Source organism: Oncorhynchus keta, chromosome 8 (assembly GCF_023373465.1).
Source record: "Oncorhynchus keta strain PuntledgeMale-10-30-2019 chromosome 8, Oket_V2, whole genome shotgun sequence".
Taxonomy (NCBI): domain Eukaryota; kingdom Metazoa; phylum Chordata; class Actinopteri; order Salmoniformes; family Salmonidae; genus Oncorhynchus; species Oncorhynchus keta.
This window is the reverse complement of record NC_068428.1, coordinates 31,345,041-31,417,129: the sequence shown is the minus strand read 5'-3', so window position 1 is coordinate 31,417,129 and position 72,089 is coordinate 31,345,041. Positions and strand designations below refer to the sequence as shown.

At 44.3% G+C, this 72,089-nt stretch overlaps 1 protein-coding gene across 7 annotated transcripts; it reads right to left on the bottom strand.

Moving 5' to 3' along the window:
• Nucleotides 1-25,493: 25,493 nt before the first annotated feature.
• LOC118387082 (serine/threonine-protein phosphatase 2A 56 kDa regulatory subunit gamma isoform-like) lies at nt 25,494-66,070 on the bottom strand. Of its 7 annotated transcripts, none has more exons than XM_035775228.2 (17): nt 65,916-66,070; nt 65,417-65,464; nt 63,806-63,971; nt 45,784-45,983; nt 36,156-36,266; nt 35,853-35,945; nt 35,617-35,747; nt 35,215-35,274; nt 35,009-35,117; nt 34,760-34,813; nt 34,306-34,476; nt 34,036-34,163; nt 33,817-33,918; nt 33,408-33,480; nt 32,970-33,080; nt 30,803-30,844; nt 25,494-30,320 (listed from the first exon to the last, which is right to left on the bottom strand). In XM_035775228.2, the coding sequence occupies exons 1-16, from the start codon at nt 65,940-65,942 to the stop codon at nt 30,833-30,835; spliced, it is 1,596 nt and encodes a 531-aa protein (XP_035631121.1). In that variant the 5' UTR covers nt 65,943-66,070; the 3' UTR covers nt 25,494-30,320; nt 30,803-30,832. The 7 variants fall into 7 exon arrangements, 5 of the variants coding, with proteins under 5 accessions (XP_035631121.1, XP_035631118.1, XP_035631119.1 ...); XM_035775227.2 differs by having other exon boundaries at nt 30,177-30,320; nt 30,821-30,844; XR_008141013.1 differs by having other exon boundaries at nt 30,803-33,080.
• Nucleotides 66,071-72,089: the final 6,019 nt, after the last annotated feature.

Genomic DNA, 72,089 nt, shown 5'->3' with positions numbered 1-72,089 from the left:
ATGTTTTGATGAGTGTGTGATGTGATTTTAGATGGCATTTGCGTTAAATTCAGAGTGGTTAGAGGGACAGTAATAGCCCTGAGTAGCCATTAGTGACCTGACGGTCATTAGAGAGATGGGTACTGAACTTATGTCCAGAGTACATAAAAGGAGATTACTTGTCAGTATATGTGGAAAACAGCAAGACCGGGAAGAGGGGGAGATGTACAGTTCTGTGTGGGCTCTTTTGGCTTACAAATGGAATTCCTACCGCCTTGCTGTCCTTGATGTTTGAGCTTTTTCTGTAGGATTCCAAGTTGAATAAGTCCATTTTACCGTTTAATCCTCTTGAAACTATGAAGGAATCCTCCTGAGTAAAACATGCGAGTGTTCCCCATTTCTGTACTTTGTGGTCTTCTGTAGTCCTCCCGGAGATAGTAGGTGAAACGTTTCAATGCAGGTATTCAATGCAGGTATACTCAAAAGAAAACAAACATCTTTCTATACTTTGTTGATGGCAGGAGAGTACAATTTCTTACCCTATTTTAACATTGAGTCTCAAAATTACTAGATTAGAATTATCAGTACTTGATTACCTACTCAAAAACAAAATGTTTTAAAAAATGCACATTAAAACACAACACAGATTCCAAATAAATTGCTGAACAATCAGCCTAGGCTTCCATAAGTGTGCCATGGCAACCTACAAAATTATGACCACACATTTCTATAGAATGGAGTGGGTACTTGTAAGTATTATAAATATCACCAGCATTTTGTAGATTGTATATGATCTCTTACACATACAGTGCCTTGCGAAAGTATTCTGCCCCCTTGAACTTTGCGACCTTTTGCCACATTTCAGGCTTCAAACATAAAGATATAAAACTGTATTTTTTGTGAAGAATCAACAACAAGTGGGACACAATCATGAGGTGGAACGACATTAATTGGATATTTGAAACTTTTTTAACAAATCAAAAACTGAAAAATTGGGCGTGCAAAATTATTCAGCCCCCTTAAGTTAATACTTTGTAGCGCCACCTTTTGCTGCGATTACAGTGGTAAGTCGCTTGGGGTATGTCTCTATCAGTTTTGCACATCGAGAGACTGACATTTTTTCCCATTTCTCCTTGCAAAACAGCTCGAGCTCAGTGAGGTTGGATGGAGAGCATTTGTGAACAGCAGTTTTCAGTTCTTTCCACAGATTCTCGATTGGATTCAGGTCTGGACTTTGACTTGGCCATTCTAACACCTGGATATGTTTATTTTTGAACCATTCCATTGTAGATTTTGCTTTATGTTTTGGATCATTGTCTTGTTGGAAGACAAATCTCCGTCCCAGTCTCAGGTCTTTTGCAGACTCCATCAGGTTTTCTTCCAGAATGGTCCTGTATTTGGCTCCATCCATCTTCCCATCAATTTTAACCATCTTCCCTGTCCCTGCTGAAGAAAAGCAGGCCCAAACCATGATGCTGCCACCACCATGTTTGACAGTGGGGATGGTGTGTTCAGGGTGATGGGCTGTGTTGCTTTTACGCCAAACATATCATTTTGCATTGTTGTCAAAAAGTTCAATTTTGGTTTCATCTGACCAGAGCACCTTCGTCCACATGTTTGGTGTGTCTCCCAGGTAGCTTGTGGCAAACTTTAAACAACACTTTTTATGGATATCTTTAAGAAATGGCTTTCTTCTTGCCACTCTTCCATAAAGGCCAGATTTGTGCAATATACGACTGATTGTTGTCCTATGGACAGAGTCTCCCACCTCAGCTGTAGATCTCTGCAGTTCATCCAGAGTGATCATGGGCCTCTTGGCTGCATCTCTGATCAGTCTTCTCCTTGTATGAGCTGAAAGTTTAGAGGGACGGCCAGGTCTTGGTAGATTTGCAGTGGTCTGATACTCCTTCCATTTCAATATTATCGCTTGCACAGTGCTCCTTGGGATGTTTAAAGCTTGGGAAATCTTTTTGTATCCAAATCTGGCTTTAAACTTCTTCACAACAGTATCTTGGACCTGCCTGGTGTGTTCCTTGTTCTTCATGATGCTCTCTGCGCTTTTAACGGACATCTGAGACTATCACAGTGCAGGTGCATTTATACGCATTTAGACCTGGCAAAAGGTCGCAAAGTTCAAGGGGGCCGAATACTTTCGCAAGGCACTGTATGAACATACAAGTAACTGCCAAACTAATGGAGGAAACGTGGATACATGTGCTTCCACACAGGTGTAGTTCCTGAGTTAATTAAGCAATTGACATCCCGTCATGCTTAGGGTCATATCTAAAAGTGCAGGCCATTATTTTGGCTACCATGGCTATGCCCCCATAGGATGACAATGCCCCCATCAAATCAAATCAAAGTTTATTTGTCATGTGCGCCGAATACAACAGGTACAACCTTACAGTGAAATGCCTACTTACAGGCTCTAACCAATAGTGCGGAAAAAAAGGTATGTGTGTGTGTAGGTAAGTATAGCAATAAACCAACAGTAAAAAGACATTTGAAAATAACAGTAGCAAGGCTATATACAGACACCTGTTAGTCAAGCTTATTGAGGTAGTATGTACATGTAGGTATGGTTAAAGTGACTATGGATATATGATAAACAGAGAGTAGCAGTAGCGTAAAAAGAGGGGTTGGCAGGTGGTGGGACACAATGCAGATAGTCCGGTTGCGGGGGCACCGGTTAGTCGGGCTAACTGAGGTAGTATGTACATGAATGTATAATTAAAGTGTCTCGTCATTGTCGGTGATCTGGCCTACCACTGTTGTGTCGTCTGCAAACTTAATGATGATGTTGGAGTCGTGCCTGGCCATGCAGTTGTGGGTGAACTTGGAGTACAGGAGGGGACTGAGCACGCACCCCTGGGTAGCTCCAGTGTTGAGGATCAGCGTGGCAGATGTGTTGCTACCTACCGTCACCACCTGGGGGCGGCCCGTCAGGAAGTCCAAGATCCAGTTGCAGAGGGAGGTGTTTAGTCCCAGGGTCCTTAGCTTAGTGATGAGCTTTGTGGGCAGTATGGTGTTGAACGCTGAGCTATAGTCAATGAATAGCATTCTCACATAGGTGTTCCTTTTGTCAAGGTGGGAAAGGGTAGTGTAGAGTGCAATAGAGATTGCATCATCTGTGGATCTGTTTGGGCGGTATGCAAATTGGAGTGTGTCTAGGGTTTCTGGGATAATTATGTTGATGTGAGCCATTACCAGCCTTTCAAAGCACTTCATGGCTATGGATATGAGTGCTACGGGTCTGTAGTCATTTAAGCAGGTTGCCTTTGTGTTCTTGGGCACAGGGACTATGGTGGTCTGCTTGAAACTTGTTGGTATTACAGACTCAATCAGGGCGATGTTAAAAATGTGCTGACCACCTGCCAGTTGGTCAGCACATGCCCGGAGCACACGACCTGGAAATCCATCTGGCCCCGCAGCCTTGTGTAAGCTGACCTGTTTAAAGGTCTTACTCACGTCAGCTACGGAGAGCATGATCACACAGTCGTCCAGAACAGCTGATGCTCTCATGCATGCCTCAGTTTTGCTTTCCTCGAAGAGAGCATAGAAGTGATTTAAGCTCGTCTGGTAGGCTCGTGTCACTGGGCAGCTCGCGGCTGTGCTTCCCTTTGTAGTCTGTAATAGTTTGCAAGCCCTGCCACATCCGGCGAGCGTCGGAGCCGGTGTAGTATGATTCAATCTTGTGGAGACGACGTCCTTGATGCACTTATTGATAAAGCCAGTGACTGATGTGGTGTATTCCTCAATGTCATCGGAAGAATCACAGAACATGTTCCAGTCTGTGAAAGCAAAACAGTCCTGTAGTTTAGCATCTGTTTCATCTGACCACTTTTTTATAGACCGAGTCACTGCTTTCATTTTTTACCCTGCTTTCATTTTTGCTTGTAAGCAGGAATCAAGAGGACAGAGTTGTGGTCGGATTTACCAAATGGAGGGCGAGGGAGAGCTTTGTACGCGTCTCTGTGTGGTGAGTACAGGTGATCTAGAATTGTTTTTCCTCTGGTTGCACATTTAACATGTTGATAGAGATTTGGTAGAACTGATTTAAGTTTCCCTGCATTAAAGTCTCCGGCCACTAGGAGCGCCATCTCTGGGTGAGTGGTTTCCTGTTTGCTTATTTCCTTATACAGCTGACTGAGTGCTGTCTTAGTGCCAGCATCTGTTTGTGGTGGTAAATAAACAGCCACGAAAAGTATAGCTGAGAATTCTCTAGGCAAGTAGTGTGGCCTGCAATTCCACAGGGCATGAGTGGTCATTGAATGATTTGGTGAGAATGAAAACGATGTTAACCATATGCCTTGGCTGTCTCAGTCACCAGATCTCAACCCAATTGAGCCCTTTCTGGAGCGGCCCGAGACAGCGTTTTACACCACCATCAACAAAAAGACCAAATGTGGAATTTGTCATGAAAGATTGGTGTTGCATCCCTCCAACAGTAGACAGTTGTAGAATCTATGCCGAGGCGTATTGAAGCTGTTCTGGCTCGTGGTGCCCCAACATCCTGTTAAGACACTATGTTGATGTTTCCATTATTTGGGCAGTTACCTGTATGTATGTGTAAAATATGATCAGACTACATTTGTAAGATCATTGAAGATCTCTTGCACATATGAACATAATTGTATCCATTGATAATGCTGCCATCAGAAACTGTCACATGTACAATCTTTCACATTGTGGTCTGTGAAGCTTATGTTAGGAACTCAGCGCTGCCAGTGATCAATTGACAGGACTTAATCCTAAATGGCTCCCTGTTAACAAGCAAGTGAATAGACCACTTGTCCCAAAAGAGGTGGGGGAAAGTTGAAGAGGAATTGGAATAGGGGAGGTGAGTAATATTTTGAAACAGTCGTCTTTTCACTCACAGGATACAGTATTGTTGATTCGCTGTCACCTAAGACAACCCTTAACCCTAACCTTGACCTCAAACACCTAACCCCTAACCCTAACTCTTAGGCCTAAAATAGCCTTTTTCCTTGTGGGGATCAGCAAATTGTCCCCACTTGTTCCCAGTTTTGCTATCCTTGTAGGGACAAGAAGTCCTAAAAATCAAATACACACACACACACACACACACACACACACACACACACACAAAAACAAAGTGATTCTTCACCCCATATCACCTGTAAGCTAACTCTACTCCATTCACACACTGGCTCCCATTCACATGGGTTTGTTTTTATTGACCCAAAGTATTTTTTTTGTTGACACCATTTGACCTGACCCTTGACCCCTATGACCAGACATCTAACAATTATCCTGGGGATTATTAACCCTTTCTAAAGGCGAATCTGCTTGACCCATGCAGTTGTTAGACCAGAACAGCCTTTTGTAGGGCCTTTGTACCAACAGGGAATGTGTCCTGCATGCCCGGTCAGTCATTTGTTTTGATAGCTGGCTAGACTAAATTACCAATCAAAGAATGTTGAGCTGACATGGGCTGCTAATGCACAACCACATTTCGAAATGGCACCTTGTGTATTCTAATATTATAGCTCAACAGTAAGTAGAGACCCTGACTGTGTCCCTCCTCCTATGTCACCTGTGCCTAGGGCTGGCCCTGTGTACTAACAATAACTGTCCTTAAGCAATTCAGAAGAACAGAGAGAACACGTAGTCTGGGCTCTTTGGCACTGCCATTGCAGATATAGAACCAGGAATGACAACACCACAAACAGATCAAACTAAATGAAATAGTCTTCCATATCCACCTTTATTGTTCTTTATTGTTCCCAAAGGTCAATTTTATTGAAGTGAATTATAGACATACAATACCCTCTCTGACCCCGGTGAACTCCACTGTCTCTGGTTGATTCATTCATTTAGTGATTTATTGATTGATTTAATGAATTACTTAGATCATTTAAAACATTCAGTTAAAACACCAAAGCAATAGCAGTAAGAATGTTGTTTATTCCTTCATCAATCATTCAGTACGTTTGCAGGTTCTTCAAAAAGTTGAATAATATCAAAATAAAAAAGAAAGCTATGATTACATATCATGATATTAAAAAGTGATTCATTGATTTCAACATCTATTGAGGGGGACATTTAATTTAAATTATTAATTTGATAGAAACTATTACATTTGCTCCTTACTACACAGCAGACCAGAGTATTACAGCAGACCAGAGTATTACAGCAGACCAGAGTATTACAGCAGACCAGAGACTAGAAAGGACAGTTATCACAAGGAGGAATCCCAGTAGTCTGCATACCTTTAATGAGCTCTGAGCAGAGTATCAGGCTGTGATGGGTTCACTCTTCTTCTCTAGTGCCATGGAGAACATGGCTGACCTACTATACCCACCAGCCAGCCACCTTCAAACGTTTTCAATTATGTGTTCGAGTTGTAGTTGCAGTTTCATTTAGCTCGTGATGACCCCATAATAAGTGTGCTATTTCACCCTCACATAGCATCAAAAAGGTTACACCATTGTTTTTGGTAAACGTGTCAACTCGCTTGCTGAACATTACTTAGCTTAGATTAAGGGGTTTTCCACAGAATCATTGATAAACCACTGATATCACCACTGAATCCACTGATAAACTGAATGAACCGTGACTGACGTCTGTCGGTCTCCGTCTGCTGACCAGTCAAATGTTTCTGCTCATATTTACGCTTCTCGCTTTCTACTTTGACCCCTTTGTAGCTAGCTATTCCAGAAGAACCATCATCACAACACATCTAAATAAGATAATTGAAGTCATAAAATGTATTTAAACTCTTTGTCACAGCTCCTCCTGCTGAACAGTGGCTCCATTAGTATCGGTCTCTGAGTTTCTAGAAAACCACATTCCCATGGTCTCAGCTGAGAGGGTGAACTCAAATCAACTCCCTTCAACACTCCAAACCCCCCGCCCATGCCACTCACTCAGCTAATCAGTGGAGAGCATTCTGTTGAAAAAGAGCATTCTGTTGAAAAAGAGCATTCTGTTGAAAAAGAGCATTCTGTTGAAAAAGAGCATTCTGTTGAAAAAGAGCATTCTGTTGGGGGAAGATTTAATTCGATATAACATCGTTTGAGTTTGAGGGACAGTGCTCTGTATGCGCAAATCTTTGTCATTTGGAGAGGTAGGGGATGTAAAATATGTAGTTTAGTCTGATGAGCTTATAGACCTCTCCTCTCCCCCACCCTGACCCACCAGAGGCAGTGACAGCATCACTATCTGTGGGTAGAACAGAACCAGAGGCTGAACATCAGGTGACTGGAGTCATAGCAGAGTGATGCTCACAGATCTGGGACATCTCAGAGCACTCGGGACAGTGTGCACGGGACAGTGTGCACGGGACAGTGTGCACGGGACAGTGTGCACGGGCCATCTGTGCAGGAATGAACACCAATCAACTGAAGCCAAACCAACAAACTGATACAAAAAAAATGTTTTTACTACAGAATCAAGTGAAACATGTAAATGTAATGACAAGGGGCCTCTGAAGAGCTGGCCCTGTTTGAGGGGACGGACAAACAAGCAATTTTACCAGAACCACAGCAGCAACACATGTCCCAGAGTAGGATGGAATCAGAACACCATAACAACAGTCTAATCTGTCTGTGTGTGTGCCACTCTAAATGTTTCATTCAGCGGCCCTATGCGGACCACTGTGAGGTTACACTGATGTTACACGAGTGGTCAGAACATTAAGTGAGTGGTCTGAACACTGCTTGTCCTATCTGGCACAAATTGAATCTCGTGAAACGGCCACACTTTAAGTCATGCACAGTGAAGGTCTGCTGAAATGAGAGGGATGGGTTGTTGTTAGGTAGAGCAGGGGAAACTGGGGCTTCGGTTAGTGTTTACAAATTACATGCATCTTCCTTTAAATATACATGGCCACTGTTTTACATATGCCTCTGTATCTACCTGGTTGAAAACATGTTATGCATTCAAATGGTAAAACTTGTGTACATGTTACAGAACAGGAGTACACAAGACACATGCTCCTCCACCCCACTTGTGACACAAAGACATGTACTGTATGGGACTCAAATGTATCAGTCAAACAGTATGTACACACACACACACACACACACACACACACACACACACACACACACACACACACACACACACACACACACACACACACACACACACACACACACACACACACACACACACACACACACACACACACACACACACACACACACACACACACACACACACACACACACACACACACACACACACACACGTACACGTACACAATGGAGGAGAGAGAGAGAAGAGCAGTGTTCTGCTGGGATGACATTTTACTCAATCTGATGACCTTTTATGATGATATTTAATTTGATCAAACACTCCTTTCCTCCGGGGAGACTTAGAGATAGATGAAAGCCTGGGTGGCAGACACATGGACACGAGAGGAGGCTATAAGTGTTGTTCCTGCCAGTCCCTCAGTGCGTCAGACTCTGTAAAACACAAGACCAGTGTTCTGATTGGATACAGGAAGTTATGCTATTATGCTTCTACACCTGCATTGCTTGCTGTTTGGGGTTTTAGGCTGGGTTTCTGTACAGCACTTTGAGATACCAGCTGATGTACGAAGGGCTATATAAATACATTTGATTTGATTTGATATTCTGAAAGCTGTAATGCACCGTCAGGTGGATATCTAGTCTTTACCCATTCTGGGGAATTTAGAACATGTGTAATGATCATGGTCAACAGTTAATGCAAGACCCAAGTTAAATTAAAGTATATGTCATCACACACATGATAATTATAAACATGATAATTACACAACAATCCCAAAGTGGATGGAATTTAATAGCAGCCTATTGGAGAGCTGTATGGGGATGGTGTGAATGTTGCAATGGATAGAAGAAAATAAGAGTAGAAAGGTGGAAACAAGACAAGACGTTGTCGGGGGGTCAGTCTAGCATCCAATCATCACTCGTCAAGTTACCTCAGCGTGGTATCTGTATCCCAGGTTGCCATGGCGATGTGGTTGCTATGAGATCAATCCATCTGTAGATCACATAGTGGCTGGCGGAAATCGGACTCTGTTCTCTGCTCAAAAAGGACTCAGTTGCACTCAGTTAAAACTCCTAGCTTTTACACTGGCTTGTCACTGAAATCCTATCACAAAGATTTCGAAAATACATATCTTTCTAAAGGTAGAATCGATAGCCTTAATAGGAGATCACGCTCATGCTGAAATGAGAAAGAACTAATGACTGATTCTCCATAAGCATTTATCTTAGTGGAGAGTGTGTTGAATATAAGATGGACTGTTATAGATCCCCTAACCACAGCTGCTCCCCTCACCCTCTGAGTCATAATCAATGAGATCAGTGAATAACTCCAGTATAGAACTACTCTCAACATTTTCCGGGTTAAAAAAATCACTAGGACGTGTTTCGACAACAGCATTAGTCATACCAACATAAACAACGAGGTCAGACTGCATTGCATAGCTAGTTATAATTAGCTACCTTTCACTGCACAACTAAGGCCTGTCTGTCAGTCATGTCTAGATGGGATGCAGCTTTTGTCAAATTTGACGTGAAAATTAGATTTGTTTTGCATTTTCGCTAAACCGAAACCTTTTCCTAATCTTAGCTACGTCAAATCTCCTAACCTGCTGCATACATTATTTTAAACCTGCTGCAAAAAGTCCATTTTTACAAAAGCTGTATCCCTTCTAGACAATACCTTGTCTGTCTGGCCAACTCCAAGTGCCTCTTGAGAGTAGCATGCCACCCAACACAGACTGTCCCTCCCCCTTCCCCTCTCTCTCTACCCGCTTCCCTGCATATCCCAGGGACTCTCATGCACAACATGGTGTCACCGTATCATGCATGGCCCAGTACCTCTGATGTGGGGCAGTGGCAGAGCCCTGGCTGCCAATATACAGTACACTCAACTTCCTAATACCACCAATCAGCTTATTTCCCCTGTGACCTCAGATACCTGAACTTCTGGTTGATTTCTCTCCTCCATCTGCACTTCCTCTGTCAGTGTCCTGGATTATCATTATCCTTCTCATCTCCCATGGGAACTGGGCTTGAACCTTGAGTCTCATGTTACATGGATGTTAGAGCCTCAGGCCTTGTACAGGGAGATATCAATCACAGCAACAGCTGTTGGCAGAGTCTACAGTACGGTACAATACTACATTATAATAATTTGTCACAACAGAAACTGGTACCGACATACACCGGATATTGGAAACTACAGAAATTGAACACAACATAAATTGGATACACACACTAACAGACACACACAGGGTCAGGGGTCAAAGGTGATGGTGGGCCCCAGTGCAGAGCCCCTGGTCCTGGTTCCAAACTGGGAAATGGGAATCACACATACCTATTGACTTTTTCAGTTAAGTGAATGAAGTTTTCTAGCATAATGCAGCTAGTCACCATCCCACTTGACTCTGAAGGAGGTTGGTGTCAGAAGTGGGATTGTGAGTGCAATAAGGAGGCATAGGAGTCAGGTCTCCATTATGCAGGAACTGTGTGTGTCTGGTTGGCTTTCCTCTTCAGAGTTTCAGCCACAGAGGTGTGATAACGCTAAGGATCAATCAGAGGATATCACAAAATCAATATGAAAGTTACAGTCTGTTCCAATAGCTCATCATGGACCCTGTAACCTTCCCCTGTCTGGTGTTAATGATATAACTCTGACTCACGGTTGAGCATCTGAATCTCTCCCTGCCGCCAGAGGTTACACTTAGCCCCCCTGATGTTATGTGGCCACCTTTAGCCTGCATCCCCCCCAGGAGTGAGCTGGAGAGATCCCTTGTTGCAACATTAATTAGCAGGATATGTTCTGTACAACACGGAAGAAACAGCCTTGGACTGACAGATTACTGCAGTCAGCGATACTCAGGTATAATATATTTTTTATATTTTCAAAATAAAACAACATTTGTTTTAGGCTGTTCATAAATTATATACATTTAATTACAGAGATAAAACCAAAATGAATTGCATTGAATACTGTATTTCTAAGAGCAACAAGTGATTAAAATCAGTTTTATGTGAGTGTGGCGAAATAGTAATTAAGCCATTCTCTTTATTTAGCACATCAAAGACATTCATTATGACAGATCTGCCAAGTTCATGGTCTGCTCAAACAGCAGAACAATGAAGCAGTTTTTTCTGTTTAAATGTTCTGATGTTATTTCATTAAAAATGGAGTGCCGAATTTAACTTTAAAACGTTTATTATTATACTGTATTTTACACTAATTCTACCAATAGTGTGATTATGTTGGACTGTAAAAAATGTGATCAGATGTCTCTACTGTCATGACTGTCCTGTGAGGATCAGAATGGGTCAGATCAGCTTGGCAATGGATGACAGTAACCAGACCCTCTCTCACACACAGATGGGGGGGAGAAGGGAGCTGATTTGGGGTTGACAGCTCACACCCTGTTATAAATCAAGGTGAAAGATCTAGGGTCTCCCTCTCCAGTATTAACCAAAGGAATGTTCTTTGTTAACATACCTTTCCTGCTGAAACTAACATGTTTAAAAAGTGAATACTGGAACAATATTCCTAACATAAGAATGTGGGGAATGGTCAGAGGTGATCTAAAGAATAATAACTTCATATTGTTTTTTTTTGTGATGTCATTAAAAAGGTTATAAAGGAAATACTGTAACTTGAAAAGTATACCCACTACATGTACGAAGTCTCCATCCTCTATGTTGTATATTAAATATGAAAAATTATAAGTATTTTTGTTAAGATAGGAATGTGATTTTAAGAGCCATGAGATCATTTGTCTCCTATAAACTTTGTATAGTAAGTAGCCATGCCCCGAGTGAGTTCAGAGAGCTTGTCAGCCTGACGGAACCATTCCTTTCTACCAGAGTGCACCAAAGGATTTAACTTAACTTTGAACCTCAACACAAGGTGAAGAAAATAAACTCAGCTCCCAGACCAGGAATGATGGGGAGCTGCAGCCCATGTCTAAAGTGGTTTGAACTCTGAATATCAACACGAGGAAGAGGCAAGAAGCACCAAATTCCTAATGAGTTAATTGCTACATGATTAATTTAAATCTGGTAACAATTAAACATAGTTAGTTGATTCGATAAATAACAGTCATCAGATAAATGAAAGTAAAGTAAACTTTTTACTTACGAAGGCCCATCGTTCCCCAGGGACCATAGGGCATTGATGACTTCTCTCCATCCACTCTGTTCCCCAGGGACCATAGGGCATTGATGACTTCTCTCCATCCACTCTGTTCCCCAGGGACCATAGACATGGACGACTTCTCTCCATCCACTCTGTTCCCCAGGGACCATAGGGCATTGATGACTTCTCTCCATCCACTCTGCTCCCCAGGGACCATAGACATGGACGACTTCTCTCCATCCACTCTGTTCCCCAGGGACCATAGGGCATTGATGACTCTTCATCACACTCTGTTCTGGGTTGTCTGCTCAATCTCGTTCCACCCCATGCCAGATCTTTTGGTGTCTGCAATAAAATGCCATTGATATCAAATTGATAATTAGCTCATTATCATGTCAGAAATATATTTGTCAATGCACCTTTGATCTGGTGTACTTGGCTGTAATAAATACATATCAGTACACATAATTCTTCTTACTCAGATGTACAAATGCTCCATCCAAGCAGAAACATACCTGATTCTACAAATCAACTAATCATATTCTCTAATCAAGGCTTTGATTAGTAGAATCCCTGTTTTACAGCTTGGCTGAAGAAGAAAACAGCCTGGACGCACACACACGCACTGGCAGGGTAAGATTGCCTACTCCTGTTCCTGACTGTCAGAGTGTGGTCTTGGCTACCTGTGGTTTTCCAGTGTGGTCTGAATGTACCTTTGGCCCAAATACAGTACAGCTGCAGCCAGACACACAATAACCTATCCATTAGACTCTCACACAGAGAGGGTGTTGTTGTTCCCATTTGAATCTGGTAAACAATAGCATAGTCCCCTGTGTGTGTGTGTGTGTGTGTGTGTGTGTGTGTGTGTGTGTGTGTGTGTGTGTGTGTGTGTGTGTGTGTGTGTGTGTGTGTGTGTGTGTGTGTGTGTGTGTGTGTGTGTGACTGTTCCCCAGGGACCATAGGGCATTGATGACTTCTCTCCATCCACTCTGTTCCCAGGGACCATAGACATGCTTCAGACGGTGACAGCGGGGAGTGTGTCCTGGTGTAACTCTGTGGTATCCTGACAGTCATCCGTCCCAGCTTCCCTGTTGATTGGATTACTGCTGAGGAGACCGACCCAGCTTTATCCCCTTGACACACACACACACACAGCCCTGCCTGTCCCTTATCAACTGAACTGAGATCACGTCGGCGCTCATCCTCTCACCTCTCCTTACCTCAGACGAACTCTCAGCACCCCCCACCCGCCAAGCTCCCTCTCCAGCACAAAATACAGCTCTCCTCCCCTCCTCCCCTCCTCCTCCTCTCCTCTTCAGGCAAATGGATCTTGGTTTCTAACTCTCAGCTCGCCTGGACTGATTGCTCATCTAACACTGTCTGCCCCTTGTCTTCTAAATATATCATATTTATCCAACTTTTCTTCTCCTACACTTTTAGAAAAAATGATTCCAAAAGGGTTCTTCGTCTGTCCCCATAGGAGAACCCTATTTAGTTCCAGGTAGAACCCTTTTGGGTTCCATGTAAAACGCTCTGAAAAAAGGGTTCGGCGTGAAACCCAAAAGGGTTTTTACCTGCAACCAAAACGAATTCATCAAAGGGTTCTCCTATGGGGGACAATTGCAGAACCCTTTATGGTTCTAGTAGCACCTTTTTTTTCCTAAGAGTGTAGCAACCATGGCCAGGTTCCAATATCCACACTATCATACCGTTTAGAAAGCATGCCCAAGACATACCTTCATTCTAAGTGGTATGTTAGTGCAGATATCAGAACAGGGCCAATGCCTATAGTATACTAAGGGCATCTATTTCCTGGAAAATCAGGGTGTCCTCCTAACACTGAACACATTGTGAAATCTCATAATGGGGCAAAGGCGGAAAACGGAATCAATCTTTAAGATGGTTCCTGGGCAAGAGCCAGAAAATATCCACCAATCACAGAAGTGCTCTCTGCTCCTGGAAGACACACAAGAGCCAATCAAGATAGCAGAATTCCTGGAAGTTGCATCTTCTATTAAGAAGCAAGAGAGTTCCAATTAAAAACAACATACCCACTGGGCACAGACGTCAGTTCAACATCTGGTTATGATTTATATTTGGCTGAGTTGACAATATTTCACCATGTCTTTGGATTTAGGTTTGGCGGAAAAGCCGGAATGCCTTTACGTTGGTGACTTTTTGCAAATCTGATCAGTTTACCACATTGATTCAACGTCAACATATAGATTTTTTGGGTTGAAATTACGTGGACAACATTCTGATTCAACCATTTTTTCCCTAGTGGGTGGTCACTAAAACTGTACTTCGTCAAAGTTATGCCCTATTACTTTGTAATTACAATGTACAAAGTCACAGAGCAGTTATAGACAATAAGCCTGTTGTAATACTACAGAAATGTATGTCTTCATTTCTTGGATAGTTAGGGAGCTAACAAAATTAGGTAGCCAAGATGCCATGACATTCATTAATCCAGTCGGCTCAGATCAATAAACATTTCCCAGTGAACATTTCCAAGGAAATTAGGAGGAAATTATCCATTATATTTTCAAGAACTAGACTAGAACATTGCTGAGCCGTCGTTTTTCTTTTCAGGGCTAAGTGACACTCTTTCTGAAGGGAAAAGGCAAGGTGCAAAAAGTCCAGCCTATCGCGGACAGCTTTTTGTCTAGGGTGAACTTTGAGTTCAGAGAGTACATCCAAACACCTAACGGCAGATTGACAAACCAGCTAACTGTGCCAGCGACTCCAATCCCCATCTGTCTGCTTTCCATCCATTCTCCACTCCTTGTGTGGCCGATTAGTAGCTATGTAACCCTCTCTTCAGGACAGAACATCCCCAACACCAGTTCTATATATTTATCTGGTAAAAACCTGTTAGGAGTTACTACAATCTCTTTAAGATACTAAATCAGGGGTGGGAAAACATTTCGGCTCGAGGGCCACATGGGGATTTTGAAGTGCAAAAGGAGGGCTGCATTTTTGGGGGGACCAATTGTTTGTTAAAATCAATTTGCGGGGACCTCCCGAGTGGCGCAGCGGTCTAATGCACTGCATCGCGATCCCAGGCTCTGTCACAGATGGCCATGACTGGGAGACCCATGATGAGGCGGCGCACAATTGGCCCAGCATTGTCCAAGTTAGGAGAGTGTTTGGCAGGCCGAGATTTCCTTGTCCCATCATGCTCTAGCGACCCCTGTGGTGGTCCGGGTGCAGGTACGCTGACACGGTCGCCAGGTGTACTGTGTTTCCTCTGACACGTTCGTGCGGCTGGCTTCCGGGTTAAGCGGGCATTGTGTCAAGAAGCAGTGCGGCTTGTCTGGGTCATGTTTCAGAGGACGCACGGCTCTTGACTTTCGCCTACGGGAGTTGCATCGATGGAACAAGAATAACTACCGATTGGATATCACGAAATTGGGGAGAAAATAGGGAGAAAAAAATATCTCAATGGCTGGATTTGTATGTCTCACGGGCAGGATTTGAAGTGCCTTGTGGGCCGGATACGGCCCCGTGAGCCGTACTTTGCCCCCCCTTGTGCTAAATGCATACTGTAGCTGACAGAAATGTTTGTTTCTGTTTAATGCATTTATTTGTTAAAGGCAGAGTTAATTGAAATACAGTAGGCTACTGTTGTCTGAGTCTCAATAACCCTTTGAAGCATGTTTCTGAATGTTCAGCCTATTTTATTCAAGATGGAGACAAAGAAGCTTTGGTAAAGTGTGACGGACTCCAGTATCTTCAGCGGACATCTTGTATTATGGTTCTTGGCTGGACCAAAAGCACATAGGGTAAAAACAGTCAGCCAGTCTCAAGGTTTTTGTCTTGTTGTGCCCCTTGGACAGGGTGAGAAAGGACATTGGCTCGACTCCACCCGCTCTGTAGACGCCACTCATATTAAGTCAATGCCGGGCACTCTCCTGCTCTCTTTTGCTAGGTTTCACCATCTCTCTCTTCACCTCCCTTCTTGTTTGTTACCCTTACTTAATTTCTGCATCACTCTCCCCCTTCTCAGGGTCAATTTAACTTGAAGTGTGTTTTAATGAAGATGGAGCCGACATAACCTCTGAGCTGAGTGAAGCACAGGCCCTTTTCCCGGCTAACTTTTATGTTCTCTGACAAATGTGGTTCATTATTAAAGTAGAAGAGCAGCACAGGGTGATGTAGAGTATCCCAAACTTGGTATGTCGCTTAAAGCCACTCATTCACACACTCGCTCTTTCCCCTCTCTTCATATCTTTCTTTTGCTCTACATCTTTTTTTCCGCCATCCTTTTCCCTGTTTTTCTCTCCCTCTCCGGGTAGATTGATTCACGCTACCTTGATCAGTGTCATAACTCCACACCTCTCCCTTGCTCTTTTCCTCACTCTCCCACTTTCTCTCCTTCTCACTCTCTCTTTTTCCATCCCCCCCCCTCTCCTCCCGTCTGTCTGTCTGCCTCTCCCCCCCTCTCCTCCCTCTGTCTGTCTGTCTGCCTCTCCCCCCCTCTCCTCCCGTCTGTCTGTCTGCCTCTCCCCCCTCTCCTCCCGTCTGTCTGTCTGCCTCTCCCCCCCTCTCCTCCCTGTCTGTCTGTCTGCCTCTCCCCCCCTCTCCTCCCGTCTGTCTGTCTGCCTCTGCCCCCTCTCCTCCCCCTGTCGGTCTGCCCCCATCTCCTCCCGTCTGTCTGTCTGCCTCTCCCCCATCTCCTCCCGTCTGTCTGTCTGCCTCTCCCCCTCTCCTCCCGTCTGTCTGTCTGCCTCCCCCCTCTCCTCCCGTCTGTCTGTCTGCCCCCCTCTCCTCCCGTCTGTCTGTCTGCCTCTCCCCCCCTCTCCTCCCGTCTGTCTGTCTGCCCCCCCCCTCCTCTCCTCCCGTCTGTCTGTCTGCCTCTACCCCCTCTCCTCCCGTCTGTCTGTCTGTCTGCCTTCCCCCTCTGTCTGTCTCCCCCTCTCCTCCCGTCTGTCTGTCTGCCTCTCCCCCTCTCCTCCCTCTGCCTGTCTGTCTCCCCCTCTCCCCCTCTGTCCTCCCCCCTCTCCTCCCGTCTGTCTGTCTGCCTCTCCCCCTCTCCCCCCCCGTCTGTCTGTCTGCCTCTCCCCCTCTCCTCCCGTCTGTCTGTCTGCCTCTCCCCCTCTCCTCCCTCTGTCTGTCTGTCTGCCTTTCCCCCTCTCCTCCCGTCTGTCTGTCTGCCCCCCCCTCTCCTCCCGTCTGTCTGTCTGCCTCTCCCCCTCTCCTCCCTCTGTCTGTCTGTCTGCCTCCCCCCTCTCCTCCCTCTGTCTGTCTGCCTCTCCCCCCCCCTCCCGCCCTCTGTCTGTCTGCCTCTCCCCCTCTCCTCCCGTCTCTCTGTCTGCCTCTCCCCCCCTCCTCCCGTCTGTCTGTCTGCCTCTCCCCCTCTCCTCCCTCTGTCTGTCTGTCTGCCTCTCCCCCCCTCTCCTCCCTCTGTCTGTCTGCCTCTCCCCCCTCTCCTCCCGTCTGTCTGTCTGCCTCTCCCCCCCTCTCCTCCCGTCTGCCTGTCTGTCTGCCTCCCCCTCTCCTCCCTCTGTCTCTCTGTCTGCCTCCCCCTCTCCTCCCTCTGTCTGTCTGTCTGCCTCCCCCCCTCTCCTCCCTCTGTCTGTCTGCCTCTCACCCTCCCTGGCCCTGCCTGCTGCACCACCACTCCATTCAGTCTGCTGACCACAGAGAGAGCTGTTTTGGTGGTGAGTGAGTCGCATGGTCCCATGACTAAGGGAACAGAAAGAAAATAGGTCAGGGAAAACAAACGTATCCCTCTCTATGAAGCAGCACAGCGGAAGGCCTGATCTCTTTATGATGGAATCACACGCTGCTTCTATACTGAGTTCTGGCTCTACAGGAGAGAGATGCGTGAAGGAAACAGGTAGAGAGAGAGTGTTTGTGCAAGAGAGAAATACAGTGAGAGAGAGATACATAAAGACAGGTACATGAAGAGAGAGAGACAAAGACAGAGAAATTAAAATCCAAGCTGCTCCAGACCCCCAGGGAAGTGTGAGTCAGTTTCCTGGTCCTCAGTAGCTCTTTCCTGGGTAGCTGACCCCTCCATCTTCTCTCCGTCTCCAGTTCATCCACAAGCTGCTGGAGAGGGGTGCTGAGTCATGTAGAGGTGGGAAGGAACACACACACAGGCATTGTTGAATGTTTTTTCTAAAATATGATTGGACGCAATCTCAATGGGGTCCCTTAAAAGTTCCGAGCCGTGTTTCCATGGCAATAGTAGCTGACACCATCCTGTCGTGACAAGATGTTTTTGGATACAGAGACCTCGGGTAGCGGCACAGCAGAGAGATTTAACACTGGAGATAGAGGGGCTTTGCAGGACAACAGGCACACAACTAGTATATCCTCTCTGAAACTCTCTGGTAGCCTACACAAAGCAAGGTGCTTTGGCTGTTCGCAAAAACATTAAACGAACTCAATGACCTCATCTGAGAGACAGAAAGAAAGAACGAGAGAGGAAAGAGGGAGTGTAACCACGAGAGAGAGAGAGGGAAAGAGGGAGGGTAACCACGAGAGAGAGAGAGAGAGAGAGAGGAAAGAGGGAGGGTAACCACGAGAGAGAGAGAGAGAGAGAGAGAGAGGGTAACCGAGAGAGAGAGAGAGAGAGAGAGAGAGAGAGAGAGAGAGAGAGAGAGAGAGAGAGAGAGAGAGAGAGAGAGAGAGAGGAGAGGAAAGAGGGAGGGTAACCAGAGAGAGAGAAAGAGAGAGAGAGAGAACCATGAGAGAGAGAGAGAGAGAGAGAGAGAGAGAGAGAGAGAGAGAGAGAGAGAGAGAGAGAGAGAAGAGAAAAGAGGGAGGGTAACCACGAGAGAGAGAGAGAGAGGGTAACCATGAGAGAGAGAGAGAGAGGGAGGGTAACCACGAGAGAGAGAGAGAGAGGAGGGTAACCACGAGAGAGAGAGAGAGAGAGAGAGAGAGAGAGAGAGAGAGAGAGAGAGAGAGGAGAGAGGAAAGAGGGAGGGTAAGAGAGAGAGAGAGAGAGAGAGAGAGAGAGAGAGAGAGAGAGAGAGAGAGAGAGGAAAGAGGGAGGGTAACCACGAGAGAGAGAGAGAGAGAGAGGGTAACCACGAGAGAGAGAGAGAGAGAGAGAGAGAGAGGGAGGGTAACCACGAGAGAGAGAGAGAGAGAGAGAGAGAGGAAAGAGGGAGGGTAGAGAGAGAGAGAGAGAGAGAGAGAGAGAGAGAGAGAGAGAGAGAGAGAGAGAGAAAGAGGGAGGGTAACCACGAGAGAGAGAGAGAGAGAGAGAGAGAGAGAGAGAGAGAGAGAGAGAGAGAGAGAGAGAGAGAGAGAGAGAGAGAGAGAGAGAGAGAGAGAGAGAAAAAAAAAAACTCACTTTGACAACCAACCGTTGACGTACTTTCTACGTCTCAGATTCCTTAAAGAGAACATTTGTTTTGGGATAAATGGCAAGCAGTGTCGATAAAGCTAATTATTTGTTTTTAAGAAACACCTCCAAAGGGTCAAATGCGGACACTCTTTTCACTTACATAAAGGAATGATTATGACACAGACTAAGGTTAGCCTGTGGCTAATGTTGTTCTAACTGGGAGTGATCCACACTGTCTATTACAACACAATATGTAAGTATATTCTAACTAGGTTATCAACTAAATTAAGAATTACTGCATGTATCATCATCATCAGCCATTACCATCACAATAGTCATTATTATCATCCTGATAAGGATCATGGCGTTGAAAAAGCATATTCATTATAGACATGATTCCCTGAGCGGCTGAGCGTGTCGGTCCGTTGGATGGATGGATGGTGTGCGACCAGAGCAGGGCTCAGCAGGGGTACTAGACACAGAAGGGTGTGCCTAGGTGGGGCGGTCGCCAAGCGACAGTCAGCTCCGTCTGTTCTCTAAGGCGCTGGAGAACTGCATGACCCTGGAACAACCTATTAACAGTCAGGGGCTGGCACTGTTTGGCCAATTGCCCCACTACACCACCATCTAGACAGCACAGCCCAGAATTACACTTACCTCATCTACGGGTACGTCCCAAATGGCACCAAATTCCCTATATAGCACACTCCTTTTAACCAGAGCCCTATGAACCCTGGTCAAAGACAGTGCACTAAATAGGGAATGTGCCAATTGGGATATAGCCCAGGAAGCCTATATTGGTAGATAACAACTAATCTAATCAAATCAAATTTTATTTGTCACATACACATGGTTAGCAGATGTTAATGCGAGTGTAGCGAAATGCTTGTGCTTCTAGTTCCGACAATGCAGTAATAACCAACAAGTAATCTAACTAATAAAGTTAAAGGTCTGGCCTCAAAGGTTATGACTTGTTTCTGTGAGGCTCTGGTCCGATATCCACACTAGAATCATTGTCAGGTGGCATCACTCATGCGTGAGGTTCATCCTTCAGTGCAGGCAGAATCTGACGTAAGACAACGCACTAGAACACCATTTAAGAGGTCATGTATTTGGCATACATTAAGACTTGGTATGCTATGGATATTGGGACGTAGCCCGTGAGGTTAGTTTCAAAAGAGAAACTCTGGGCCTGCACAAGGCCTTCCTGCAAGATTAAGTTTCATATTTGATTAGAATTTCCTCTTAGTGTCTTCTGTTGGATCACATATCTAACATACTGTATATAACATAACCCAACATGAAATGGGCCAGAAATCAATCTGATCAAGCTTGTAGACAACACGAAGTTCAAACACAAGGTAATCTGTCGCTAAACCATCAATACATGCTAAAATCACCCATATAGCTTATTGCTCAATTGCAGCCACCAATTTACTGCTGCCTAAAGCGAATGTCGGGGAACATTTTTTGTCCTGATTGCTGTCCATATTGGTGTCTCAGGGGGAGTTGGGATATGCAAAACATTTACAATTCACATCACTGACATTTTCAACCTCTCCCTGACCGAGTCTGTAACACCAACATGTTTCAAGCAGACCATCATAGTCCCTGTGCCCAAGAAAGCGAAAGTAACCTGCCTAAATGACTGTAGCACTCACGTCGGTAGCCATGAAATGCTTTGAAAGGCTGGGCATGGCTCACATCAACACCATCATCCCAGAAACCCTACACCCAGTACAATTCGCATAAGACCCCAACAGATCCACAGACACATACTGCCCTTTCCCACCTAGACAAAACAAACAACTATGTGAGAATGCTGTTCACTGACTACAGCTCAACACCATAGTGCCCACAAAGATCATCACTAAGCTAAGGACACTGGGACTAAACACCTACCTTTGCAACGGAATCCTGTACTTCCTGACGGGCTGCCCCCAGGTGGTGAGGGTAGGTAGCAACACATCTGCCACGTTGATCCTCAACACAGGGGCCCCTCAGGTGTGCGTGCTTAGTCACCTCCTGTACTCCCCGTTCATCCACGACTTCGTGGCCAAGCTCGATTAACACCATCATTAAGTTTGCTGACGACAACAGTGGCCTGATCACCAACTACAATGAGGGAGCCTATAGGGAGGTCAGAGACCTGGACAACAACCTCTCCCTCAACGTGAGCAAGACAAAAGGAGATGATCGTGGACTACAGGGAAAAAGAGGGCCAAATACGGCCCCAATCACATCAACAGGGCTGTAGTGGAGCAGGTTAAGAGCTTCAAGTTCCTTGGTGTCCACATCACCAACAAACTATCATGGTCCTTGGTGTCCACATCACCAACAAACTATCATGGTCCTTGGTGTCCACATCACCAACAAACTATCATGGTCCTTGGTGTCCACATCACCAACAAACTATCATGGTCCTTGGTGTCCACATCACCAACAAACTATCATGGTCCTTGGTGTCCACATCACCAACAAACTATCATGGTCCTTGGTGTCCACATCACCAACAAACTATCATGGTCCTTGGTGTCCACATCACCAACAAACTATCATGGTCCTTGGTGTCCACATCACCAACAAACTATCATGGTCCTTGGTGTCCACATCACCAACAAACTATCATGGTCCAAACACCAAGAAAGTAGTGAAGAGGGCACGACAACAACTATTCCCCCTCAGGAGACTGAAAAGATTTGTCATGGGTCCCCAGATCCTCAAAAGGTTCGAGAGCATCCTGACCGGTTGCATCACCGCCTGGCATGGCAACTGCTCGGCATCCGACCACAAGGCATTACAGTGGTTGGTGAGTACGGCCCAGTACATCACTGGGGCCAAGCTTCCTGCCATCCAATACCTATACACTAGGCGGTGTCAGAGGAAGGACAAAAAATGATCAAGGTCTCTAGTCACCCAAGTCATAGACTGTTCTTTCTGCTACCCCACGACAAGCGGTACCGGAACGCCAAGTCTAGGTCCAAAAGGCTCCTTAACAGCTTCTACCCCCAAGCCATAAGACTCCTGAACAATGAACAATTAATCAAATGGCCACCCGGACTATTTACATATACTTACATTGACTCGGTATCGGTGCCCCCTGTATATTTTTGTTATTTATTTATTATTAAATAATGTATTTTACTTTAGATTATTTTGTATTTTAATATTTACAACTCTATTTTCTTAAAACTGCATTGTTGGTTAAGGGTTTGTAGGTAAGCATTTCACAGTAAGTTCTACACCTGTTGTATTCGGCGCATGTGACAAATAAAACATGTATTTGAAGAGAAGTATTCCCCATTGTGTCAGTGAACAGACTCTGGACTAATCTCAACATTGGAGTATTTGACATATGAATTTGACCCTGGTCTGGTTCAAATGTGTAAACTAAGCACCCAGTCAGTTGGCTGTCCCATTTACACAACAGGCAAACTAAAATGAGTATAGTGTTTCTAAGCAATGACAAGCCCCCATCTGCTCCATTGAATTAGTTTCATGCAACTGGCCCGTCTAGCAAATCTCTTCAGAATGTCTGGTTCACTATGATCGAAAGATTCCTTGTTACTTGTATTTGATTTCTGGTGCTGTGTGAATAAAGTGACCATTTTAAACCACAAGATGGTAGCAGACGGTTACAATAGGATGCTCTAGTTGATACTGGGCCCCGGTTTCAATGCTTGGAAAATGCTTGTTGCTTCCTTCCTTTCGGATATCATAGTTGGTGTAACTCATTTTTTTTAAAGACAGGAAACCAAAGTTCCAATATACTCATTAGCACACCAGTATGCATGACAATGAGACAAAACATAAAGGGGTCATACATGCTCAAAAAGTCCTACAATGCATTATGACTGAATCATCAGGTTTATTGGGTGTTCTACCTAACTTTGTTTTTTCCCCCCGGGAAGCCCATTTCAAAACTATTAAATTGCTTTCTTTTTTCCTTTTTATAAAATTATTTTCAGGATGAGAACATTTTATCAATGTAAACTTAATAAAACAAAAATCAGATATGTAGAAAATATTTTAAATTGTAAGGTCATCTTTGAAAACTAACCATTATCCAAATAATATATGCCATTTTATGGCATATAAATAAATAAATAAATAAATAAAAGCTAGACAGACAGGGAGAATCTAAAATGTACAAAAATAGGCATTAAAACAGGTTTCCATCCAACCTTAAGAGAGTAAAGTACTTTTTGTATTCTACAGCAACAACCTGGGGAAATGAATGAGCCAATTGGAAGCTGGGGATGATTAGGTGGCCATGGTGGTATTAGGGACATATTGGGAATTTATCCAGGACACCAGGGTTAACACCCATACTCTTAGTGACCACAGAGTTAGGACAACTGTTTTAATGTCCCCAACACAGGTCAATGATCCCAATCACTACCCTGCAGCATTGGGATATTTTCATTTAGACCAGAGGAAAGGGTGCCTCCTACTGGTCATCCAAAACCACTACCAGCAGCATTTGGTCTTCCATCCAGGGACGGACCACGACCAACCCTGCTTAGCTTCAGAGGTAAACCAGCAGAGGGATATGCTGCTGTCAAAAATGCATGTGGGATAAAAAATAAATCATGACAGGCCTGGTGGAAAAATTACATTTTTCGTTAAACTTTTCAAATGTCGACAAAACTAAATACGCTGTGTCGGTAAAATTAGGTGAGAAATGTCAGTGGAAACGCTTATGTGCAAATATTGATATAATAACCATCATATCGAAGTAAACCTCCCACTACGACTCATCAGGAAAGCATGCAGTTTATTAGGTAAATGAGAATTTACCGAAAAGGGTATTTTTATGTGAACTATGTAATCTCACACAGCCTTTTATCTGGTGAGAAAATGCAATTAAAAAAAAAGATATTTTAGAATATTAAATGTTAAAAATCAGTCACCAATTGGATGGAAACCTAGCTATTCAGGAGTATTTGTCATGGCATGTGGCCCCCATTGATTGTGTTTGTTTGTGTCAAAGATGGCATAATTAATGCCAGCAGCATACCACTGCTGGCTTGCTTCTGAAGCTAAGCAGGGTTGGTACTGGTCAGTTCCTGGATGGGAGACCAGATGCTGCTGGAAGTGGTGTTGGAGGGCCAGTAGGAGGCACTCTTTCCTCTGGTCGAAAAAAATAACCCAATGCCCGGGGCAGTGACAATGCCCTGTGTAGGCTGCCGTCCTTCAGATGGGACGTTAAATGGGTGTCCTGACTCTCTGAAGTAATTAAAGATACCATGGCACTTATAAGTGTAGGGGTGTTCAACCCTGGTGTCCTGGCTAAATTCCCAATCTTGTCCTCAAACCATCACGGGCACCTAATAATCCCCAGTTTACAATTGGCCCATTCTCCCCAGTAACTATTGCCCAGGTCATTGCTGCAAATGAGAATGTCAACTTACCTGGTAAAATAACCAGTAAAATAAGCCGTGTAGAAATGAAAGAGAAAAAAAAAGCTTTAAAACGATAATTTTATTTCCGGAAAATGTGTAGAATTCCACCTAGTTAAATTTGGTAACCAACCGCCTGAAACCCTTTGTTATGCATTATACCTGCAGACTTACAAAATAATATTAACAATAGGTTCATTGTATGCTAGATATTGGAACAGTCAATAAAACAGCTCAGGCGTTAATGTAAATCGGTATTGTTTGCATAAAGCATAAGTAATTTAAATGTTTGGGAGCATAATTAGTGCACAATTGTATTTTTATAGTTTACTCTCCGATAGACAGCACTGCTATAAAATGTTTTCTGATATGAGTCAGTGTATGCCTTCTGTATTAAAGATAAAAAAACAGGCTTCTAAATGTACATATTCTCTCTGGGTGATGTGTTGTGTGTAGATATAATATTCTAGTCAAAGGCAATTTCCAGATTCTGCGTGATGGAGATGAGGTGGAAACATCAAGTGATCATCCGTATATATGGATACAGAACTAAATAAGGATAGGGGATGAAGTTCGTCAAGGAGTAATCTCACATGGCCATCCTTCCAAATCGTGTCACATGCTTCCAAGGGTAGTGAATGAGGAATTACGTGGCAAATCATGAAAGCACTATGCCTGTTCTAGGATGAAAATATAAAAACTCACATGTTCTCTTTATTTACCATATACAGCTAGATAGATGTACACCACTGGAGAATTTGGATAAAAGCACACAATGCAGATGTATGTAGGAACATCATCACATACTTTACAATGCTGAAACAAAGAAAATCTTGGATTACAAATCGATAAAAAAATAGTAGAATCCAAATTCAAAACTGTTCTAAATGCATATAGGTCACGTGTTGAAGTCTGTGCCACATCAACTGTGGTAGCTAATAACCGTTGTTTTCTGTACACAGGGGACATTCTGTACAAAATATTACATCTACAATGTAGTAGCTATAACAAAATAAAAGTACCTTATATGTACAATATTAGATGAGGCCAATTATCATACAGGGTGTATACCAAAAGACACAGAATCATTATTTTCAAAATAAACAAAACCGTACAGTGCCTTCGCACTGTAAGTATTCAGAACCCTTGACTTTTCCAACATTGTTACTTTAGCTGTATTCTAAAATGGACAGAAAAAAAAAAACTAGTGAGCGATCTACACAGAACCCCACAATGACAAAAGGGAAACCCGTTTAAAAAATAAAAAAAGTTTGCCAATTTAAAAAAACAAAAAAACAGAAATACCTTATTTACATAAGTATTCAGACCCTTTTCTATGAGACTTAACATTGAGCTCAGGTGAATGCTGTTTCCATGGACCATCCTTGAGATGGACTCCAACCAAGTTGAAGAAACATCTCTGGTAAATTCAATTGATTGGACATGATTTGGAAAGGCACACACCTGTCTATATAAGGTCCCACAGTTGGCAGTGCATGTCAGAGCAAGAACCAAGCCATGTGGTCAAAGGAATTGTCCGTAGAGGTTCCGAGACAGGAGTGTCGAGGCACAGATCTGGGGAAGGGCACCAAAACATTTCTGCAGCATTGAAGGTCCCCAAGAACACAGTGGGCTCCATTCTTAGAGGAAGTTTGGAACCACCAAGATCCTTCCTAGAGCTGGCCGCTCAGCGGTCTGGGGAGAAGGGCCTTGGTCAGGGATGTGACCAAGAGCCCAATGGTCACTGACAGAGCTCCAGAGATCCTCTGTGGAGATGGGAGAACCTTCCAGAAGGACAACAATCTCTGCAGAACTCCACCAATCAGACCTTTATGGTAGAGTTGCCAGAAGAAAGCCACTCCTCAGTAAAAAGGCACGACAGCCTGCTTGGAGTTTGCCATAAAGCAACTAAAGACTCAGACCATGACAAAGACGATTCTCTGCTCGGATAAAACAAAGATCAACCTCTGTGGACAGAATACCAAGCATCTGGAAGAAACCTGGCCCCATCCCTACATGGAAGCATGGTGGTGGTGGCATCATTGCTGTGGGGATGTTTTTCAGCAGCAGGGACTGGGAGACTAGTCAGTATTGAGGCAAAGATGAACAGAGAAAAGTTCAGCGAGACCATTCCTGGAACAGGTTTTCATCACACTCAGGACCTCAGACTGGGGCAAAGATTCTCATTTCAGCAGGACAACGACCCTAAGCACACAGACAAAACAATGCAGGAGTGGCTTCGGGACAAGTCTCAATGGCCTTAAGTGGCCCAACTAGAGCCTGGACTTGAACCCAATAGAACATCTCTGGGGAGACCTGAATATAGCTGTGCAGCAATGCTCCCCATCCAACCTGACAGAGCTTGAGAGGATCTGCAGAGAGGAATGGGAGAAACTCACCAAATACAGGTGTTCCAGGCTGGTAGCATCATACCCAAGAAGACTGAAGGCTGTAATCACTGCTAAAGGTGCTTCAACAAAGTACTGAGTAAAGGGTCTAAATACTTATGTAAATGTGCTAGATAAAAAAAACAAAAAAAACAATAATTTAAATACAAAATTTGCCCAAATTTTTTTTTTTAATTAAAAAAACTTTCTGCTTTGTCATTATGGGGTATTGTGATTAGATTGATACGGGGGAAAACAACTTAATACATTTTAGAATTAGGCTGTAACGTAACAAAATGTGGCTAAAGTCAAGGGGTCTGAATACTTTCCAAATGCACTGTATGTAAAATATAGAGCGCGCCACAGAGGCTACAATATTAAAGCAATTTGATGAAGAACAACAGTCACCAGAGTCCTCTCTGCTCTCAGGACACTGGGAACAGCCAGGGATCCAGTCACATTCAGTCAACTGAAATTCCAATTCTCCTCTGTGAAGCAATGAGGAACATTTGTATTTCAGATTACTTCCTTAAATTGACCCAAAACCCTGGTGCCATCCAGTTTTGTTTGTTCCATCTATAAAAGCACTCTATACCTCCTTTTAGTAATTTTACAGCAAAATAGTTGGGGGGTGGCATACATTTATGGTGAATGATATTCTTTAAGACAAAGAAAATAATCTAGAAAGAGACAGTGAAATATCGTGATAGTAATATATTTACAATTTGCACATTCAATCTGAACATCAGAGTTTTTGCAGGCAATGGAAAAGACCCTGCACACATCCAGAAGTAGTGTCTCACACAGAGCTTCTCTACAGGGATACAGCCAGAGTGCATGTCTGTCTGGGGACTCAAACAATGGTGCATCTTAAAATGGCACACTATTTCCTATATAGTGCACTTCTTTCGATCACGGTCCATAGGGGAATAAGGTGCCATTTGGGGGACATCCTAAATAGAACAGGGCAAGGGGTAATAAGATCAGGTTGAATGAGAAGCATCCTTCTCTACACGTTTTTTCATCAGGCACACAGAGGAACTGACATAACTAAACAGACCAGAAAGCACAAATTATTAATTCATTTTGGATCTTGGGTTTTTATTCTTCAAGTTTTATCAGGAAGTGCTTCTATCTTAAGTCTTTGGGGCTTACCCACTCCTCTCTAGCTTGACCACAATCATTGATCTGCTTTGTATATTTAACAAAAACAACTTGTATGCGTTTTACACTAAACATGGCCCTACATACTCTGTGGGTAGGTGTGAGTGTCATTGTGTTTCAACGTGCGTCTCTCTGGTCTGTTGGGAAGCTAATGCTAAATTGAACATGGTTCTGCATTCACATAACACTGCTATTCTACTCTCAGTTTAGCCGCTTGTACAATAAAGGCACTATGAAAGGAAAGGCTTGTGATGAATTTTGACTGACTACAGACAGAATGATCTTATGTGACTGAACTAGGCTACTTAGTTACCAAGGTATAGAAGCAACATCAGAAAGAGAGGGGTCTTGGTTATGAAGAGTAGAGAGCAGTGAGGAGCAGGTATTCCTCTGTGTGTAGCCCAGTACAGCTCCTCCCACACTACAGCTCAATGGGAGTCTAAACACTGAACTAGAACACAGACCTCAGCTTTCACAACACTAACATGACTTGGATGTCTTGATCAATACTGATTACGAATGAAGACACGAACAGACCGACAGGGAATGGGATTGACGTGTTCACATGGACAGTAAACTCCAATGGATCCAGAAAACAATTGATGTGCTGTGCCCTCAGTCTTAGAAAAACATTAACCATTGTTCGAACCAACCAAACACACTGCAACTTATTGCCTACAATATCATACAGCTAAGAAAGGGTGGATAAGTTTTTTAAAAAAGCAAGAAAAAGCAAGCGTGAGGTTGGAACCAAACTAGGTCTGTACAGACCAGCTGATGTCCAGTGGACAGAAGAACCCCCCTTTCACTAAGCCAAGCACATTTAGAGCCACAACTTTATTACGTCTCTTGGCGGTCCCCAATAATTCCCCTCCCATCAAATCAATCCTAGCAAAACACAAGAAAAATATTAGGCTTATGGCAATAGCAGCAGTAACTAGGCAACAAAGAATAAACATGAGAGAGAAGGACTGTGCTTTCCTCTCTATGCTGAGAGAGCGAGAGAGGAGACTAAACTGCTTCTTCCTTCACCCATTACGTACAGTATGCATCTATAATACATGTCTGTCTGCCAATCCTATTGCCAGTGCACATGACATCTAGAATGAGGATGAGAGAAAAACAGAAAGAACCCAACAAATTAAAACAATAACAGAAGACCTGAGAAAAATGACCACAAGGGGACAGCACTGCTTTTACAAGACAGAGAGAGGGAGGGAGGGTGGGCAACAATGTCATGTTTCGTGGTCAAGCCATACAGCCCTGTGCCATTGACATCTCTGGGCAGGGCTGTAGCGAACTGGGGAACACTTCAGAGTTGGACTGGTGGAGTTGTTTGAGCTGCAGCTTCTTTCAGCCAGGCCATTCTGTTTTGTTCTATTCTGGACCTTGTCTGTGCTGGACTGTTCTGGGCCCCCCGGGGCTGGTCTGTCTGTCAGTATGTGGTGTCTGACAGTATGTGCGACTGTCTGTACGTCTGTATGTGCGACTGCCTGTACGTGTGTGTGTGCGACTGTCTGTACGTGTGTGTGTGTGACTGTCTGTACGTGTGTGTGTGTGTGTGTACGTGTGTGTGTGTGTGTGTGTGTGTGTACGTGTGTGTGTGTACGTGTGTGTGTGTACGTGTGTGTGTGTACGTGTGTGTGTGTACGTGTGTGTGTGTACGTGTGTGTGTGAGAGAGACTGCCTGTACGTCTGTGTGTGAGAGAGACTGCCTGTACGTCTGTGTGTGAGACTGTCTGTACGTGTGCGTGCGTGTGTGTGTGTGTGTGTGTCAGAGAGAGAGAGACTGTCTGTACGTGTTTGTTCGTGTACGTGCGTGTGTCTTTAGTGTCCGTCGTGTGGTGTGACCACATCATTGGCCCTCCGGTGCGTCTCCAGGGCCTTGACGGTGGAGATGTCCTGAGGCAGCTCAGACTTCCTCCTGACCAGCGGACGCTCCTTACGCTCGTTCCTCTGGAGCTTTCGGGGGAGAGGGAGAACAGTTATAGAACAGTCAAACCAAAATCTACAAAGTAGTAAGGAATCACGGAGATCATCCTATGTGGATGTATTCTCCAAATAGCCTGTACGAGGTTGCGCTGGCTGTTAGCCTATTCAGCGTGGTGTCTAAGCAAGCTAGATCCTCCCGTCCCTGATTGTTATTAAGCTGCTGTTAATTTGCATAAACGGACTCTTTAGTCACCGACAGTTGAAGTCAGAGTTCGGGGAAGCATCACGACTGTGTTGCTTTGTGGATGTGAGGTGCAATTTAGGGAAAATAAGATGCATCACTTATTCTGCTGTTATATTGCACATGCAGTGAGAGGAAAAAACTGGTTCTTTGTTAGTTGTAATTTCCCAGACGGCCGTAAATGTTTCACCATTAAAGATCCCAGCTCAGTAGCTAAACCACATTTAATTTATCGCATGCTCCGAATACAACAGGTGTAGGTTGACCTTACCGTGAAATGCTTACTTACAAGCCCTTAACTTTATTTCTTGAACTGCATTGTTGGTTTAAGAAAAAAATAAAAAATACATTAAATATATTTAAACTATATTTAAATTAAAGTTACAATAAAATAATAACAAACCTACAGTGCCTTACGAAAGTATTCGCCCCCCTTGAACTTTACTACCTTTTGCCACATTTCAGGCTTCAAACAAAGATATAAAACTATTTTTTTTGTGAAGAATCAACAACAAGTGGGACACAATCATGAAGTGGAACGACATTTATTGGATATTTCAAACTTTTTTAACAAATCAAAAACTGAAAAATTCCTGACGGGGGGGGGGGTCAATGTAAGTAGTCCGGGTGGCCATTTGATTATGTGTTAAGCGGTCTAATGGAGCATTTTGGACCTAGACTTGGCGCTCTGGTACCACTTGCTATGCAGTAGAAGAGAGAACATGGTCTTGCTGTGTTTAGACCATGATAGTTTGTTGGTGATGTGTACACCAAGGAACTTCAAACTCCTGACCCACTACACGACAGCCCCGTCAATGTTTAATGGGGGCCTGTTCAGCCCTCCTTTTCCTGTAGCTAACGATCAGCTCTTTCGTCTTGCTAACATTGAGGTAGAGGTTGTTGTCTTGGCACCACACTGTCAAGGTCTCTGACCTCCCTGTCTCATTGTTGACAGTGATCAGTCCTACCACCGCTGTGCCTTTCTAGGGAGTTTTTCCTAGCCACCGTGCTTCTACATCTGCATTTCTTGCTGTTTGAGGTTATAGGCTGGGTTTCTTTACAGCACATCTGCTGATGTAAAAAGGGCTTCATAAATACATCTGATTGATTGATTAATGATGGTGTTGGAGTCATGCTTGACCACGCAGTTGTGGGTGAACAGGGAACAGGGAGTACAGGAAGGGACTAAGCACACACCACTGAGGGGCCCCCCTGTGTTGAGGACCAGCGCCGCAGATGTGGGGATGTTGTGTTGTTGTCTACCCTCACCACCTGGGGGCGGCCCGTCAGGAAGTACAGGATCCAGTTGCAGAGGGAGGTGTTTAGTCCCAGGGTCCTAAGCTTAGTGGTGAGCTTTGAGGGCACTATGGTGCATCCTTGTTTCTCGCTCCCACCTTTGATAATGAATGACCTCCAATTGTTTGATTGCTAGAAGTAGTGCCTGGTCTTATGGAGGCATTAGACTGATCACACATCCTCTTCAAGAGACAGTTACACATCCAGAGTCCATCAACCTAAAAAAACCTTCTCTAGTCCTTGATAGTCCTCAGTGCTGCTAGAATTCAAATAGAACGTTTAACTAGGTCTATCACGTCTTGACTAGATCTCAACTTGTATACCCAACTCAGCTCAATCCATCATGTCCTAGATATGTCGTAGTCCTGTATGAAGTGTATACATTACCGTCAGCTCTCCCCTGCCTTAGAAATGTGAGCCTGCCTATAGATATGATTCTGCCAATAAGTACATCACTCACAGCCCTCTTCCCCGACCCTGTCCCTCTCCAACCTACATTACATCCCAAATGGCACCCTATTCCCTATGTAGTGCACTACTTTTTACTGGGGCCCATAGGGCTCTGTTGAAAGTAGCGCACTATATAGAGGATATGGTGCCATTTATGACAGCCTGGGCAGTAGGCAAGGAGAGGGCTGTGAATGGCGTACTTCTACTCCTACCCATGCTGCACTACTCCTGTTCCTACACGTCTGTCTCCACCCCTCTTAACCCTTAGCCTACAATTTCTGCACCCCAGCGGGAATCTAATGAACATAATAATACAAAATCCCATCAACATCTGACTGTTGAAGCTAGAGATGTTTTTGCATGAGCAGCGTCTCAAAACACCACATCCGCCGATATCACCCTCTACCTTCAGGGGCCTTTAAATTACACATCTAATAGCTACATGATACTTGGTATGGCCATCTTAAACAATTCCATAATGTTAGCTTAGAACACCCCCCACCCAGGCTTAGACTCCAGGGTTAAAACTGCAGCCAGATTCTGGAAGCACCAGATTCTGATGCTACATTTCAAACAGCTCGGGAGACTGTGCTCTGAACCTTCACACGAACAGTCTAATTCAATGCACTGACTGCATGGAGGACGTCAGAGGAATAGCACGCTAGCCCGCACGCCCCCCCAACACACAGTACCTGCGTGGCTTCTTCCTCTATGGTCTTCTTCAAGATGTTAACATCCTCCATCATTGGTCCGTCTGTCTCCATAGGACTACCCAGGTCTGACGGGTCCACGTACACCAGGAACTAAACACACAAATGCAAATTAATTACTTAAAAATCATACAATGTGATTTTCTTGATTTTGGTTTTAGGTACACCTAAACTGTGAGAGACTGACTCTATGATAAATTACAGACCTCTACATGCTTTGTAAGTTGGAAAACCTGCAAAATTGGTAGTGTATCAAATACTTGTTCTCCCCACTATATGTATGCATGCATATACGCATACACTACTGTTAGTCGCTCTGGATAAAAGCATCTACTAAATGACTAAAATGTCAAATGCTTAAGAGAGCAAGAGACAACGGGGCTGGATTAAAACACACGAGGAAAGATGTTTAGAGCTCACCTGAGGGTTGGACTTGGCCAGATTCTCAATCTTCACCCACGCCTCTTCTCTCTCTTTCCACTTGGCCTTCTCTCTTCACACACACACAACAGGTTTAGGGAGACAGTGGAACAGAGATCAGACGACAACGGGGGAACAGATCAGACAATGACGGGTTTAGGGAGACAGATCACAACGACAGGGGAACAGACATCACAATGACGGGTTTAGAGAGACGGGAACAAAGATCAGACGACAGCGGAACCGGCAACGACAGCGGAACAGTCATTTCAGAGTCATTTCAAGATGAAATCTGCTATATGGAGACAGACGTAGAATGAAGCTATGTGGGTGGACGTTGCGAATGAATGAACAGTTATGACAAATGTCTTATTCAGTGTGTGTGTGTTTAGAGGTAAAGTAGTCTTACTTGTTTTTCTCTGTTCTGAACTGCTGTGTGCAGTCATCAAACAGCTTCTGGTTCATCTCCATGAAGAGCTTCAGGGCGTTGTATATCAGACCGTGGATCGTCCTGCACACACACATTAACCACACATATGGACCCATGTTTACTTCTCGTTCACAGGGAAGCAACAGAGAGACGGAGAAAGAGTCTGCTTGATAGTGGTAGGTTAGCAGAGTGGCTCACTTGTTCCAGTGGGTCTTGGAGTTGAGGTAGAGCGAGGGGAACATGATAGGGAGGATCCTGGCAGCATTGTCACTGATCAAACTCATGATGTACTCATTGTTCCAGTAGTACAGCGCTCTCTCTGCCACCTGATACACACACAGAGAGAGGGATGCCTGGTAAGGCCACACCATAGCACAGATAACCACACACACACACAAGCCTGAACATGCGCAACACACGCATATGCACAACACACACTGCATGAGTTCCACCAGATCAACAACACACCTGGAAGTGAGGGCTGGACACACACTTGGCCAGCTGTCTGAAGAGAGGCTCCATGACCTTGACGAACTCAGAGGGTTCGATGACGTCCAGGATTTCCTCCAGCTCATTGAGGAACATCACCTCCTTTGGACTGTGCGTCTTCGGCCAGTACTTCAACAGAGCCATCACCGTCTACAAGATTAGTCATACATTAATACTTAACTAACCAGTCCCTCCCACAGAGCTGTGGGTCTAACTAACCAGTCCCTCCCACAGAGCTGTGGGTCTAACTAACCAGTCCCTCCCACAGAGCTGTGGGTCTAACTAACCAGTCACACAGAGCTGTGTGTTTTGGCCACTGTCTATGGACAAGATTCACACATTCACACTAGGCCAGCATTAGAGCAAAGTACTAATCTCACGCATTCCATGGGGGAATGGTGATTTTTGCCCAGCAAACAGCAAGATGTCTTACCGGTTCTGTGAGAGTGCTGTCCTTCTCTAGAAACTGCACCACACAATAAGCCAGCTAGAAAAGACACAGAAAAAAAAAAGCAGATTAACTACAACCATCATGTCGATACCACTTAATACAACTAATAAACGCTTATTACAACCTATAACACATATAGGCCTAATCAAAAGGTTTATTGTATTGCGGGCCTAAGGCTTTAACTGTCTAACAGTAACATGTTTGAAACCAAAGGTAGTTAGGGATAGCTACCTGTGGGTGATAGACACTAAGGGACTTGACTTTGTGTAAAGGCAGCAACACTTTCAACAGGAAAATCTTGTGCTCCTCTTTCAACGGTAAGGCAAAGCCATTGATTATGCTGCAAACAGAAGGATTTGAAGGTTGTGATCAGCAATGTAATACTTCTGATCAACACAAAACAATATAGGCACAAACACTATTAAAGAACCACAAACCTTCCTAATATTTCCAATAACTCTGCTATTCCGTTATGACGTTCTGTTTCATAAATGAACCTGGAAAGAAATGACAATGTCAAAGCAGAACAGAGCAGTTCAATAAATGGTCATTTAAACATTGGCATTCGCCATGTTGTGTCTCCCTGTTCAAAGGCCCTTAAATCTTTGGTCTTGCCCATTGAATGTCTCAACTGTCTCAAGGCTTAAACATCCTTCTCCCCTTCATCTACACTGATTGAGGTGGATTTAACAGGTGACATCAATAAGGGATCGTACTTTAGCTTTCACCTGGATTCACCTGATCGGTCTTTCATGGAAAGAGCAGGTGTTCTTAATGTTTTGTACACTCAGTGTATGACAATACAATTTCATAGTACAGTATTATGACCATTTACTCACTTATAGAATATGTTATTGATCTGTTTCCTGATGTACGCTCTCAGGCCCAGGAACTTTCCGTAGATGCGATGCAGAGTGGTCTTTAGAAAGTCCCTTTCCCTAGGGTCTTCACTGTCAAACAGGTCTAATAGCTGTGGAGACAATGCAGCGGGTGACCTTAGATCACATGTACTTTCTCACACAATCTCACATCCTGTTTATTTACTTCCAGTGAGAAAGGTCCAGTGCTTAGCTACCTGCATTACAAATTTCTGGTCGATATACTTCTTGGCCACATTTGGTTGAAAGTCGGGAGACTCCAGAAACCGGAGGAAGAACTCGTAGACGAGCTGGAGAAAGAGCAGAGGTGTACACGTCAGTGGTATGAAACGGTGCGCGTGTTCATTTGCTTGTTTGAGTGACTGTGCGCGGTGCGCACGACGGTGGCGTGTGTGCGTGCGCGCAACTGCAAGTGTGTTGCAGTGCCGTGCGGTACGTGGTGTGCTTGGCTGTGCATGACTGTGCGGTATGTGTGACTGTGCATGACTGTGCGTGTTTACCTGGAGGTGTGGCCACGCGGCCTCTAGAGTGGGCTCATCCTCCTCTGGGTCAAACTCAGCCCCTGTGGGGTTGGATGATGGAGGCAATGTCCTGAACATGTTCACTGCAAACTGAAGGACAGACAGGCAGGCAGGTCACGACACAGCACTTCATATTATTACCATAAGGGCTATTGGAAGAACTATCCTAAGCATGTGTCAATGGTTGGCCAACTCCAGCACTTTGGAAACTGACATTTTGGGTGTCTCAAAATTAATACTACCATGCTCTGCTCACACGGAGAAAACATTTCGAAGTATGCATCGCTGCAAGCTTCAACGGAACGTATTCACAGAAATATGACGCAACCACATAAAAAATAAAAAAAATGATTGAAATCAATGGAAGCCGTTATTTTGGGCTGAAGAGAAGAAATAACAGTTCATTCTCAAGTCAGTTTGCCAATTCACATCTCTTCTGTTGCCGGACAAGAATATTTTATCTTTATACGTTAATAAATACATAGTGTTCATGTTTACCTGCCTACAAGACCCATTGTGCAACCCCATAGTAAGTCAGTAGGTCTAACTGGCCACAAACAATTGGTAACTAGCTAGCCACGAAGAATTGACAGCTCGTCATCTAGATTGCATAACATCGGTTATCAGTCATTTTTGCCTTTTAAACTAGCTGGCTAGCTAGCTAGACGATTACGATTCACATATAGCTAGCTGATCATTCCGAAGTTAAGTTTAAGTTTGTGTCATCTGTATTGCCATTAGACTGGCTGGCTCGCAGCAGATCAAGTCTTACAGGCAGTAATGCGTTACAGGGCAAAGTTGTGCTGAGGTGACTGAGGCACGAACAGCTCGTCTCCCGACTCGTGTAAGTATTTGTAGCGTAGCTAGTAACAGATTATATGAATGTTTTCACAGTTTTCACAGAGTACTTGCAGGCTGTGTCATAGCCCATGCAGGCTGTGTCGTAGCCCATGCAGGCTGTGTCGTAGCCCATGCAGCCATGGGCCATGACGAGTGCTAACTTAGCTAGCCCGCTAACTTGGTCAGCTTTCTAACCATGGTTCATGAGAGTTAACAACCTATAGTTACAGCACTAGCAAGTTGCCTTTTACTAGTAAACAAGTATGGCCATTGTCTAGGCTAATTTTTTATCTTAATGATAGTAAGTTGCAAGCTAATGCATAAAGTTAAAACAAGTGGTCTCTTGCTGAAGTTAGCTAGCTTGTTACTTTCGTTAAATGTCTGTTAGTGTTTTCACGACACCAACATTTTAATAACGATACCAGGCCAAGCATCACAATCACAATTGAGGATGTGCTACACCAAAAACCTGGCAGTGATACTCAATATATTATATGAATATATTCATATTCAAATAGCTATGCTATTTCTACTTGCACATCATCATCTGCACATCTATCACTCCGGTGTTAATTTGCTAAATTATAATTACTTGCTACTATGGACTATTTATTGCCTTACCTCACGCCATTTGCACACACTGTATATAGACTTTTTTCTATTGTGTTATTGATATGTTTTGTTTATTCCATGTGTAACTGTTGTTTGTGTCGCACTGCTTTGCTTTATCTTGGCCAGGTCGCAGTTTTAAACGAGAACTTGTTCTCAACTAGCCTACCTGGTTAAATAAAAATATTTAAAAACTTCTACTCAATACAACCCGTATTGATTTCTCTAGACACTTCTACTCAATACAACCCGGATTTCTCTAGACACTTCTACTCAATACAACACGGATTTCTCTAGACACTTCTACTCAATACAACACAAATTGAATTTAACTTCACACTGTATAATAGAATACTGCAAAGAATGGCTGATTTGCCCCAACTTGCAAAGGCCTACCTGTGATTTGTCTGGACGAATGGGAGGAAGGAATACACATGCATACTGATCTGCATATCATTGTAGCAGTACAGGGAGAACACAGCATGAAACCCTCCCTCTTCAGTAAACAGACCCACACGCTCTCCCTCAGTCTCAAAAACACTCCCAAACATACTGCTGTCAACTTTAAAAACCTTATGGCAACCTATCGGCTGCCTTCGATACTGTGAACCATCAGATCCTCCTCTCCACCCTCTCCGAGTTGGGCATCTCCGGCGCGGCCCACGCTTGGATTGCGTCCTACCTGACAGGTCGCTCCTACCAGGTGGCGTGGCGAGAATCTGTCTCCTCACCACGCGCTCTCACCACTGGTGTCCCCCAGGGCTCTGTTCTAGGCCCTCTCCTATTCTCGCTATACACCAAGTCACTTGGCTCTGTCATAACCTCACATGGTCTCTCCTATCATTGCTATGCAGACGACACAATTAATCTTCTCCTTTCCCCCTTCTGATGACCAGGTGGCGAATCGCATCTCTGCATGTCTGGCAGACATCAGTGTGGATGACGGATCACCACCTCAAGCTGAACCTCGGCAAGACGGAGCTGCTCTTCCTCCCGGGAAGGACTGCCCGTTCCATGATCTCGCCATCACGGTTGACAACTCCATTGTGTCCTCCTCCCAGAGCGCTAAGAACCTTGGCGTGATCCTGGACAACACCCTGTCGTTCTCAACTAACATCAAGGCGGTGGCCCGTTCCTGTAGGTTCATGCTCTACAACATCCACAGAGTACGACCCTGCCTCACACAGGAAGCGGCACAGGTCCTAATCCAGGCACTTGTCATCTCCCGTCTGGATTACTGCAACTCGCTGTTGGCTGGGCTCCTGCCTGTGCCATTAAACCCCTACAACTCATCCAGAATGCCGCAGCCCGTCTGGTGTTCAACCTTCCCAAGTTCTCTCACGTCACCCCGCTCCTCCGCTCTCTCCACTGGCTTCCAGTTGAAGCTCGCATCCGCTACAAGACCATGGTGCTTGCCTACGGAGCTGTGAGGGGAAGGGCACCTCAGTACCTCCAGGCTCTGATCAGGCCCTACACCCAAACAAGGGCACTGCGTTCATCCACCTCTGGCCTGCTCGCCTCCCTACCACTGAGGAAGTACAGTTCCCGCTCAGCCCAGTCAAAACTGTTCGCTGCTCTGGCTCCCCAATGGTGGAACACACTCCCTCACGACGCCAGGACAGCGGAGTCAATCACCACCTTCCGGAGACACCTGAAACCCCACCTCTTTAAGGAATACCTAGGATAGGATAAAGTAATCCTTCTCACCCCCCCCCCCCTTAAAAGATTTAGATGCACTATTGTAAAGTGGCTGTTCCACTGGATGCCATAAGGTGAATGCACCGATTTGTAAGTCGCTCTGGATAAGAGCGTCTGCTAAATGACTTAAATGTTAAATGTTAAAATGTTATGCACCAAACAGAATTTCAGGAGCACCAGAAAGACGTTTTAGGCTTCCAATAGGCCAACATGATTCAAAAAGGGTAGGATTCATTTCTCATGAGTAGCAAAGCAGACCCTTTCTTCCTGTGCCAATCAAATTTGCCTAGACCTACTGTCAAGGTAGGTTGTTAGCTAGGACACATGACTGAACATTGTTATCAAACCGATAGAGACCCGGGATTTGTTTCAAACGGCCAGCGACATGGTTTGTGAAATGATGTTTTTAGAAAGGGGAGCTCCGGTAAAATGTCCTTATTTTTTTTTACCGTTTCAGCAAGAGACAAGCCATTTCCTTTGCTGTAAGCTGCAAGCATGCCTTTTGCGAAGCTGTGCCCCATTTGTCCTCTCTAGCACTCACAGGCTGTGTGACAGCAAACTTGCAAAGTCTACTCGGACTGGCTTCTGCTCTTGGTTATACAAGGGGTGAAATTATACAATGTATCAACTTCGCTTGCTCTGCAAGCTGCTCCAATGTATCAGAAGACAGCGTCCCCACACGCCATCACATCCCCACACGCCATCACATCCCCACACGCCATCACATCCCCACACGCCATCACATCCCCACACGCCATCACATCCCCACACGCCATCACATCCCCACACGCCATCACATCCCCACACGCCATCACATCCCCACACGCCATCACATCCCCACACGCCATCACGGCTATATATATTCTTTTTAATTGATGGAGGGCTAAATGCCGCAGGAAGACCAGACAGAGATGCAGGTGAGTGATGGCTGGAAGGTGATCCAGCTGCCGGCTGGCTGTGTACAGCTGCCACATGTGAAAGGCGCATGAAAGTGAAGCAGACATTATTGGACTGGCGCATACAAGAGTCTAGTTAATGTTGCTTAAATTCAACTGAATTTCTAAACAAAACTGTTTTGGTAGGGACAACAAAAAACGTGGTAGTATCTTATGAAACAGTACTACGGTATTCTAAAATGTTGGTATCATAAGTACCATGAGGTTTTGGTACCATGATATTATCCTGGTACAGGTATACCATGCAACACTAGTCTATGTAGATAATTTGCTTTCCTGACAATATTGCAATGTTAAACCGAATCAGACGTTTAAATCTACAAATGTTTGACATATAACGGCTGAGAGTAGTCGTGATCCAGGAAAGTCAAGCATAGATGAGCAGCCGACATGACTCAATTTACTCTAAAAGGGTCCAAAGTAATGAAATAGCACGGGAGTGCCTAGTGCCTCATAATGTATGCACTGAGGATGGGTGTGTGGAGCAGGGTAGAAGGCATATTAAGAAACACCCTTTGTTTCGTGTGTATTGTGAATACAACTGTATAGAACAGTACAGATGTCCAGCCGACCTCTTCACCCATCAGGTTGCATCTTCTTGGTCATATTCATAAATTAAAAACCTTTTCAATCAACACAGCCACCGACCAGTAGAACCAGAGAGAGGAGGATGTCAGGACTTTTAAGATTACATTTATCAGACCCCCCCCAATGAGAAGCAGACATTTTTTGTTTTAACCAGCCGAAACTTAAGCTACTCTTTTTGTTCACCTCTCCAAGCCAGCAGCATACCACCCTACATTCCAATGTTGGCTTGCCCTCTGAAGCTAAGCAGGGTCAGTCCTGGTTGGTCCCTGGATGGGAGACCAGGTGCTGCTGGAAGTGGTGTTGGCAGACCAGTAGGGGGCACTCTTCTCTGGTTTAAGGAGATCCCAATGCCCCAGGGCATTGAAGGGTACATTGCACTGCATAGGATAGTCTTTCGGGTTGGGATGTTAAATGGATTTACTGTCTCTCTGTGGTCATAAGAAAATCCCATGGCACTTATCATGAGTGGGTGTGTTAACCCCGGTGATGAGGCAAAATTCCCAAGCTGGCCCCATTTCATCATCCACCTGATAGTTCACGTGTGGTGAGCGTTCTGGCACAAAATGGTTGCCGTGAGTGCCACACGGTGGTGGATGAGGCGAGTTTCTCTCCTTAAACCGCTTTTGAGTACCTCAGTTTGTAGAAAAGCGCTATATAATTCCCATTCATTCTCACCTTTCAGATGACGACCCCCCCCACCCCCAGCAGGTTGAGTTAAAATGCACTCACTTGACTGAATTATCAATGTAACATTCATTTCTGATGCTGTAACAATAATGCACTTATCAATTGGGCGCCCCCTCAGAGCCACCCATCGTGGTCTATCTAACCATAAAGAACACACCCTTGAGTCCGCCTCGTCCACACTTTGATGTTAAAAGCAGTGAACACATCAAAGTGAAAGACTCAGGAAGGGGAGAACTAAAGTAAACCAAGAGTATATTCTTATGCTGATTTGGCAGGGGCCTTGCATTTTCTGCTGCACTGATCAAATAGAGGCAGGATCAGGAGAATGAAGGGACATTTGCACCTTGATCATCCTTGGTTTCCTGCTTTGATAAACATCAAAGCCTGTTTTAATTCAGACCTGGCTGGCTGGCCGGCAGGCAGGCAGCACCACAACACATCCCCAGCCATGTATATCTGTTACAGAGGTAGGTGAGCCCATGATGACGAAACCACAAAGGATGAGTTCAGATTTTCACACCAATCTGATTTCAGTCATATGTGGCGTAACACAGATTGAGCCCACAGTGCTAGCCCTTGGCCGATGTCTAGCTAGGTAGACAATAGGCCTAGTGCTAGCTGTACTATAGAATAACAAAGTCGGCCCCGCCTCTGACTCTGGGTAACAGATTCAAGTTCGGTGAGTGTAAAGCAGTTTCCACTCTCTGCAATGTCCTGGTTTCACAGAGTTCACCTGGAAGGGAATGGGATGCACCTATGCCTCAGGAACTAGAAAAGAAAACATCTAGCCTAACTAGAACTGAAATAACTTGAAGAATTTCTGCCGAAGGCACTCTCGACAAAAAACGTGAGACTGAGAAATGCGGAAACTTTGTGGCATGTGGAATATGCCATTTGAAAGCTTCTGTGACAACTTGATTGAAATGGCTTATAGCTTTCATGACCACTTGATAGCAGGGTTATGAATTCACTCAAGCCAGAAAGACAGAGGCCTACACAAAATGGTTGTGTCTATGGACACTAAATGTGTTTGCAACACAAACGTCAGAGGGTCATCTTTGGTGACCATTAAAAGCAAGTTTGAGGACAATTTGGAATGTGACAAATGTAAAATGTTCCTTAATGTTTAAAAACATTAGTTAAAACAATAAGAAACATTGTTAAATCAATTACAAAATTTCACATCAATTTACAATACAGAATGTTTCGATTACGTATGTATGAACAACTAGGTCCGGTCGATGAAGTTATATCTACCACATCCCTTTACAGACATATTACTGTAGATGCGTTATGTTGATAGCGACAATTGATAAGTTAAGACAGTTTTAAAAAGTGCCGCATCAGGTCTGTACCTTTTCAGACAGTGCAGTCGTGGTCAAAAGTTGAGAATGAGACAAATATTAATTTCCACAAAGTTTGCTGCTTCAGTGTCTTTAGATATTTGTGTCAGATGTTACTATGGAATGAATACTGAAGTATAATTACAAGCATTTCATAAGTGTTAAAGGCTTTTATTGACAATTACATTGATGCAAAGACAATATTTGCAGTGTTGACCCTTTTTCAAGACCTCTGCAATCCACCCTGGCATGCTGTCAATTAACTTCTGGGCCACATCTTGACTGATGGCAGCCCATTCTTGCATAATCAAGGCTTGGAGTTTGTCAGGATTTGTGGGTTAAAAAAATAGATGTTTTGTTCCCTGAGCCACTTATCACTTTTGCCTTATGGCGAGGTGCTCCATCATGCTGGGAAAGGCATTGTTCGTCACCAAACTGTTCCTGGATGGTTGGGAGAAGTTGCTCTCAGAGGATGTGTTGGTACCATTCTTTATTCATGGCTGTTCTTAGGCAAAATTGTGAGTGAGCCCACTCCCCTGATTGAGAAGCAACCCCACACATGAATGGTCTCAGGATGCTTTACTGTTGGCATGACACAGGACTGATGGTAGCTTTTTTTTCCGGATTCCCCAAACAATCGGAAAGGGGTTTCAGAGAAAATGATTTTACCCCAATCCTTAGCAGTCCAATCCCTGTACCTTTTGTAGAATATCAGTCTGTCCCTGAGGTTTTTCCTGGAGAGAAGTGGCTTCTTCGCTGCCCTTCTTGACATCAGGCCATCCTCCAAAAGTCTTCGCCTCACTGTGCGTGCAAATGCACTCACACCTGCCTGCTGCCATTCCTGAGCAAGCTCTGTACTGGTGGTGACCCGATCCCGCAGCTGAATCAACTTTAGGAGACGGCCATGGCGCTTGCTGGACTTTCTTGGGCGCCCTGAAGCCTTTTTCACAACAATTGAACCGCTCTCCTTGAAGTTCTTGTTGATCCGATAAAAGGTCGATTTAGGTACAATCTTACTGGCAGCAATATCCTTGCCTGTGAAGCTCTTTTTGTACAAAGCAATGATGACGGCACATGTTTCCTTGCAGGTAACCATGGTTGACAGAGGAAGAACGATTCCAAGCACCACCCTCCTTTTGAAGCTTCCAGTCTGTTATTCGAACTCAGTCAGCCTGACAGAGTGATCTCCAGCCTTGTCCTCATCAACACTCACACCTGTGTTAATGAGAGAATCACTGACGATGTCAGCTGGTCCTTTTGCGGCAGGGCTGAAATGCAGTGGAAATGTTTTTTTGGGGATTCAGTTCATTTGCATGGCAAAGAGGGATTTTGCAATGAATTGCAATTCATCTGATCACTCTCCATAACATTCTGGAGTATATGCAAATTGCCATAATACAAACTGAAGCAACAGACTTTGGGAAAATTAATATTTGTGTCATTCAAAACCTTTGGCCACGAATGTAGAATTCTGCTTCGGCGTAAAAATGTTCTGTATTTTTTCCCTGACAACAATAGACGCTGCTGTTATTTATGCAGTTTAATGGTATGGTAGCTAGATGTCTTATACTAAAATGTATTGGTAAGTCACGGTATTTAACAAACTTTAAAGTAATTTTTTAGGAGTGAGTAGTCTGCGAGCATGCAGCAGGCGATCCGGCTTCGCGCAGTAGCTCAAGATTATGATTGACCGTTCTGGTTGCCTAGTGATGGAAGCAGTAATTCCTTTAAAGACAAGTAAATGTCAGTTCATCTCACCAGAGAAGGTTTCGTGTGGGCATTTAAAAAAAAAAATACATAGTGTAGACTACCCTAACAGACAAACATGCTGCAGCGCTTTCAAGGGGCCACATTCCATTGTCTGAAAAGCGTAATCAAAACAGGCTACTGGTATTGTGATTTCATATGAGTAAATAAAAAAACACTAGTCTGCTACGCTTGGAGGGTATACCAGTTATAATGTTAACATGGGCATTTTGAAATACTGACTGTAAAATGTATAAAAAATATATTACAATAACCACCTAAGATATGCCAAATAAAATATCTCCAGCTCGGGGCTCCAACTATGCATTTAGTTTGCGAACTTGTTAGCTAAGTAGCTAGCTTGCAAGATCAAGCTGTTTGTTTTTTACAGCAGAGAATCAAATCACCTCCTGGATCAAGATCCCTGCTGCTTATTGTTTTGTGCGAAGATAATATAGACCATAAAAATACATATTACGGTCTTCTTGTGTATGAAGGTCAGGATATGAAGATCCGGATACCGCCCAACCCTAGAGTAGACTACCCCATGCTCGCGAGACTGGCCCAAAGCCGTAGGTGCCAGAATAGGCTAGGATATTCTATTCACAACAGACCTTAGTCTGCACACCGCTAGCCAAGAGACAGAGCAGGCAGGCCAGCATGTGAGAGAGGCAGGAGAAGGCAGGCCAGCACGAGAGAGAGAGAGAGGCGGGCATGAGAAGGCAGGCTGGCGGTCATATGTTAAGATAATCTATAAACACAGAAAACAATATGTTTTTATAACTGAACTGTGATTTAAAATGTTTTTCAGTTAAGGGTATATTTTTTTAACATTATGGGTCCCAACTTGGTTTAAACGTTTTAACTTTTAAACGATCACACCCCTAAGGACAATACATCAATGTCACCAGAGGGCCTTCTCCGCTGTCTAGGGCTATGTGCACCACACAATAAACGGAAGAAAAACATCATGAAGGTGTAGAAGGGTTGAAAAACCAGGAACCAAAAATAAGCAAAACAGGTCCAAAATAGGGAGGGAGTACTAACTAACACTTTTCTTTCCCTTTTATGTTTAAACATGTTTTGGGACAGTGTGCACTAATAATTACGACCAAGGCATTATTTACTGTGTCTACTGACCACATGCACCACCTCTGGGTAGATGGGCTCTGTGATGACGTTCCTGTTGTGGGTGATGTACTCCACCATCTCGCTGAGCGCTGCCCGCTTCACCTCCTTCCATTTCAGGTCGCTCAGAGGGTCCGACAGAAAGTCAAACAGGACGCAGCACTGACGCAGCTTCTGGACAAACAACTTTTCCTGCTCCGCCGGCGGGACATCTGGGAGGGGGGAGAGAGATGAGTCAGATTCATTATCCACACAAGGAAATTCATTTTCACTGCTTGACAAAATACACAGAATAAAGACAAATTCACAGCACGTGCTGTAGGAAAAATAACCAAAAACCCAGCCACTTAACTAGAGAATGAGTGAGTGATTGAAAAAACACAAAACAAAAAAAAGTCTGACGCTGACACTCCTGATTGCAGAACCTACTGAACGAATACAAATGTAAACACTTTCAATTCAGGCTCCGGGGCACAGAGCGTGGTAGCCATAAAATAAACATTAACATCCAAATATCTGCTCAGTCTCCTTTCTGTGCATGAAGGCTCACTCAGGTAGATACACTACATGATCAATGTGGAAAATCTCATTACAAAATCTAGGGCATTAATGTGGAGTTATTGCAGCAAGGGGGGCATTCCACTAGGGTTAACATTGGAAGCAAGTCCCAGCAGCATTCAGCCACAACAGCATTAGTGAGGTTGGCCACTAATGTTGGGCGAATAGGCCTGGCTCGCAATCGGCGTTCCAATTCATCCCAGAAGTGTTCGATGGGGTTAAGATCAGGGCTATGTGCAGGCCAGTCAAGTTCTTCCACAACTCAACAAACCCATTTCTGTATGGACCTCACTTTGTGGAAGGGGGCATTGTCATGATGAAACCGTAAATGGGCTTCCCCAAACTGTTGCCACTAAGTTGCACAGAATTGTCTGGAATGTCATTTTATGCTGTAGTGTTAAGGTTTCCCTTCACTGGAACCTAGCTCGAAACATGAACAGCCCCAGATCCTTATTCCTCCACCAAACTTCAGTTTGCACTATGCATTCAGGCAGGTAGCGTTCTCCCAGATTCGTCCGTCGGACTGCCAGATGGTGAAATGTGACTCGTCACTCCAGAGAACACGCATATCCACTGCGCCACAGTCCAATGGCAGCGAGCTTTACACCACCCCAGCCAACAGTTGGCATGGTGATCTTAGGCTTGTGTGCGGCTGCTCGGACATGGAAACCCATTTCATTAACCTCTTGGTCCTACCTGGCACGCAGGCGTCCCATCTAGAGCTCTGGAAATGCAAATGCGCTACGCTAAATGCTAATAGTATTAGTTAAAACTCAAACGTTCATTAAAATACACATGCAGGGTATTGAATTAAAGCTACACTCGTGAATCGAGGCAACAAGTCAGATTTTTAAAATGCTTTTCGGCGAAAGCATGAGAAGCTATTATCTGAAGACCCGCAGGGGACGTAAACAAAATAATTAGCATAGTCGTCGCTACACAAACCGCACAAATAAAATATAAAACATTCATTACCTTTGACCATCTTCTTTGTTGGCACTCCTAGATGTCCCATAATCACTATTGGGTCTTTTTTAGATTAAAATCGGTCCATATATAGCCTAGATATCGATCTATGAAGACTGATAAACGGAAAAAAAATAGCGTTTCGTAACATCATTTTTTAAAATTCAAAAAGTCGACGATAAACTTTCACAAAACACTTCGAAATACTTTTGTAATGCAACTTTAGGTATTAGTACACGTTAATAAGCGATAAAATTCATCAGGAGGCGATGTCAATTCTATAGGTGTCTGTTTCGAAAAAATGTCTTGGAGAGAGCTCGACCAAAACATCCGGTCGGAGACCGGAGGGAATCGATTCCCTTGATTCGGTTAGACCAAGAATCAATTGCGAATCAAATGACAAGACGCTAGACAACGTGTGGAAGCTGTAGGCACTGCAACCTCGGCCTCATTTAATTCGATTCACTTTGAACAATTCCTTGAAGTCGCGGATGGATATTTATTTCCATTTTCAGTGGTCAGATATTCCTGCACTTTGATGAAACGCACGTTCCGTTATAGTCACAGCCGTGATTTAACCAGTTTTATAGACGGCTGAGTGTTTTCTATCCACACATACTAATCATATGCATATACTATATTCCTGGCCTGAGTAGCAGGGCGCTGAAATGTTGCGCGATTTTTAACAGAATGTTCGAAAAAGTAGAGGGTCGACTTAACAGGTTAAGCTCCCCACGACCAGTTCTGATGACATTGTTTCCAGAGGCAGTTTAAACCCAGTAAGTGTTACAACCAAGGACAGATTTTTTTTGCACTACAGCACTTGGTGGTCACGTTCTGTGAGCTCGTGTGGTCTACCATTTCACGACTGAGTCGTTGTTGCTCCCAGACCTTTCCACTTCACAATAACAGCACTTACTCACTAGCAGGGCAGACATTTGACAAACTGACTTGTTGGAAAAGGTGACATCCTATGACTGTGCCACATTGAAAGTCACAGCTATTCAGTAAGGCCATTCTACTGCCAATGTCTATGGAGAATGCATGGTGGTGTGCTTGATTTTATACACCTGTCAGCAAAAGGTATGGCTGAAATAGCCAAATCCACTCATTTGAAGGGGTGTCCACATACTTTTGTATATAGTGTAGCTAGCGAGCTCATCACGCACCATTGCCGTGTGCATTGTGCATGCGATGACTGACCACAACCTGACAGAAATCAATATTTAGAAGCAGCCAGCTTCATACACTAGGCCTACATGAGGCCTACATGACAATACATGACAATTCCAATCTGAAGAGAAAACAAATGCAGTCTAACAAAGCTCTCCGACGGTGCATTCTGGTAAACCACTCAGAATGTGTACCCAACACAGGTTAAAATAAACAAACGCTATTAGTTTTAAAATGATTTAAAATGATTTATAAATGAGTGTAAATGTCTGTAAATGTCTGTGGAGGCAATAAGGGCAAGAGAAAACATCTGAACATTCGCTATGGGTGTAAAACAGGGCACAGATCTAGGATCAGCTTCATCATACCTCCCAGTGAACACAAGCACATCTGAAGGGTAGATGCACAAACCCGGACTCAGCCAAGGCAAAACGGTTAGGGCAATTGTGTGTCAAGAAGGGCCTACTTAATGCTTTAGGACAAGCTGAAAGTGTGAACTGCTTTGCCTAAACCAACTGCTTTGAATGTTTGCACCATTTTTATGCAAAATAATAGCATGAATGCATTTCTCATAACTAGGCCTAGTAACACCAGTGTTTCCCATAGGATTGTTTTCAGCAGTGGTGGTAAAGGGAGGAGGGGGGGTGCTACTAGCGCTAACGTAATGACATGCTAGCTGTTGCCATAGACTTCCAGTCAATGACTATCCATTTAAAAGTGTATCTCGCCAGAAATAGACAGTATTCCAAACATTAAGAACATCTTCCTAATATTGGAGTTGCGCCCTCAAAACAGCCTCAATTTGTCGGTGCATGTTCTCAACAAGGTGTCGAAAGCGTTCCACAGGGATGCTGGCCCATGTCGACTCCAATGCTTCCCACACTTGTGTTAAGTTGGCTGGGTGTCCTTTGGGTGGTGGACCATTCTTGATACACAAGGGAAACTGTTGAGCGTGAAAAACCCTGCAGCATTACAGTTCTTGACAAAAACCGGCGCACCTGGCACCTACTAACATAGCCCATTCAAAGGCAATGACCGAAGAGGGGACATTATCTTCCAGCTGATGGCACACCTCGAGTTACACCGCATTATTTATGTCTCATGCACAAATTCATGTTGTTACTCCTATGAACAAAGGAAGTGAAATTTAACGATAGTGAAAAAGACAAAAGCCAATAATAATAATAATAATTATTATTATTATTATTATAGCATAAGCCTATCGATACACATTCCTACTCATTCATTGCAGCGGCAGAGCTGGTTGAAGTAGGGAGAACGAGCTTTTTATGGATTATATAAAGTGTGAAAGTAAATCACTCAAAAACTGCAGCTCTTTATTTTATTCATTGACGGTCTCTAGTTAAGGTTAGAAAAGTTTAGAAATTTCATAGTATTCAGTGCGCTCAAGGAATCTTTATTTTACACATGCTACGTAGGTTACTGTATGATAATCTGAGACATCCGATAGGCCTAGCGCTGGCCAATAGGTGGACTTGCTTGCTCTCCATGCCCGCCGGGAAGGCAGAGTTTGCTCCTTTAGATACATGAAACGATTTACAAAAATGGGAACACTTCGCCTACCCGGCGCGCAGGGCAGCTGAATCCGGTGCACCCCCCCCCCGTTAATAAAAAAAGGAAATCAAGGTTTTATTGTTTGGCTATTGGCTGGTTGGTGACCACTTACCTACTGATTGAAGTGGATTTAACAGGTAGTGTCACTCCTACAGTGTCTCAGCAGACTACTCACAACAACAGTGCCAGAGGCCATTAGCTTTTATGGAGATTTGAACAACAGCTGATGAATAATACATTGCCAGAAAAAATGTCATGACAACAACATGCAGCAGCAGGTCACAGGTGTCTTGACAAAATCTATGTGCATAATAATACGAGACTGTGGCCATGGGGACAATACAGTACGGTTTCCATAAAAATGCACTCGTTTTGCAATCAGGAAACCGTCGTTTCTTCACTATTAGTAAAAACAGAACACCAAACAATGTATATTCAATGACTAGTGTCTGCTACTGTTGTACTAATTTGGTCCTTAAAGCTACTGCTTAACACTGAAGATGTATGAAACAGATTTCCTTCAGTAGTGGTAGCACATTTGTCTGTTTTAAAGCTACACATTTTGCCATGGGGCAGAGAGAACATTTGACCTTTTTAAAGCCATTTTCCTGCAATTCTACATATTTTGCCATGGCTTATGCTGTGTTCTTATTCTATCGGAGTGACTCAAACATAGCTGATTAGTTTTAAATTTGTTTTTATAAACAATGGTTGTTAGTTCTCAAGATGATCCCATTTAAAAATATGTAGCTCCATTATCTAATAATAATAACTGTTATACATACTTTATATATCTGGTTATAGTTTACACTGAAATAATTTTACCATCTCAAAAATGATTTTTTTTTAAATGTAGTAATATTTTCGGGAGCGGCAACAACTAAATGAATATAGGGAAAACACATCCATCTCCACTGCGAGGGACAGAGTAAAGCAAAAGGGCTCTGGGTGACACCAAACACACAAACGACTGTGACCTCACATCCTTTGACATCAGCAGTCTTGGTGGGGGATGGTAGAGGCAGAAGGCAGTAAAACTAGCCCCCTTCCCCTCCCTTTCTCCTACACTGAGCTATGCAATGCCCTAGCAAAAACCTTCCTTTATTGCCTACGACAAAAACAATCTTCACTTGCTTCAAAAACTCCAGGTGCCCAGACAGTAGATAAGACACCCTTCCCTGCCGCCTCCTGGAGAAGGCTTTAGTCTCAAACCATTTCTATCTGAAAAACACATTAAAACAGCTACAGATGGTAAATGGCAACATTTTTGCCCACCTCCCCTAGCGTGCGCACACACACACACACACACACACACACACAGAGAACCAGATAAGACAGAGAAAAAAAAATAGCCAGCTAGCATTGCTCACCTCTGAAATGCATGAGGGCCACGGGCTGAAAAGGCCCATTTGAGCTCGGTGCATCCAGAACCATCACGCTGGCAGCACTAGTGCCTGTCAACATCTAAGGGCTGGGGTAGAGGAGAGGGTAGCACAGGCTAAGGCGAGGAGCCAGCCTCCATTTTAACACCAAACACTCCGAGCAGAAAATGAAACTCTGCTGCAGTTGGAGGGAACAGGCTAGTTTGTGATGTCATCACTCTACGGAGTCTGATTGGCCAACCTGGGTCACATGGGGCAGGCTGTCAGAATGCATAAGCATGAGGCAGGTCGAGGGGATTTGCTGGTGGGCTGGGGAAGAGGCGGGACCTTTGCAGTGATTGGAGCAGACCCAGGAGGTCTGGCTAACAACCTCAGTGGGAAAGATGATTGAAGCTCTGAAAACCTTACCCCTCATCTCTTTTCCTTCTCTGTCTCACAAACATCTACCCTGCCCCCACACCTATTACAATAAATGGCATTCCCATCATAAAGAGCAATGTAAATAAAACAAGACTTTCAGACAAAGTGACCCCCTATAAACAATAAAGTAAGCAAACAAACAGTGTAGGGTCGGTCTAAAAGGATACACATTATCACCCGCCTTATCTTGGCTCTAGGAAAAGCACAGAGTCCATTGATACTTTATACAACGTACAGTAGGTCAGATCTATACACTTATTGTTAGGCTGGCTCAAAACAACAATAAGAGGATACATAATGACACAGTGATTGATGAAAGACGTGAAAAATAGCAAAACACTTGGAGGCATTGACTAGCATTCAGTAAAAGCGGAGGTCCCGTGTGGGTGCGTGCACAGATGGCCCAGGTGTAAGAAACAGGAAGCCACAGTTATAACACAGGAAGATAGTGAGCAAATGTTCTGCCTCAGCTGCTCTCAGAGTGAGCAGTTACATCACTAACACCAGCACAACAGGCAGACACACGGCGCGCACACAACCACTATGGCTCACATTCTTCTCTTGCTCTTAGTCGTGTATGCATGTCAGACCTTTCTGCTTGATAAGACAATGACAGGAGCGTAGACTGACTAACAATGTTCGTTGTAAAGAGCAGGGACACATAGGATTGCCTACCTGTCACCAGCCAAGAGTAATTAGCACCTCTGAACAGTGTCAGTAGTCAAGCTCTTTAGTTCACACCGCAAAGACCATGAAGTTGGCAGTCAAGGCCTTGTGGCAGTAGCATTGTTTGGCAATGCATGTCCGTTTGCGTTGCTTAGTGTTAACTTCTCTAGGATAGGGGGCAGCATTTAGAATTTTGGATGAAAAGCATGCCCAATTTCAACTGCCTGCTACTCATCCCCAGAAGATAAGCTATGCATATTATTAGTAGATATGGATAGAAAACACAAAAGTTTCTAAAAAACGTTTGAATCATGTCTGTGAGTATAACAGAACTTATGTAGCAGGCGAAACCCACGAGGACAAACAATTCCGAGGTGTGTTTTTTTTTTATTTTTAATTTTGAGGTCACCCTCTTTTCAATGAGTTCTTGGGAATCCAGATTTCCAAAAGACTTGCTTGCAGTTCCTACCGCTTCCACTGGAGGTCACCAGTCTTTAAAAATTGGTTGAGGTTATTCATTTGTGGAATGAAGTAAGGCCATCTTGAACGAGGGTCACTGTTTGTGTACTGTTTGATAGAGGCGCATGACCAGAAAGCTAGCTACAGTTTGTTTTCTTCCTGTATTGAACACAGATCATCCAGTCTTCAATTTGATAAATTATTTACTTTAAAAAAATACCCAAAGTTGTATTACAAAAGTAGTTTGAGATGTTTACAGGTAACTGAGATATTTTGTTGTCACTTTGCGCAAGTTGGAACCGGTGTTTTTTTTTATCAAACACGCCAAATAAATGGAAATTTTGGATATAAATGGACGGAATTAAATCGAACAAAAGGACCATTTGTGATGTTTATGGGACATATTGGAGTGCCAATAGAAGAAGCTCGTCAAAGGCATGATTAATATTTTAATTTCTGCGGTTCAACCCCTTGAAATGTTCTCTTGTTTACTTAGGTGCTATCCTCAGATAATAGCATCGTTTGCTTTCGTCAAAAAGCCTTTTTGGAATCTGACATGTTGGCTGGATCCACAACACGTGTAGCTTTAAGTTGGTATCTTACATGTGATTTCATGAAAGTTAGATTTTTATAGGAATTTGGCACTCTGCATTCTCTCCACTAACCGAAGCAAATTGTATGGATTTTTTCCCTATTAACAATGTAAAATTAACATCTGTACAGAAAGACAGATGAAGGCCACATTAGAGGAGGAACTTCTTCATGCAATTAAAGCCTTTAAGTCCGGGAAAACTCCAGGGATGGATGGCATACCAGTGGAAGTATATCAAACAAAGTTTGATATATTCAGAAGACCATTATTAGCATGTTTTAACCAATCCTACATAAACGGTGGATTACCAGACATGCAAAAAGGTCTGATATTATTACTGAAACAGGATCCAAGTGGTATATAAACTCAGCACAAAAACCCTTTTACAAGACCCTGTCTTTCAAAGATAATTCATAAAAATCCAAATACCTTCACAGTTCATTGTAAAAGGGTTTAAACACAGTTTCCCATGCTTGTTCAATGAACCATAAACCATTAATGAACATACACCTGTGGAACGGATGTTAAGACACTAACAGCTTACAGACGGTAGGCAATTAAGGTCACAGGTATGAAAACTTAGGACACTAAAGAGGCCTTCCTACTGACTCTGAAAAAAAAAAAAAAAAAAGAAAGATGCCCAGGGTCCCTGCTCATCTGTGTGAACGTGCCTTAGGCATGCTGCAAGGAGGCATGAGGACTGCAATGTTGCCAGGGCAATAACTTGCAATGTCCGTAATGTGAGACGCCTAAGACAGCGCTACAGGGAGACAGGACGGACAGCTGATCGTCCTCGCAGTGGCAGACCACATGTAACACCTGCACAACAGCTGCCCGAGTTACACCAGGAACGCACAATCCCTCCATCAGTGCTCAGACTTGGTGGAAGATTGGGGTAACATATCACAGTAAGAACTGGCATATCTGGTGCAGTCCATGAGGAGGAGATGCACTGCAGTACTTAATGCAGTTGGTGGCAAAACCAGATATTGACTGTTACTTATGATTTTGACCCCCTCTTTGTTATTCCATTTATGTTAGTCACATCTGTGGAACATGTTCGGTTTATGTCGGTTGTTGAATCTTATGTTCATACAAATATTTACACATGTTGAGTTTGCTGAAAATAAATGCAGTTGACAGTGTGAGATAATTACTTTTTTTGCTAAGTTTATATAAGATCCAGTCCATTTAAAAAAAAAAATTGGAGTCCTCTTACACTTCAGTGTTGAGATACAAAAATTATAGCCAAATGCTTGGCTCATAAAATGAAAAAGGTTTTGTCAAGATATTATTCATCCTAATCAGACAGGTCTTTTTTTTTATTTCACCAGGTAGGCTAGTTGAGAACAAGTTCTCATTTACAACTTCGACCTGGCCAAGATAAAGCATAGCAGTGTGAACAGACAACACAGAGTTACACATGGAGTAAAAAATAAACAAGTCAATAACAGAGGGGGGAGACAAATCTATATACACTGCTAAAAAAAATAATAAAGGGAACACTAGAATAACACATCCTAGATCTGAATGAAATATTGTTATTAAATACTTTTTTCTTTACATAGTTGAATGTGCTGACAACAAAATCACACAAAAGTGATCAATGGAAATCCAATTTATCAACCCATGGAGGTCTGGATTTGGAGTAACACTCTAAATTAAAGTGGAAAACCACACTACAGGCTGATCCAACTTTGATGTAATGTCCTTAAAACAAGTCAATGAGGCTCAGTAGTGTGTGTGGCCTCCACGTGCCTGTATAACCTCCCTACAACGCCTGGGCATGCTCCTGATGAGGTGGCGGATGGTCTGCTGAGGGATCTCCTCCCAGACCTGGACTAAAGCATCCGCCAACTCCTGGACAGTCTGTGGTGCAACGTGGCGTTGGTGGATGGAGCGAGACATGATTTCCCAGATGTGCTCAATTGGATTCAGGTCTGGGGAAGGGGCGGGCCAGTCCATAGCATCAATGCCTTCCTCTTGCAGGAACTGCTGACACACTCCAGCCACATGAGGTCTAGCATTGTCTTGCAATAGGAGGAACCCAGGGCCAACCACACCAGCATATGGTCTCACAAGATGTCTGAGGATCTCATCTCGGTACCTAATGGCAGTCAGGCTACCTCTGGCGAGCACATGCGCGCACATGTGTGGCCCCCAAAAAGAAATGCCACCCCACACCATGACTGACCCACCGCCAAACCAGTCATGCTGGAGGATGTTGCAGGCAGCAGAACGTTCTCAACGGTGTCTCCAGACTCTGTCACGTGCTCAGTGTGAACCTGCTTTCATCTGTGAAGAGCACAGGGCGCCAGTGGCGAATTCGCCAATCTTGGTGTTCTCTGGCAAATGCCAAACGTCCTGCACGGTGTTGGGCTGTAAGCACAACCCACCTGTGGACGTCGGGCCCTCATACCACCCTAATGGAGTCTGTTTCTGACCGTTTGAGCAGACATGCACATTTGTGGCCTGCTGGAGGTCATTTTGCAGGGCACTGGCAGTGCGCCTCCTGCTCCTCCAAGCACAAAGGCGGAGGTAGCGGTCCTGCTGCTGGGTTGTTGCCCTCCTACGGCCTCCTCCACGTCTCCTGATGTACTGGCCTGTCTCCTGGTAGCGCCTCCATGCTATGGACACTACGCTGACAGACACAGCAAACCTTCTTGCCACAGCACGCATTGATGTGCCATCCTGGATGAGCTGCACTACCTGAGCCACTTGTGTGGGTTGTAGACTCCGTCTCATGCTACCACTAGAGTGAAAGCACCGCCAGCATTCAAAAGTGACCAAAACATCAGCCAGGAAGCATAGGAACTGAGAAGTGGTCTGGGGTTACCACCTGCAGAACCACTCCTTTATTGGGGGGTGTCTTGCTAATTGCCTATAATTTCCACCTGTTGTCTATTCCATTTGCACAACAGCATGTGACATTTGTCAATCAGTGTTGCTTCCTAAGTGGACAGTTTGATTTCACAGAAGTGTGATTGACTTGGAGTTACATTGTGTTCCCTTTATTTTTTTGAGCAGTGTACATTGTGTGCAAAAGGCATGAGGTAGGCAGGAAATAGGCCATAGGAGTGAATAATTACAATTTAGCAGATTAACACTGGAGTGATAAATGATCAGATGAACATGTGCAGGTAGAGATACTGGTGTGCTAAAGAGCAGAAAAGTAAATAAAATAAAAACAGTATGGGGCTGAGGTTGGTAAATTGGGTGGGCTATATACCGATGGACTATGTACAGCTGCAGCGATCGGTTAGCTGCTCAGATAGCAGAAGTTTAAAGTTGGTGAGGGAGAGAAGTCTCCAACTTCAGCGATGTTTGCAATTCGTTCCACTCGCAGGCAGCAGAGAACAGGAAGGAAAGGCGGCCAAATGAGGTGTTGGCTTTAGGGATGATCAGTGAGATACACCTGCTGGAGCGCGTGCTACGGGTGGGTGTTGCCATCGTGACCAGTGAACTGAGATAAGGCGGAGCTTTACCTAGCATGGACTTGTAGAGGACCTGGAGCCAGTGGGTCTGGCGACGAACATGTAGCGAGGGGCAGCCGACTAGAGCATACAGGTCGCAGTGGTGGGTGGTATAAAGTGCTTTAGTTACAAGGCGGATGGTACTGTGATAAACTGCATCCAGTTTGCTGAGTAGAGTGTTGGAAGCTATTTTGAAGATGACGTCGCCGAAGTCTAGGATCGGTAGGATAGTCAGTTTTACTAGGGTAAGTTTGGCGGCGTGAGTAAAGGATGCTTTGTTGCGAAATAGAAAGCCGACTCTAGATTTGATTTTGGAATAGAGATGTTTGATATGAGTCTGGACACCTCGGTACTTATAGATGTCCACATATTCTAGGTCGGAACCATCCAGGGTGGTGATGCTAGTTGGGTGTGCGGGTGCAGGCAGCGGACGGTTGAAAAGCATGCATTTGGTTTTACTAGCGTTTAAGAGCAGGTGGAGGCCACAGAAGGAGTGTTGTATGGCATTGAAGCTCGTTTGGAGGTTAGATAGCACAGTGTCCAAGGAAGGGCCAGAAGAAAACAGAATGGTGTCTTCTGCGTAGAGGTGGATCAGGGAATCGCCCAAGAATTGAACCCTGTGGCACCCCCAGAGACTGCCAAAGGACCGGACAACATGCCCTCCGATTTGACACGGTCTGCAAAGTAGTTGGTGAACCAGGCAAGGCAGTCATTAGAAAGACCAAGGCTACTGAGTCTGCCAATAAGAATATGGTGATTGACAGAGTCAAAAGCCTTGGCCAGGTCGATGAAGACGGCTGCACAGTACTGTCTTTTATCGATGGCGGATATGATATCGTTTAGTACCTTGAGCGTGGCTGAGGTGCACCCGTGACCGGCTCGGAAACCGGATTGCACAGCGGAGAAGGTACGGTGGGATTCGAGATGGTCAGTGATCTGTTTGTTGACTTGGCATTCGAAGGCCTTAGATAGGCAGGGCGGGCAAGATGGATATAGGTCTAACAGATTGGGTCTAGGGTGTCTCCCCCTTTGAAGAGGGGGATGACCGCAGCAGCTTTCCAATCCTTGGGGATCTCAGATGATACGAAGGAGAGGTTGAACAGGCTGGTAATAAGGGTTGCGACAATGGCGGACAGTTTCAGAAATAGAGGATCCAGATTGTCAAGCCCAGCTGATTTGTATGGGTCCAGGTTCTGCCGCTCTTTCAGAACATCTGCTATCTGGATTTGGGTAAAGGAGAAGCTAGTGAGGCTTGGTCGAGTAGCTGCGGGGGGGGTTGAGCTGTTGGCAGAGGTTGGAGTAGCCAGGAGAAAGGCATGGCCAGCCGTTTAGAAATGCTTTAAGTTTTCGATTATCACGGATTTATCGGTGATGACCATGTTACCTAGCCTCAGCTGGGAGGAGGTGCTCAGTTCTCCATGGACTTTACAGTGTCCCAGAACCTTTTGGAGTTAAGAGCTACAGGATGCAAATGTCTGCTTGAAAAAGCTGGCCTTTGCTGTGTGTATTGGTTCATGACTTCCCTGAACAGTTGCATATCGCGGGGACTATTCAATGCTATTGCAGTCTGCCACAGGATGTTTTTGTGCTGGTCGAGGGCAGTCAGGTCTGGAGTGTACCAAGGGCTATATCTGTTCTTAGTTCTGCATTTTTTTTAACGGAGCATGCTTGTCTAAGATGGTGAGGAAGTTACTTTTAAAGAATGACCAGGCATCCTCAACTGACGGGGTGAGATCAATATCCTTCCAGGATCCCCGGGCCAGGTCGATTAGAAAGGCCTGCTCGCAGAAGTGTTTTAGGGAGCGTTTGACAGTGATGAGGGGTGGTCGTTTGACCCCGGATACAGGCAATGAGGCAGTGATCGCTGAGATCCTGATTGAAGACAGCAGAAGTGTATTTGGAGGGCAAGTTGGTCAAGATAATGTCTATTAGGGTGCCCATGTTTACAGATTAAGGGTTGTACCTGGTGGGTTCCTTGATGATTTGTATGAGATTGAGGGCATCTATCTTAGATTGTCGGACTGCCGGGGTGTTAAGCACATCCCAGTTTAGGTCACCTAACAGAACAAACTCTGAAGCTAGATGGGGGGGGGTCGATCAATTCACAGATGTTGTCCAGGGCACAGCTGGGAGCTGAAGGGGGTCGGTAGGAGGCGGCAACAGTGAGAGACTTATTTCTGGAGATTCATTTTTAAAATTAGAAGTTTGAACAGTTTGGGCATAGACCTGGAAAGTATGACATTACTTTACTTTTTACTTCCTGTAGTCCACTATCATCTCCTTCGTATTTACTGTTGTGTCTATTGCATCTGTGCACTTAACCAGCTAACATCCCATAACTTACATTGCACATGAAGTGTGACTGGCTCATGACATTTAACCGATATATGGAGAAAACTCCTAATTCCAAACTCTGGTCCCAACGTGGGGGTTTGTGCTCTCGGATTGGGGAAAAGGGAGATACCTAGTCAGTTGTACAACAATGCATTCAACTGAAATGGGTCTTCCTTTAACCCAACACCTCAATCAGAGAGGTGCAAGGGGCTGCCATAATTGACATCCAAGTCTTCGGCGCTCAGGGAACAGTGGGTTAACTGCCTTGCTCAGGGGCAAAACGACAGATTTTTTACTCTGTCAGCTCGGGAATTTGATCCAGCAACATTTTGGTTACTGGCCCAACGCTCTAACCACTAGGCTACCTGCCGCCCATTGGTTCAAAGTCAAGTTGTTGGCCGAGTCTACAAGTAGAATCGGCAGGTTTGTCGCTACCGGCTCAGCACGCAGCAAGTACTGCTTTCTGTCTAGCAAGAGAAGGAACACCCTCCCACTGTGATAAGTACCCATCGGCAGTGAGATTCTTGGCATGTTTCATGCTTTCCCCGCTACTGTGGTTTCTGACCTAAATCAAATAGGTGAAGTGAGTCATAGTGTAACTTGTGAACTCAACTGCGTTTTCAGAAAATGTTCCAACTGAAAGCGGGATTCCTTAGCTTTGTTTGTAGCAGGGTCGAACTGAACATGACCAGTCAGGTTAGCTGCTGCGTGTTTTCGATCTGGATGTTCTGTGTCCAGGGTCACTATAGGACGGTATAAGTATTTATGTTGCTATAGATACAGACTGAACCAACAGTCTTTACATTAGACGTGAAGGAGGCTGCGTGTCTATTGGCAAAGTAGCACATGGGGAGAGAGCTAATGTCACTGTGCGCCACACTGAATACTCTGCAAGAAGGTTAAAGGAAGAAGCCTCTCTCTTGTAAGTTAACTAGTACCATTGGCAGTATTTCAAGAGGAGAATAGTTGGTAAATGTATTGTTACCAGTAGAACTAATTACAATGATAAAATACTGATAACAGGTAATTCAGTTTAGTTATATAGGAACTCCTGGTTTGTGTGAGGTTGCGCTGATATTTGGCAGTCTCAGCCTCGTACATAGGTTTACGGTACGTGAACTAAAGATTGCAGGCCTGCATAAGACTAGAGCAAAGCAACTGGTGAACTAATGCTCTGTTTTAGCGGTTATGGGCAGCCTAGCTGTGTGAAGGGAAGCTTTTTGTATACAAGAGCTTTGAAATGTTTGAATCATTAATGTAATTTCTGGATTCAAGTATTTAAAGTGTGTGTGTGGTGTGTAGGGATGGACATAAAGTACAAAATACAACTACAAAATACTCTAAAGACCAATGTTTCAATTAAAATACATGTACTTTAAAATATATTTGGAAGTAGCCGAGCTAAAAGCAACAACATTGTCAGTAACCGTTAAAGAAACTTCTATGACTGTGATATATTGTTTATCCATCTTAGTTGAATGCACTCTCACTCTGGATAAGAGCATCTTTTAAAATGACCAAAATGTAAATATGCAAAACTGAACTGCGAAGCACACTGGGTATTTCCATTGACATCGTTTCAGGGCGGAGATCAGAGTAAGTGAACATGTTATGCAATGGTTAATTTTTAAATTACATATAGTTAATTTATCAAATGCTCATATCACACCATAGTCCCATCAGACTTGATGTAGGGTATACCAATGTAGGGTGAAAGAGGGACACAAAATGTTGAACTGCTATAAAGAAATGGTATAGTGAAGTATTTAGAAAAAACAAATTACAGCTTTCAAAAGTATCTGTTACAAAATACACTGGAGTGTAGTTCAATACATCATACAAAATCCTCAGAAGTCATTCAAATACATGCAACAGAAACACCGGCAATCTGTGTGTTGTCTTGTTCTTCTATCCTCACGTCGACCTGAAATTCCCCAAAGTCCCCACAAGGATAGTAAAACAAGAAATTCTCCCTTGTTAGGACATTTCCCATGTCCACACAAGGACAAAGGCTATTTTAAGCTTAGGGGTTAGGGTTTGGCGTTAGAAGTTAACGTTAGGTAAAATTGGATTTTGAATGGAAATACATTTTAGGTCCCCACAAGAATAAAAAAAAACAAGTGTGCGTGTGTGTGAGATAGAGCGGTTTCTGGCCAACTTAGTCATGGGGCATTCTCCTGTCTGAAGAGCTGTTGTTCTTCTGATAACCAAAGAGTGAGTGCGTGCAGTCTATCCTCCAAACTCTCATTTGGCACAGGCCACCGGGCTCCAGCCATTTATATAAACTCTCCCACTAGCTTCTGCAGAACAACTGGACTAAACTTGTGACACGTCGGGCTACTCTGGCTATAACAACAAGGTCTGTATTGTAGCGATTTCAAAGATGTGTCAATGGAAGTAATTGAAGAATTATTTCATGAGTCTGCTGACACTTCACCACGTTCTATTGACCTCAAGCTACTACTGAAGCCATATGTCATCCAGCCAATGACTTGAGTTCAGTCACACAGAGTGAAGTTCCTCCGCTCTGAAACAACAGTTCCTCCAGACAACAGTTCCCAACAGAGAGCGAGAGAAACTGTATCCCTCCCAAGACAGCTCCTCTGTCACGGGATCTCAAACAAAAACACAAGCTGCTGTTCGTTCCTTTCTTCACCACATTTTGGCAAACCATTGCAGTGGTGGGAGAGTTGAGAGCCAAGTGGGGGGTTAACTAAAAACAGACACTCGTCTGAAACACTGTGGTGTTGTTTTTCCCCCAATGTAGCAAGTTGCTCATGCTTATCAAACTGTGGAAAAGGTCAACATTATCCTGGAACAGCTTCTTTTTTTTTTGGCATTACCACCACGTGAACAGGATGCAGACTGCATATTCCACTCAGCAATAATGTGAGGTGGTATCAGGATGCATCTTCCCCTGCCTGGTCAGTCTGCTGTCAAAAAGAGGCACCTACTAAAACTCTGTGGAACACAAAATAAACAACCCCTGAAGTTCATTGTAGCTCTCGGAAATCAGCTCTTCAGCTACACAGAACTAACTCTCCAAAAGCAGCAGCACTCTACCTCTTCATGTGGCCCAGGTGTCCAGAGACAGCCCGTTGGTAAAGCTCTATGAAGCAGTCGAGTCTGCAGTAGTTCAGCCATTCAAAAAGCAGCAGCACTAAAGCTCGGTGTAGCCTGACTGCTGCCGTCCAAAAGAGTCCATCTCCATCCAGAGGAGAATGTGTGGAATGAAAGCAGGCCTTGCTAGGTACCTGACTGCCTATTAGGACAGGACCACTGGCAACACCCACAAGGTCATGGTCCATCGGACAATATTTGCAGAACAACCTTATCAAAAGCCCTTGTTGGGCCCATGGATGTGACCAGCTGTTATCACGACTCTGAGCTTATCGAACTCGTAAAGAATACAGTAACACAAGAGAAAGGAAACAAAGGTATTACATGATACGTGTCTGCCTGAATGTAACCGGTCTGACAGAAGACACAGGGAAGAGTGAGAGGTGTACAGGACACACTATCACTGCTGAAGCAGTTGGCTTGCGTGGTTACTCTAGACAGAGTTGAATGTATAGACAGAAACTAAAGCAGCTCTCCACTTTGCCCCAGCTCTTAAACACCTAATGTCCCATGTTATTTCAAACCCTGCATCTAGGCCTAAGTACTGCACGTGTCCTGTCCTTTTCACGTGGTGTAGCATAGCTTATGTACTCATGAAATCTGCTGGACGTGCATACTGCACACATATATACTAGTTTGCCATGGACAGTCAACTGCATGCCAGTCACTCACAGTAGTAACATTATAACACTGCATAGGATTTGCATTCGCCAGTGCTGATATTGTCCATGAGAAATGTAGGGGAGGGTAGGTGGGTTGTAATGTAGCTCTCTGCCAGCCACCCGCTTATCTGGCAACATCCTGAAACAAGGACCTGGCAGCATCAAAGCCTTATCTCTGGATTACCCCCTAAATATAGACACTTGTTTTAAAGCCAGCGCAAAGTCAGAGCCCTTTACGTCCACTGTTTGTTTCCACGTCTTGAGCAACGCTGTCGGAGGTACATTTTATAGCATAGCAGAGCAGTGGAGAGGTACAGAGACTTGCACAGAGAGCGAGAGAGAGTGATGGTGACGTTGCTGTGATTTACATCAGAAAATAATGCAAGAGAGCTTTTGGAGATGGCAGGCAGCTATGCTAAAGCGTTCCAGGGTTAAACCTAGAGGATAAGCCAGAGCTGGGAGTAATGGGACATGGGTAAAGGGACAGGGGCCAGCACATACGTCAGTTGGGAGGGCTGAGAAACCAAAACAATGCAGGATTCAGACCATTGCCTAGGTAGCTTGATTTATTTTCAATAATGGAGTGAACAGAGACAAAATATATGTCTTTGAATAGGCCGAGGTTAGGCTAGCCTAGATTAGGTCCAATCGTACCTTTGAAGGCAGGCAGCTTCTGAAGCTCTCTGTTGTTGCTGAGGCTGAAGCGGGACGAGCTCTGCCTCTTGTCCTTCTTGACCGGCGTCTGGGAACTCGGCTGCTTGCCCTTCAGCAGCTGAGTGGCGGGAGGGACGCTGTTACTGCCTTTCCTATTGGAACCCTGCTGTGTGGAGGGGGGGGGGGCATGGATCAGAGCATGCACCAAGGTTTGTTCATTCGACACCAAACAAAACAATGAATCAGAGGGACTATTCATTTTTATCTAATTTCCAAAGGTTTTTCCCTACTGAACACAACCCCGTGAAGTGTCATCCCGGTCCCCCCTAGGTTAGATATGAAAACTGGTAAATGTGGGCAGTTTCTTATAGTCTTGTCCCACCTGCCTGCTGGAATCCTTTAAATCACCACATATACACCTGACAGGGCTGTCTTTCCGCTATGGAGTTACATCAGAAGGGGGATATGTCAAATTCTCTGAACTCAACTAAATGTTGCCTTTCACACTGCCTTTCACACTACGACAGGGGTTTAGGGTTTTAGGTCTTCTTAGTGAGCAGCCGGCCTGCCGACTGTCTAGTAATGGGAGGAATAAAGCTGCTGGAACACATGACGGGCCTGGATTACTGACCCATGACACAACAGAAGGTCATCTCTCCCGCTGATTAATTTACCCAATGTGTTAGCTTCCTAACTGTATACCTTCATAGCAGTGTCAGCTTCATATACTGTATTAGCTTCATACTGCAGCTGGTCAGGCCTTTGGGTAAGAAAGTGGTGTGGTTCACACATCCCAAAAACACAGGAGACAAGATAGGAAATAAGTCTAGCTACATGTAACCAAAGAGGCAGACATGGCTGTTCAGAAACAAGCAGAATAAATATCAACAAACTTCTCTGCTTGCATCTATCGACCTGTTTGACCCAGCTCAAACAATGAGAAGGTTGTGCCAGCTCAGGCCATTGGCACTTAAACAAAGTGTATTACTAAGCCTGAACCAGCCTGTATAATATGACTCCCATGGTTTCATTGTCATCATCCCACTGACGTCAAAAGCTTAGAACCCCAGTGGCCACAAGAATCCCAGAGGAGAGCGGACCTGGCTGTATGCAGAGGGGTTGGATTGGGTTGTGGGAGTAATACAGCGATTTCAATTCGACACAACGCTGGCACATTAGCAGATCGGCTGCATGGCTGATGACACAGAGTACAGATAGATAACCCCGGATTACACCCCCAGAGAGAGAGGAGGGCAAACCGTTTCTATGAGGGCTTAATCACTGACTGGTGTATGTTCCTGTGGATTCATGGCCATATCTACATCTTCAGTATATCTGATTTTAACTGACATAGATAGCCTTCTTAAGTAGTCTCAGATCACAATGGTAGTAGCTAATGTTATGCAAGCATTCTTTATATTCTGACACAGTAATGGGATAGTGGCTACCATGTTTTTGAAACGGACAACCAACCTCTCTACATGCGAATCAGGTTCATATCCACTGCTTGGGTAGACCATATATATTTTTGGTGCTGTAGTAGCTAACGTTAAGTGTTTATCTTGCACATTCATAGACAGGTTCTCAAGAGCCAGCGAGGCGTTTAGTTACCTCATGGTCGTTTTCTTGACCTCCAGTTTTTACAACTTTTCCCGACTCCTGTAAAGAAAACATACTTTAGACATGCCTTATTCACAAGTAATTTAAGTAATGTGTAGGGACAGGGGGCAAGTTGACTAATGTCAAACGCTAGCATTTCTTCATGTTTACATTCCCAAGCAAAGCTAATATATGACAGTTTTGTTTAAGTTGAACAAGTTACTTAGTAACTTTAAGACGTTAACTTTAAATTGTAGCAAACATTGGCTATGCGTTTATGTCCCTCAAATCGTACTGTACTTTTTGTTACAAATAATCTGACTAGCTACATGCAACTAGCCAGCTAACGGTAGCTATTCAAGTTAGCATAGCTAGCTAACATTAGCTAGTCATAATGGGACATTGCAAATGTCGAGTTGATGGCCGCCTGTTCGTAGTTTAAAACATCAAACGAGTTGTTGTAAATTCCACTACTCGTATCTGCGGCTTTGCAAGCCAACTCCCAACTTACCTTCTCTTTTTTCGCTTTATTCGGCATTGCAAAAATGTAGCCGCCCTCGTTCCCTCTCTGACGCTCTCCAGAAGCTAAAGCCTAACAACGTTTAGCAGTTCTTCTTCTTTGGTATCATGGCGTTCACATATTATGTTTGTGCATGCCGCCACCTACTGTGCGGTAGTGTGTGGTCGATCACGTTATATTTTGTGATACAAAAATAAAAATGAAAGAATTTCACCACCAATTAACCTACACCTATGTAACCTACCACTATTTAATAAAAATCACCCCCACATTTCACTACTTCGCCCCTTACTGATCCTATACCAGGCTGACGGCCTGGGAGGGTGTTCAAAACCTTATGTCTTCTGCAGTAAAACCTCTACACCCAGTGGCGATATTAGCATGGGGTGGGACGAAAAAATGTAATAATGTTTTATGCATGCCAGCAAAGCCACTCTACAATACTAAACAAAACATGGATTGCACTGTTAGGGACTACATATAGCTGTCCCAACAGCAGAGCTTTCTTTTAAACCCCATGAAGTAAATCCTTGCTATCAGAGGAGCCTTGCCTGACAGCCAAACTGTTCATTCACCCTCATTTACTGCCTTTTAAAATAACATAGCTGATATGGCTGACTTGCTTAAACAAATGTGGTTTCTACTGACAATTTAGATGTACAAACTATGGCATAAGGGAACTATGAGCGGATAAGAGGCAATCCGTAATTTCAATTAAGACATTAATGAGCGAGCTAAAACAGACATAGTCGATATAACTTCTTCTTCTTCATCTATGAGGTTTAACGGCTAGACTGGAGTACAACTCCCTTATACTTTACTTGAAAAAGAAAAATGTACGAAATAAATACCCCATCATCTCACACTATACGCTATAATCTCAAAATTATATAAAATAAAATTAACACCCCCCTACTCCACTAATTAAATGCATTTATTCCTACCTCATGCCATCACCCTGAAAGGATGAGACATCACCATTTAACACATCCTGTAAGTCTTCTGATGTCAAGTCTCGCACACCCAATTACCTCTCTGCAGCTGCCACCACAACCTCAATTTTCTGAGACTCCCGATCCATCCCTGCAGTACAATTAATAACCATTTTTATAAATGCTAAAAATCCAATCTTACTGAAACGTATTTCACTTTTTGGCCTATCCCTCTGTACTGGTATATCTTTACTACTCTCACCACTCCTCCCCCTTAACCCATCTTCCTCTACTTTCTTCACTGCCTCAGCATATGACATTTTCAGCTCTACTCTAACCCTGGAAACCTCAACCTGCCTCTCTCGCACAAGACTTTTCTGATTCCCAACTCAATGGGCACCCCTACAATTTCCACTACTTTCCGCAATACTACACATTCCTTTGTCTCGTGCCCTTCTGCACATTTCTCACACCTTGGACCCTCCATCCTACACACTGCTGCCACATGTCCATAAGCTTGACACCTGTAACTTCTTAATGTATTCGGCACATACACTTATACATCCTAACTTCACTTTGTCAGGCAAAGACTCAACTTCAAAACTCAAAAGAACAGACAATGACTCTTCTGTTTCCCCACTCTCGCCACCCTGTCTGTGTCGCATCAAACAACAGGCATCACATACACCGGGAATCTTTGCCCTCAGCTGGGCAACGTTTATATCTACTGCTACCCCAGTTATCACTCCTTTCATTGGTGCCCTTTTCTCGAGAATGAAACAATTCACTATTCTTGCCCCCATTAGTTTTACTTCTAAAGCATTCTTCCTCTGCCCAACAGAAACACAAACAATTATCACTAAACCACTTCATTACCCTCACCGATTCCACATGACCCAACTGTTTTTCACCCACCGTGAAACCACAAGTGGATCAGCCAAAAGGCAGGAGTCCACTTGTCTCCGATGACTTTACCGCACCTACCACCTCCGATACTTCCCTCTCATTCACTTCCATTTCTCCTCCTGTCTTCAGCTCTGTCACGCCCTGACCTTAGAGAGTCGTTTTGTTTCTCTATTTGGTTAGGTCAGGGTGTGATTAGGGTGGGCATTCTATGTTTCCTATTTCTTTGTTTTTGGCCGAGTGTGGTTCCCAATCAGAGGCAGCTGTCTATCGTTGTCTCTGATTGGGAATCATACTTAGGTAGCCTTTTTAGCCTTTTTTCCACCCAAAAAATGGGGAGGGGGGCACACTGCGAGATTGGTGGTGTCAGGGTTTAGACCTGAGCCAACTCCAGTGCTTACCATGGGTAGCGTGTGACCTGTCAGGCACCGTGTTATGCGGTGATGCGCAAGGTGTCTCCAGTGAGCATTCACAGGCCGGTGCGCTCTGTGCCAGCGCTCCTCATTTGCCAGGCGGAAGTGGGCATCCAGCCAGGACGGGTTGTGCCAGCTCTACGCTCGAGACCTCCAGTGCGCCTCCACGGCCTAGTGTATCCGGTGCCTGTGCCACGCACCAGGCTTCCAGTGCATCTTCCCAGTCCGGTGAGACCTGTTCCGGTTCCATGGAAAAGGCCTCCAGTATGTCTACCTAGCCTGCTAAGCCCTGTGGCAGCTCCACACACCAGGCTTCCAGTACGTCTCCTCAGTCCGGTGAGACTTGTTCCACGTACCAGGCCTCCAGTATGTCTACCTAGCCTGGTAGATCCAGTGGCAGCTCCACTTACCAGGCCTCAAGTATGTCTACCTAGCCTGGTAAATCCAGTGGCAGCTCCACTTACCAGGCCTCCAGTACGTCTCCTTAGTCCTGTGAGACCTGTTCCGGCTCCACGCACGAAGCCTCCAGTTATAATCTATGGCACGAAGCCTCCAGTGATGATCCATGGCCCGGAGCCTGTAGTGATGATCCATGGCATGAAGCCTCCAGTGATGTTCCATGGCACAACGCCTCCAGTGAAAATCCAGGGCAAGGAGCCTCCAGTGACGGTCCCAGGTCCGGAGCCTCCGGCCGCGGTCCTCGGTCCGGTTCCACAGAAGCGGAGGGATCAATGCAGGGAGCGGGGGCTACGTCCCGAACTGGAGCCGCCACCGAGGGTAGATGCCCACCCAGACCCTCCCCTATAGGTTCAGGTTTGCGGCCAGGAGTCCGCACCTTTGTGGAGGGGGAGGGGGGGTACTGTCATGCCCTGGCCTTAGAGGGACGTTTTATTTCTCTATTTGGTTCGGTCAGGGTGTGATTAGGGTGGGCATTTTGTTTCCTATTTCTTTGTTTTTGGCCGAGTGTGGTTCCCAATCAGAGGCAGCTGTCTATCGTTGTCTCTGATTGGGAATCATACTTAGGTAGCCTTTTTTCCACCTGTGTTTTGTGGGTAGTTATTTTCTGTTTTGTCTCTGTTGCCTGACAGAACTGTTCGCTGTCGTTTTATTACTTTGTTCGAGTGTTTTTTGATAATAAAAATAATCATGAACACTTTTTTCACGCTGCGCTTTGGTCCACTCCTTCCGACGACAGGTGTTACAAGCTCCCTCTGCTTAAAGTTTCTACCATTATTCTTTGACAAACCATCTCCCTTTTCCCACCATTTTTATCCGACTCAAGCTCACCCTCTTCTCCCTCTCTTTTCCCCTCCATTCCTTCTCCATTTTGCAAGTACACGTCTCCTTATGATAATACTGCCGCTCCATCTTGTACCTGCTTTCTCTAGGGACTTCATTTTCCCATTCCGGAGTTCTGCTCATGTCCCCAATAACGTGCCTACAACAACGCAGCTGGGCCTTCCGACCTTCCAATATAATGTCCTCCATGGTCGATATAACTATTTCTTCAGGACTTTTGAAATGTACTGCGACATAATTCAGAACTTGGGCCGTTCTTACAGTATTCTCCATGTACACCAAGTCAGAACCTTAGGATAAATCAAATTGGCCATATAAGCAGATAATGAAAGTTCTTACTATATTCGATGATGACATTTAAAACAGATTATAGGCTACATGTGCACCAGCAAGTCAGAACAGTAGGCTAACTTGTGAGAAGGAAAATGACCAAAATATTAGGGTGATGCACATGGGCTATTAACATCTTACTACACAACATACACTTAGTATTACTTTCTTAACTACAGTATACATATCTCTGTGGCATATTACATAATTTATGCAGAAGCATACAAGACATATTTGGACCATTGTGCACACTTGAACAGGAAGATGGCGCGGTCCTGCTTGTGGGCAAATTTTGTCATGAAACTTCGCATTCAAAGTCTGGCATTCTCTAGATTTGTCAACTCTGGCAAAAAAAGAGCGTTGAATCATGTCAGTGATCTTCAGGTCCAAGCTCTAGAAAGAGGCCAGAGTTCCCGCCTTGGAATTCCAAGTTGGATGACCGTTCAAAACGTATTTTCCCAATCTGAGAATTTTTTTCAGCTTTCCCAGTTGTCGTGAACTCACTGAAGTTTGAGATTTCCAAGTTCTGAGTTTCCAGTTGTTTTGAACGCGGCAGAATTCATGCTGGATTGATAGCATGGCCAATTTATTCAACCTTTTCTGACCCATGGTGTGTGTGAATGTTTATCCAGACTTGGATCACACACACTCTCCATCAAATAGCAGCGGAAGCAAAATAGCTTGCAGTTAGGCATCGATTCCTTCCTAACTACTCATTGTTGAATTTGCGATTTCCAACTTTTTGTATAATGTTTATGTCCAATGGCCAACGAGCACTGATACGTTTCATCTTTAATTTCTCTTCGTATGACAAGGATTTGCCAGTAGATTGTCGAGGTGATTTATGATGATGACTGCTTATCTAGTTGGCTTGCTATGATTTTGAAAATATGATTTTATTTATTTAACTAGGGAAGTCAGTTAAGAACAAATTATTATTTACAATGACAGCCTACCCTGGGCAAACCCTAACCCAGATGAGGCCAGACCAATTATGTGCCACCCTATTGGACTCCCAATCATGTCTGGTTGTGATACAGCCTGGAACTGAACCAGGGTCTGTAGTGACACCTCTAGCACTGAGATGCTGTGCCTTAGACCACTGCACCACTCAAGAGCCTGAGCGTTGTTCATGATGTTGACATGATCAGTCCAAATCAAAGCTACGGTAGATATAACGTGATTTGAGTAATTTTATCTGTGGCCAATGATCCTGCCCCTTCTTGGATAGGCACTTCTAATGTAAATCTATGGCAGCACCCAACGGGGCTTGAACTTTCTAGCTCTCCCTGTAGATTTGGCGGTGACGTAGTGTCCCATGAGTGATGGAACACTAAACCAATCACGGCGCAACTAGAGAAGATTACCAACCCCTACGCTCTGTATTTTCCCGATGGCTGCCCTTCCACCACAGAAAGCACTTTATTAACTCAAAATATATATTTATACATATTTATACATTGTTATACATTGTTAAACTGCGTATTAATGGCAAAATAACATGCAAAACAGGTGGGGCTCAAAACATGTGGGCTCTGCATCTATTTTCTGTGATTTACATTCCATTTCTGTGGTACAGTTGATAACCAAGGCAAAGAATGCAAAGAAGCCAACCTTACTGAAGCACAAATTCATATCACTGTATGGGCCTAGGCCTACTGCTCACCTTTGACCATTCATCCTGCGCTCTCTTCACTGACTCAGCATATGACACATTCTCCTCTACTCTGACCCTGGCAACCTCAACCTGTCTCTCTTGCACTGGGCACTTCTGATCCCCAGCAACATCGGCACCCCCACAATTGAGGCAGTTTTTTTCCCACCAATACTACACAACTCAAAAGGATAGATGATGTCTTCTCCGTTTCACCATACTCACCACCGTGTCTGTGTCGCACCAAACGACGGGTGTCACAGACAGGGAATTTTCAATTTCAGTTGCTGCATCTCAACACACCAACCCAGTAATCACTCCTTTCAAAGGCACCCTGTTCTGGAGAACAAAGCAAGTCACAGGTCTTGTTCCTAGACGTGTGATGAGAAGAGCCCGCTACCTCTGGACAGAAGTCACAAGTCATCTTTGAGCTATCTTCACAGATTTAACAGTACACAACTTATTTTCTACCCAGCCTGAGACTACATATGGATCAGCCAAAAGGCAGGAATCCACTGGCTCTAAAAATGTCACTCCCACTGGGCATGAATCATCCTTTGCATGATCATCGGGGCAAGGCTCAGACTCGGAGTGCTTCACCATACCTGCCACCACAGGTCATCCATCCTCACTC

Coding starts and splice junctions, on each gene's coding strand:
- LOC118387082 (XM_035775225.2), bottom strand. CDS start 65,942: ATGCCGAATAAAGCGAAAAAAGAGAAG. Junction 34,477..34,759: donor ACAGCACTCTCACAGAACCG/GTAAGACATCTT, acceptor CTAATCTTGTAG/ACGGTGATGGCTCTGTTGAA. Junction 33,919..34,035: donor TCCAAGACCCACTGGAACAA/GTGAGCCACTCT, acceptor GTGTGTGTGCAG/GACGATCCACGGTCTGATAT.